Source organism: Lolium perenne, chromosome 6 (genome assembly GCF_019359855.2).
Source record: "Lolium perenne isolate Kyuss_39 chromosome 6, Kyuss_2.0, whole genome shotgun sequence".
Taxonomy (NCBI): Eukaryota; Viridiplantae; Streptophyta; class Magnoliopsida; order Poales; family Poaceae; genus Lolium; species Lolium perenne.
In genome coordinates, this window is record NC_067249.2 from 189,838,370 (window position 1) to 189,910,458 (window position 72,089).

At 43.6% G+C, this 72,089-nt stretch overlaps 3 protein-coding genes and 1 pseudogene across 3 annotated transcripts; 1 reads left to right on the top strand and 3 right to left on the bottom strand.

The window, feature by feature from the left end:
• Window positions 1-6,031: 6,031 nt before the first annotated feature.
• LOC127310141 (uncharacterized protein At4g15970-like) lies at window positions 6,032-10,737 on the bottom strand (annotated as a pseudogene).
• Window positions 10,270-44,330, bottom strand: LOC127306632 (uncharacterized). The gene is made up of 2 exons (XM_051337295.1): window positions 43,970-44,330; window positions 10,270-10,901 (listed from the first exon to the last, which is right to left on the bottom strand). The coding sequence occupies exons 1-2, from the start codon at window positions 44,249-44,251 to the stop codon at window positions 10,776-10,778; spliced, it is 408 nt and encodes a 135-aa protein (XP_051193255.1). The 5' UTR covers window positions 44,252-44,330; the 3' UTR covers window positions 10,270-10,775.
• Window positions 44,331-46,159: 1,829 nt separating this feature from the next.
• On the top strand, window positions 46,160-47,200 carry LOC127306631 (uncharacterized). The gene is made up of 3 exons (XM_051337294.1): window positions 46,160-46,403; window positions 46,522-46,687; window positions 46,796-47,200. Exons 1-3 carry the CDS (start codon window positions 46,175-46,177, stop codon window positions 47,013-47,015), a joined length of 615 nt encoding a protein of 204 aa, XP_051193254.1. The 5' UTR covers window positions 46,160-46,174; the 3' UTR covers window positions 47,016-47,200.
• Window positions 47,201-47,263: 63 nt separating this feature from the next.
• Window positions 47,264-54,764, bottom strand: LOC127306630 (MYG1 protein C694.04c). Its single transcript, XM_051337293.2, has 7 exons — window positions 54,423-54,764; window positions 53,751-53,897; window positions 53,356-53,454; window positions 50,395-50,586; window positions 50,109-50,228; window positions 49,662-49,733; window positions 47,264-47,683 (listed from the first exon to the last, which is right to left on the bottom strand). Exons 1-7 carry the CDS (start codon window positions 54,720-54,722, stop codon window positions 47,459-47,461), a joined length of 1,155 nt encoding a protein of 384 aa, XP_051193253.1. The 5' UTR covers window positions 54,723-54,764; the 3' UTR covers window positions 47,264-47,458.
• Between the last annotated feature and the right edge of the window lie 17,325 nt (window positions 54,765-72,089).

A 72,089-nucleotide genomic window follows, 5' to 3' on the forward strand; every position in this document is an offset into this window, starting at 1 on the left:
ATGATAGCACGAGAGAAATTCAGTGTCTAAACTTGCATGGTGAAAATTCAAGGTCTTGCTTTAATTGGTTGTGTCTGGCAATGAATTTATTGAAGGCATTGTTTTGTGAGTGCGGATTTTCTCCGGGGTGGAAACATAAGGTCATTAATCAGGGCAATGGCGACGCTTGTGCAGTATTTCCTTCTTGAATGCGTTGTTTTTGGAGATAATGAATTTATGGTGTTGTATTGGTGGTGTTTGGTCCGTTGTTTCAAGGAATATGTCAATCTAGCGGGGCTTTTCTTTTCTATAACTTTTTTAGTTGTGTGCATTTAGGACACTGTGTTGTTGCAGAGCCTGGGTGTAATTGATATATTTCCGATATTAATACAATCCCTTTATGGAAGAAAGTTTACTCACTAAATTCTGTTATGATATAGTATGAAGTGGGAATGAACTGCAAAGCTAAAATTACAGAACTCCAGTACGTATGTGTATCAAAGTCGTACCACCTTGCAGAAAACAAGATCAAAACCTTGATTGACTTGACTTATCGGATACATCAGCTTCCAACTAACTAATCCTCAGACGAGAGCCGGCGAAAACACACCTTGTTGATCGATCAACGCGGTAGAGGAGGGACAGGTGGCCTGGTTTGGAGCCGCACGAACAGCACTTTGGGAACGGTACAGCGACTTTCGGTTGGTGTCTGCTACCTGTCACTCAGCTACGGCCTCCATGTTCCGTCGCGTACGATTGACCTTTTGCGTTAGGGCACTCAGTGGTCGCGTTCCTGGCACACCCCTTCGCCTCCGTTCTTTTCAGGCTCGTATCTATGTGCGCACGGTGGCCGCTGGTCCAAGCTCCGAGATCCCATCTCGCATGAAGCCATTGTTGCTCCCAGCCTCCCACCTGCTTCAGCCGCAGAAACTCCATCAAGATTTCTTGATTTTCTAGTTCAGCAGAGAAACATCGTAGTTCATGTCAAAGCTCTCAGAATCCGGCGAGCAAACCACACGAACGCCGACGTGTGTCAGCTCGCCGTAGGACGACAGGAAGCCGCGCGGAGACGACACACGGCGATTCTGCAGGTTGCCGCTGCGGGGGAGAAGGAGCTTGCCTGAAACGGCCGGAGACGCCGCGGAATCGTCGTTGCGGGAGGCGCTCGCGGACCTGCCTCTTTTAGCCGGCGGTAGTGGCGAACCGACGCACCCACCGGCGTCGCACATGGCTGCCGCCCGCTTTCCGCAGCACTTATCACATGGTCGAGTCGAGCAGGTAACCAACGGATCGCAGACATGCACTACTCGCCGCAACGTGTAGAGTACACGGGCTAGACACGACGAAAGGTGGTACTGTTGTGGAGGTAATGGTGACTCGAACGATATGATGTGAGGAGGAACGGATGCTGCATTTCGAGACTGATGAAGACATGTTCTGTAGCCTGTAGACCTCGGTGGTGCGGTTTGCGGTTGGTTTCGTTCTGAAGTGAGAGCAAAAGCGTTTGCCGCTTTGCCTTTGCTGCAGCACCAAAATATCCTGTGCACATGGAACGGAGGTATTGAACTGTTTGTATATACCCCTCCAAAACTGTTTGTATATACCCCTCCGCTGTCAAAAAGATATGACAAGAACAAAGGACACTACTGTAAACGTACTTAAGGAAATAGTTATACACTGGTTACGAGTGTCCTTTACATCAGTTTGAACCTGCAACTCCATCTCTTCAACGCATGGAGAATGAAGACTTCTTTACGAAAGTGTCTACATAGTTGGAGGACACAGCGAGTGATTTTATTATCCACATGTGTGGCAGCATAATCTCCACCATCATATGAGTCGATACAATATCATGTTGATTTCGTGTATCGAGTCTTTTGTTTTTTTATATTCGTACTTCGGATGTTGAGCGGCTATGTGCATGTTAGTTATGTAGAGGCTGGGTGTAACGTTTAAAACCTTTTAAGTATTAGAGCACCATTTATTAAAAAAAAAGGTCCAATGTACGTCGTGAGGTGCAAAAGGACAAAACGAACTGTCTTGTTTGCCACCAGCGCAAAAACAAAACTAGACGTATCATTTCTTAACTACGTATGTAGCATTTCCACATTTTCAGAAATATGACATTGTTTTACAAAATTTGTGACATGTAGCAAAAATCTTCTGCAACATTCGAGCATATCCATGTAGCAAAAAAAAGAAACATTATATGTAACAAATCCCAATTTCTTTTGAACAACATGTTACACGTAAGAATCATGTCACAATCTCCAGAAAAAAATACAAATACATCCAACATTGTTGCCTCGCTCATCCAACATTTCAGGAACACATGCGTAACATTGGAGCAAAAATAATGCACATATGTAGCAAATCGAAACATTGTATGTAACATCGAAAACCATGGTGGCACGCACATGGATGATTTGAGCTCGGAAGCCACGAATCCACCACACCAGCATAATGGAGTAAATCCCCCACAAATCTGCTCATTAATTCTTCTTCTCCATATCCAACGTCCGCATTGTGTGCGCGAGGTCGGCATCCATAGACAGGTGTACCACCGTGTCCATGGTGAGCTCGCCGGAGGTGTCGGATGGCCTGGCTAGAACAAGACAACAACACCACTAAAACACGAAGAGAGAACAACGTTGTGGCCTTCTCTTCGAGCAATGGGGGCTTCGTCGGGGTCGACATCAGCGGATATTTCGCCGGTGCCGACTGCCGCAAGCAACTCGACATCGCACGAAGAAAGAGTACCAACGATGGTCCACTGTATGGAGGAGTTGGGGTGGTGGTGGTGGCCACCGCGAGTGGTTCAGCAGGTACACCGGCGAGCGGAGGAGCAACGCAGGTCAGCGCAACGACCGGCGTAGGTAGAATAGCTCATGTTATGGTGGCGCACACGCTGATGCAATGGGTAGCGGTACGCGGGAAAGCCACGAGAGGAGGGGGATAGTGAGTTGTGTCGTTGCAACCGTATGTAGTTGACAAATAGAGTTTTCCTAGTAAAATTAGTTTGAGCATTTTTTTTATAACTTGCATGCTTTTCAAATGGTATTTCTAATTGTCAAAATGATATGCATTATGACAAGATAAGAACTTCTGGATCAAGATCACTAAGTTGGATAGACCAACTTTGAGACTTAGATGTTTGTTACTCCCTCTGTTCCATAATGTACGATGTTTTGCAAACTATTTTAGTTTTCCAAAACATCTTATATTATGAAACAAAGTGATATTTTTTAGTCCCAAGTGGGTGGAATCCAGTGAGATCACATTTCATGACTATGATTTCTTTAACTAATTCCGAGTTTACAATGGTGGATAATTTTATGTTGTCGTTTTACTTTCGAGGTATGTTATCATTCGATTGCATGACTATGGTTTCTCTAATTAATCCTACCATAGCAATGGATGTTATATTATAAGGATATGGATAGCTCATCGTAAGTTTATGTATATTACGCATATAAGCACTACATGAATGGATTAGTAACACGAATTTCGTAGATGGTTTTGTGTAGCATATTTTTTAGCCAATCTCTTGACTGGAGAAGGTATGATGCATTCTTGTTTAACTTTTATATCTTATTATACAAATAACCTCCGCAAAATACATACACATACACCACCAACGCAACTTATATGTATATACTCGGCCAAACTAGCTAGTGAGGAGACACGACAAATTGAAACACACTATAGATCAATGCTCGGGTGGCATGCCTGCTCAGAGCCCGACGACGGTGCCCTCATCTAGCGTCTTCTCACTCATCTCCTCTAGTAAAAGGGAGAGCATTGAAATAAGAATAATTTTCACTGAACTTCTATATTTCATTGGAATTTATTTTAGCATATTGAGTCCTAACAAAAAATCTATTATTTATTTGAATAGCTAACCACATAACAAAGTTAATAAGTAGTAATTGTTGTGCTGTTTGTTATATACTTTAATGAATACCGCTGAAAAAACACTTGCATTATGCTAAATATAAATGAAGTTTGTCACATTTTTTATGAATTAATTTTTGACAACTACATAAACAATTTATGCATACAGATTGTGGTGGGGATATCGAAAGCATCTTAATAGCGGTTGCGGAAATTCAATTTGGCTCCCGGGTGCGTATGCTCCCTCTACCAAAAAAGCATATTTTGAAACGTCAAAAAAATGGATAATAAATTCTACATGTACATCTCCATAATGTATGTGCATTCACCAAGTTTCACGAAAAACCAATGTATTTTGTGGTCTATGTAAAAAGGAGAAACTTTATCTTGTAAAAAGCATTATTTTTAGCACTGAATTTTATCTTTTTTACATACGTCACATGATAAGTCGATTTTTTATGAAACAACTTTGTGAGCGCGTAGCACGTCAAGATGTACGTACGAATTTTTTGTTCCAATTTTTTTGAAATTTGAAATGTAAGTAAGATGCATTTCAAAATATAGGGAGCATATGCACCCGTTCTAGTGTATGATCATATAAGTATTGTTGAAATATATAAGTAGATTGTTTAGTCCTTTCCATTATTTCAAACATTTGGTTATGTTGCTTAATGCATGAAGCTTGACATGTCATTAAAGCCCAGGGGCACAGTTTTATCCTAAAATTGTTGTTCCACACTGTGTTCTTCTATTGTTGACTTCTTGACAAGTAGATCGATGGAAACTTCCAAAGTATTGATTAAACTTTATATGCTTTAGTGTGTTTTTCATGGTCAAAACCCCAAACAGGGTCTAATTCATTAGAGAACCACCTTCCAACTCCAAGACAATTAGAGAATGACTAAAGGCACGGGCTAGACACCACGAAAGGCGGTTCTGGTGCGGAGGTATGGTGACTGGAACGATATGATGTGAGGAGGAACAGATAGTGCCTTTTGAGACTGCAGAAGACACATGTTCTACATAGGCCTTGTGGAGTTGTGGTGCGGTTTGCGGTCGGTCACGTTGTGAAGTGAGAGCCAACACTTCTGCTCTGGTGCTTTCCCCTTGGCAAAACTTTGGCCGCGATAAAAACAAGGACGGTGGAGATCTTCTCATATTTCTTCGTAAGTGGTGATATGATCGTAAAATTAAAAAATCTAACATATACATACAATCCTATAGTGGTTCGTATGGGCTATGGCCCGTGTTGTATTGTACGAGTAATTTCTGTACGTATAGCATACTAATACAGTCACATGCGTTTGTGACATCATGTGTACCGAAAATGCATGACATATAAAAGGATCGTGGCACCCTTAATTAGCAGGATCCCTGCCGGCGTAGCGATTCCGTCGTCTGGTGCCATTCTCGTCGGATCTCAGCAGATCCGTATGCATCCAGCATGTTTCAAAACGCGCATGCACGACGTGGGGCGGTAGTTAGGCAACTAAAATACTTGGTCATGTGATCTTTTTTTTTCTAACACAGCGTATAACCGGTATGTATACAGATGGTTATACATGTTCTTGATATAGGTTTTGGTGGGCTTAAGGTTGAAAAACTAACCGAATATAACTTCTCAACTTCGGTTAGGGAGGAGCACTAAGCAGGGCTCGAGAGCAAAAGCGTTGGCACTTGGCACCTTTGCCTCTGGTGCAGTACCAAAATATCTTGTGGCCAAGGAACGGATGTATTGAACTGTTTGTATATACGCCTCTGCTGTCAAAAAATGTGACATGAAGAAAGGACACTGTAAATACATAAGAAAATAGGTATACTACCAGTGGAGAGTGTGCTTTATATCCGTTCGAATTTGCAACTTCAAATTCAACCTACTTTATTGAGCAATGCTACGCTTACGGACACTGCTTCGAATGAAATATTGCGAACTGGAAGCGACAGACCAAAACACAAGGACGCTAAATCAGTGCAATGCTATACCACCTGAAAAAAAAACATTGCCGACGATCACTTCATCCTTTAAGAGGAGCGCCTATCTCCCCAAACGGGCCCCGATTCATTAGAGAAGGACCGCCCGCCAAAAGACAACTAGAGAGTGACTAAAGCCGCGACCTAGTTGCCATGCCATCTGAGAGTGCACGCATCGCTAGTGCTTTTCTTCTTGGATAATGGGATCATGATTCATGTGATTAAAGCTATATATGCGCAGACCGTACAAACGTGTAGATTATTGGCTTTCAGTAAAGCCGAGCTAAAAAGCCTCAGTTCTAAAGAAAACATACGATGTTGCATGCATGGTATCATATCCACCAAGATTTATTCCAAGCGACCGATCAGCTTGGCCTTTGGATAGTACATTGTTTCTGGCCGTGATTCCGCTTGACAGGCACACCGCAGGATCTCATACATGATTGCCGCAAAAAGAACTTTGCACAGGCATAAAAGCGCAGACCTGCAGACGTGGTTTCTCTTCAAACACAAACAATGCCCGCCACATAGCGCGGCCTGGCATTTTGGCTTGCAAGATTTCCAATATACTGAAAACATGAGCACTGACAGGGTTCAGCACATAATGGATTAATTGTATCTATATATCATGCTACTGAGGACCGGAGGTTGCCACTGCGGCGAGCATGTAACCAGTCATCATTTCTTGAAAGGTTGAAGGATGCAGGAAGGCCGATCAAGTGAAATAACACTCAGCAGTCTCAACGCTGGGACGGTGTCGTCCTTCAGCCATGGATAGAATCGAAGCATGTGCAAAAGGAACTGTCAGAAAAGGTCCTAATGAGTGCAACTTTGGACAGAAGGTTATTCCGACTGAAAAAAGGCATGAGCTCCAAACATGACAGTGTGTCGTGGATAAGACCCCTGGTTTCGTGATAAGATAAGATCTGTCTAACTGAATGATATGATATGGTGATTTTGCTCACTATCTTAAATTGCAAACCATCATGTGAACAAGTGAATGTCCCTGGTGAAAGAAAGGTGTGTGTGCTTGAGGAGTATGTTGCGTCAACAGTGCACTCTGAATGGTTCATCAGAGTAGGGTATCGTCCTTGTACAGAAACATCTGAATAGGGTATTGGCCATTAGCAATTAGGCCTCGTTGTCATAGCATGATAGCAGTATAGGGGGAGGCGGTGCTGACTCAGTCCCAATTTTCTGACTTGATTTGAACATGACCCAAACTCCATATCCAGTAGTCTATAGTGTCTGCTAGACGGAAAAAATGAAGATTGCAGTTAACCGCTTGAGCATTATGTATACCGAATTATATTACAAATCTAGAACTTTACTGCAATGAATTTATATTGTTATTTACAACAAAAATGTGTTTCCATGGAAAATAGATTAATTAAATTTGAGAATAGAATGGGAAAAGATCAGGATATTTCACAATTTTTTTAAACCCACCAATGTTTTCAGAAAAAACTGCAGAAGTTACGATTTTTAAAAACCTCAATCGTTATTTAGACCTGTTTTTTTCAGTTTTTTATAAAATTATAACATTTACTTATTTTGGTTGTAGATAATCTTACGTTCATCAGCAACGGTTTCAAGATTTTTTTTATCCTGTACAACATTTTATACAATCAAATTCATCTTCAAAGGCTCTTCCAATATGATTCATATTTATAAAGTTAATGAAATTTCTTAGCTGTTTGATTCTTGGCAAGGGGAAGAACAAATGACTCTAATAAGTACAGTCAAATAAAAGTAAAGCTTAGTAAAAAGTAAAACCAGAATGTTACTATGACATTTAAGGTTATCATCTCGCTCTTCATGCATTAAAATGCTACAAAGAGAGCAAAGTGCTTGGTACAATTTCTGAGTTCTTTACTTGAAACAAAGATCAAGATAACTTCTCGATTATGTTTGTCTGCTCCATCCAACACACTAGTTAACAATTAACAGTATGAGGAGAAAAGGGGCATCCACTAAAGGTTGAATATGAAAGGCCAAAAGACTATGCAGCAGGCTTCTGGAAATCACCAACAACTGAGATTTAAGTAGTTAGGTACCTTATCTACAAATGTCAAATCATTTCTAGTAGCTTCCATCACTTTGGTTGTGCGACAGTCTATCTTCAAATTCTTATCACCCAGGACACAGGTGGGACTTATACCAATCGATGCAATTAAAAATTCTAGCATAAGTCTGCAGCTACACTGCTACAGATGAACCAACAATAAAAACATGAAAAATACAAACAATTATTAAATAAATAAGGAGAACAGAAACGGCTCGCACCTTCGTGTTGGTTAATTTTCCAAAGTTCAAATGCATAACATTTCTAAAGGAATCGATTGGCAGGGTCCTTAAGAGATAATCCTGCCATATCTCTCTCCAACAGAAGGCAGAGTTCCTCATCCACCAATTTTCCTGAAAAACGACAAAACTGAATTTGAGTTTCACAGCCAACACTCTACTGGACAGCGTCTAACAAGTAATTTAAACTAGTTATTTTTTCAATACTGTTAAATATACTATATCTCCACTTCGTATAAGATCGGTCTTTTAGGATAGTTGGTTGGTAGGAATATCTAACATGGTATCTAAAGCGTCCAGTCTTGGGTTCACATCCCCGCATAATTAATCCCCAATTTATTCACGCCCATGCCAGGCGTAAGGGGAGGTGTTATCCATATCGGATGTGAAGGGGGGTTTTAAGTATATTGTATCTCCACTTCCTATGAGATTGGTCTTTTGGGAAAGTTGGTTAGTAGGAATATCTAACAAATACTATCCTCAAATGAGCCCCCAAGTCCTACCTGTAACATGTACTAATAATTTTTACCACTAGAGGCTAGCTAAGGTAAGTGGCAAACTCATAAGTAAACTAAAAATCCTTATATTCTGATGTTGATAAACGCAGAAGGTACGACAATGTAAACTAACCTTTCAATTTTTTTTTCCCAATTCCCAACAACAATTTATCAGGAGTTGACATGTTTGGCGGTATCACAATGTCTGCATCCGCACAACATATCTCACTGGTTTAAAATGAAAGACTGCATAAGGAAACCAGGTATTATTAAACATATTATCCATACATCATTGATCGTATAACATATTTTATTAACAAAAACCTCCAACTTAAATTCCAAGGTTGCATGACACCTGCAATTATGTGGAACCCTCCATGAGAATGTCCCAAACTTCTTTAAGCTTCGTGGCATAGACATATAATCCCTCCAATCTTCCATGATGATTCTTAAACCATTAAGTTTGCTTTGCAATCCAATGCAACAGTTTGCATGCATAGTGCAAACCTCATTCAAATCTCCACTTGGCTCGCAGATAGCACCAAAGTATGTAGTACTTAAACACTTAATTGTCAATCCAATATCCGTAATGTAAGGATCATGCTTTATAAAATTAAGTACGCCCTGGTCATGATAACCAGGATATCTCAGTCAGGAATAGTACCAAAACTTGTAGAACTCTATGCTTTGATTGTTTGACTTCACATAGTTGAATCCTCCATTAGCTATGTTTCTTAAGTCAATTGCATTGCCTACGGACATAGTGATCACATGCAATCTGAAAATCTCCATCAGGCTAAAAATGTGGGAATGGATTGCGAAACCACATGATATCTGCATCCTGAAGTACATATAAAAGAGATAAATCAAGTTTACGCTAAGTGACTTGACTTGTTCATGTTTGGTATTATTCAGGAAAAGGGTACATATTATTGTATTGGTGTCAAGCTTGATGCAGCAGAATAGGAAGTAACATATCATGGATATTTACCAAGAAAATGAAGCTGTAACCTTTTTCAAGAACCAGGCGCAAGAAATCCAGCCTTTTCCACATCATCTCCAGATATCCAGCTGTCAGAAACATATTTTCTTGGGAGAAGTCCACATCATCGGTTACAAGAGCAAAACAGTATGGATGGATCTCAGTACATCGATTATATGCTTTCCCATCAAAGGATATTATCACAAGGTGTATCAGTAGTGAACTTGTCCCAATACCACGATGAAACTATCAGTGAAAAGATCTACAACCGAGCCAGGAGTAGCCCATGCAGCATTAATTGTTTTCAGTATAATAGTTTTTTTTTCGAAATGGGGGGATCCCCTGCCTCCAGTATAATAGTTTTACTGTCCATAGAAGCCTCTTGTAGAACTTGACCCAGTTGGGGATAATCACAGTCCTACAAGGATGATTATAGTCATTAAAAACATTAATTAAAACGAATCTGGAACTATACAAGTGAGATGGAGAAAGTTTTTGACTTCTCACCAAGAAAAGTAGAACAAAACCACTATATAAAGCACAAAGATAAGAATTTGACATATCGCCATGTGGATTGTAGAATATATATCTAGCTGAGCTTACAATATTCACAACGCCATAAAAAACGCATTAGCAAGAGCATTAATCGTATTCACCCACTTCTTAAGGTCTGAAGATTTTAACAACCAAATCATGCATTCGTGAATCATGACCATTTGCTGCCCATCAAATTAAACTAAATGGCCTCAAAGAAAAATCCCTATAAGAACATCCTATTGTTGGATTTTATGGGCAAAGGCACATTTGATCTATCAAATCCTGAAGAATCTCAAATGCCCATTTGCGAATTGCATGGCATGTACAAGGAGTTCAATGCCACATTGCTAGTAGGGAGGGAGTTAAACCTCTTTACAAGGGCTGCTCTTCTACCATCCATAAGGTGATTGAGAAGATAAGTGGTTCAAGCACTTTGTGTATCGAGATATAGTTAGACTGTGGTTTGGTGGAAGATTAAATTTTTTGCTTGGTGCACCAGCTCTGAGCCTACGTGTCAATAAGCATATGCATGCTTGACAGTTCTTTGTTTCCCAAAGACTTCTTCCACACCATGGCAGTCCAGTTATAGAAAAACCTCTCCGGAACTTGCTCTATGTCTCTCTCGTTAATGCCAAGTCCCTTTTGTTGTGTTGCTTCCAGGCTTTCACATCCTCGCGACTGCGTGCACAGCCGTCCGGGAGAGCAGGCCTCCAGAACCTCATCCTTAGATCCTGCTCCTGCACCAAAAGGGGTGATGAGATTTTCGACTACTCGCATCTGTTTGACTACATCTGTGACGACATATTGACTACTTCAATGTCCAAAAAATATCATATTTGTGAAGCAGAAACATAATGTACTCCCATTAATGTGGAATAGGCGGACCTTAAATTAGTCAATTCGATTCAGCATTGTCAATTTATCCACAACTTCTCTCTTTTCCTCGGTGAAACAAGAATCCATTTTGTTCAAACAAAAGTGTTTAGTTTAGCCTTTGTTTGCTTTGTGCTGCATCTTCTTTAAAGATGCATTGCATCCAATGGAATCCCAACTCCCTTCTTTTTTGATTTCCATTCTATTTAGATATGATATGGTGTAGATCTAATTCTTTTATAAGACTCCTGATCCGGTGAACGACTACGTCTCCTTCGCCACCATGATCAACAACGACAAGCGGTGGTGGCCTTCCCGGCTAACATGTATCTGTTTGGACTGGTATTTAGTACATATGCAGATACGCTAAATATGTCTAGTGTGGAGCAAATAAAGTAGCTAACCTGATGATGAGGACATCCCTACCTCACTACTACCTCCGTCATTACAAGTTGAAGATGATCCTGCTGTGAAGCTCCAGTCCAATGAAGTTAGGATTGGACCAATGACACGAGCTCGTGCGAAGCTACTTAAACAACAGGTGAACTTGTTCCTAAATTATACTTTGATCGATGAGAACTTTATACTGCCTAAGTCGTATTACTTATGTATGATCAGGTATGAAGAGGAACCAAGCATCGCACGAGGAGGAGAGGAGCAGCTGGACCAGAAGATGGACATGAAGCTGGACATGGAGCTGGACGTGAAGACATCCCATGGACGCGCGAGGGAGGAGCGGGAGGCATGCGCGAGAGGAGGAGATGTTCCAGCCGGCGCCAGGACCGGTCAACCGGCCGTACCGCCGGGCCGCCCGGTCCCAGGGCCGGTCCGACCGGCCCCCACGCCGGATCCATCCGGTTTCAACCGGATTTCTGGCTTGTGCCAACCGGGGCGATGTCCAGTAAGCCCCGCACCGTCGCCCGGTCACCACCCGGCGCCAGGCCCGGTCCCAGACCCGGTCGACCGGCCAACTCCGAGTCTGTCTCGACCAGATCTATTCTGGGTCGGTTATTTTCGTACTTTTTCGACCTGAGGTCGTCCTGAACCCCTATATAAGTGTCCAGGACGCCCCCAAAGTTGCTTTAGACCACATTTAAGATAAACCCTAGTTCTTAGTTGTTTGCTCTGCAAAACTATTGAATCCCTACACCATATTGCTTGATTTGGTGTAGATCTGAAAGTCTTGTGTGATCTGTTGTTCCATTGGGAATTAGTAGATTGCAACTTACCGCTTCGTGGTCGGTGGCTACGTGCGCAAGTGTGTGGAGTTGCGAATATCTTGCAGGGTTGAGAGCTGTTGCATTGGCGACAGTAATCAATCGAGAGACTTCGTCGGCGTCATACAAGTTATCCTCCTCATATCATCGATTCCATCCGCTGCTATTCATCTTGTGTTCATCACCACCCGTCGCTTACTGAGAAGATCGGGCCACCCCTTGTCATCTTGGTATCAGATTCTCGGGTTTCCTCGGTAAGCCATCCACAATCCACCCCATAGTTGAGTTGTGAGTGTTGTCCTATCCAGAAAAAGCCAAAAATATTAGGGTTAGGGTTTGTCATAGCTTTAGATTGCACTAATTTCGAGTTTTAGTTGCTTTTCGTAGTTGTTTTTGCGTATCTTTTTCTTCCATCTAGTATTGTTAGGGTTTGACTCTCCGCTATCATCTAGTTTCAGTTTTTGTTACTCCGAGTCCACATAGCGTACAGTGTGCTTGTTCCCAACCATAGACACAGCCTATCGACATAAGTGACTAGGAACTTCCCCAGAAGAGACTAGTTTTACAGCTCGACAGGCTGCTCGTTAGGGTTTTGGTGCTTTGCATATTTTGTTGGCCGTGTTATCAAGGAGTTGTGTCATAAAATCAAAAAAAAACACAGAAAATAGAAAAGAAGCAAAAAGAGCTACACAGTTGCGTTACAAAAAGAAAATCCAAAAAGAAAAAGTGTCAAGTGCTAGTAAGAATCAAGTGAAGGCCTAGTTTACTTTTCTGCACCTGTAGTTGAGCAATCTTGTGCCTGTTTCGTTGAGCTTTGCTAGTGTCTCTCGAGTGCATTGCAACCTTTTCTCCATATAGTTGCATTGCCACATTTATCGCCTTTTGTGAGTATCTTTGGTTGTCTACGGTCAGCGCTAGAGCTTGTTATTGGTGCAAATAGGTAGCCTACCTACAGCCCCACATATATCCTGCTTTGTCGTGTGATTGTTCTTATACCCTTGATATTCGCTTCGCTACATCCGTGCACTAGTTGTTACTACAAGTGGTGAGCAACACTAATTTACTTTGGAACGGTAAGATCTCCTTTTCTTATCAGTTTTTGAGTGAGTTGTGAGCGTACCACCATATATTTTTGATTTAATGCACTAACCTACTAATCATGTCTGCTAGTGATCATAAACTTGTTAACCAGGAAAACAAGGATTCCGCAGATATCATCACATGGAGGGAGTATGAGGCTCTTCGTAATGAGATGCGACGTGAATTCCGCACTCAGGATGATGAGCTTAGGGGAACGGTCCAAGAGATCTCCCAGAAGCTGGATGCTACTAATGAGACCGTGAAAGTGCATGGAGCCCCCATGTGTGGTTTTGGTAATTAATGACAATCCCTATGGACTAATGTTTGCATTGAGTTATATTTGTAGGAGTTGTCCATAGGCAATTCTTGAACCATTTGTTGGCTTCAAGGTTGCAATAAGAAGAAATTGATGAAGGATATCAAGTGTCAAGTATGTCTTGAAGATGAAGATGAAGTGAGCCCTCAAGTTACTTCAAGACATCAATATGATGAAGAATGAAGAATGAAGTGCAAGTTCAAGATGAGCCAACTCGAAGAGTTCATAAGCTTGAAGCTTGCCATGGAGAAATGAAGTGCAAGTTCAAGATGAGCCATCTCGAAGAGATCCCTTGCTTGAGTCTTGCCATCCATATGGTGATCATGGATATGTGAAGATGCGCCGAAGAAGAAGCTCTCCCATGGTGGATTATGGGGGAGCAATCCACATGGTGGTCATGGTTATGTGAAGATGCGCCGAAGAAGAAGCTCTCCCATGGTGGATTATGGGGGAGCAATCCACAAGACTTCGTCAAGCAAGCACAAGCAAGAAAGGCGTTCCATCTTGTTGAGGTCAAGATCGTCGTCATCGAGCTCAAGTGGAATGCGCAAGTATAAGGTTTGCTCTTGATAGGGTTTCTTTCTCACCGGTCTCATAGTGTAGTTGGAGACCGGTTTATAGTTTAGTTGCCGTACTATCAAGAGGGCTCTCGAGTGAGTAACTCGATCGTATCGTTCAGAGAGAGCTCAAACCTTTGCATCCTTACATCATCTTTCTTGGTTGTTATTTGGACCTTATCCATGTGATGTTTTAGAGCTTGTGCTTATTCTCATGACAAGCTCTAGTTCATCGAAAACGGATTTCGCATAGATCACTTGTTGCGTTTTCGAGTTTGGTTCATCATCTTACTTGGTTTTATTTGGATCTTATCCATGTGATGTTTTAGAGCTTGTGCTTATTCTCATGACAAGCTCTAGTTCATTGAGAATGGTTTTTCCATGGGCAACTTGTTGCATTTTCAAGATTGGAGGTTTTACCGGTATGTCTTTTTGAGATAGGTCAAACCTTTCATCATTTGTTTCTATCCTCCTTTGCTGGACTATGATGTTTCTATGCATATTGTTGTAGATCTCGTTGTTGTGATTTCAACGAGCCCAAGATCATCGAAATCGGAGTCCGGATGCAAAAGTTATGCCCGTTTTAGTTTTGGTGTTTCTGCAGTTTGCTTAGGCCGGATATTTCGGAAATATCCGGGCCGGATTATCCGGGCCGGATATTTCGGAAATATCCGGCCCCCTCGAAATCGGCTAAGGACCTCAGGAATTGCTGCTCAGTATAGGGGCCGGACATTTGCCCGGATTTTGACCAGGTTTTGTCCCAGAGGCCGGATTATCCGGGGGGGCGGATTATCCGGCCCTTACTTAGGCCGGATTATCCAGCCCTGGTTTTGCCCAACGGCTCAATTTTCTTGGGGGGTATAAATACCCCCCTTCTTCCTCCTTGGGCTGTTGCTTCTTCTACTCTCTCTCTCCTCCATTGTTGTTCTTGAGAAGCTTGCCCTTTCTCTCTATCCCTCCATGATTCTTGCCCCATTTTGAGGGAAAAGAGAGAGGAGATCTAGATCCACACTTTGACCAAACCAAATCATCTCTTTGTGAGTGAATCTTTGGGATCTAGATCTTGGAGAATTTTGTGTTCTCCTCTTTGTTCTTCCTCTCCTATTCCCCCAATAGCTTTTGTAGCTTTGTTGGAATTTGAGAGAGAAGGACTTGAGCATCTTTGTGGTGTTCTTGCCATTGCATTTGGTGCATCGGTTTGAGTTCTCCACGGTGATTCGTGGTGGTGAAAGCAAGAAGGTTGTTACTCTTGGGTTCTTGGAACCCTAGACGGATTCTACGCCTTTGTGGCGATTTGTTGGGAGCCTCCAATTAAGTTGTGGATGTGTGCCCCAATCTTTGTGTAAGGCCCGGTTTCCGCCTCGAAGGAAATCCCTTAGTGGAACCGTGACCTAGGCCTTTGTGGCGAGGGTCACCGGAGATTTAGGTGAGGCGCCTTCGTGGCGTTCGGTGTGTGGTGTGAGTACCGCATCTTGGGGTGAGGCCTTTGTGGCGTTGGTGTGCATCGAGCAACCACACCTCAAGGTGAGCCTCTTGTGGCGTTCGGGAGCACTAAGCAACCGCACCTCTCCACCGGAGATTAGCACTCGCAAGAGTGTGAACTCCGGGATAAATCATCGTCTCCCGCGTGCCTCGGTTATCTCTATACCCGAGTGTAACGGCCCAGGAAAATCCCCATATTAGATTTTGTTTGTTCCTTTTCTTTTATGCATAATCATGACATCATGCATCATATCATTCATATATCTTTTAACAAAATAAAATTATTATATAAAACTCTAGTTATTTTGTTTTCCTTCTCGTATGGTTTATTTACTAAAAACTCCTCTTGTCTATTCTTTCAACAAACCCTAAAATCAAATTTGCAAATGAAATAAAGTTATTTTCAAATGATTCATTTTAAATAAAGTTTTAAAACTTGTTTGTTTATCAAATGGTTTCTCAAACCAGTTTTGAAAATCAAAAGGGAAACCTTAACCTCTCCCTGGGCCCTCTCTTTTTCCTCTCCTTGGCCTTTTTCCTTCTTCCACCTGGAGTAGCCCAGCTTCCCTCTCCCTCCCGGAGGTCCACTTCCTTCTTCACTTCTGGCCCGTACCCCTTCCCTTCTTTTCTCTTTGGTCGTTATCCTCTTCTCCACAGAGAGCACGTAGATGGCGTGCTGTGGTCCTCCCCTCCACCGAGCACCTTCTCCAACCACTCCCTCCCCTCTCTTTAAAATTCCCCTGTGAGCACCAAACCCTAGCCCCCTTCCTCCTCTTCTCCCTCGCGCCGTCATCCTCTCTACCCTCCATGTCCTTTTTCTTCACGTACAGAGAAAAACCCCCACTGCCTCCACCGTCCTCACCATGGCTCCGCCTCCACAGACCATCCCCCTCCGTTCTGAGGGCATCAACGGATGCGCCTCGTCGTCCTCTTCGCCCTGGTGCGAGGAATCGCTCTGGGAGCCCTCCAATCGACCGCAAAATCGCCGTTTCCCTCTCCAACTCCGGCGACAAAAGCTTCAATTCCGACCGCTCCAGTCCGTCTCTGGCCTCCCCGACCTCTCCATGATCTTCCTGGTGAGTTTCCGCGCGTGATGGACCTCCTCCCCTTCTGATTCCCGCTCTCTACTGTTCCGCCGGCGTTGACGTCGTTCTTCTGCCGCAGGACCTCGTTGCCGGAGATGCTCCGGCGTCTCCCCGGTTATCCCTCCAACCGTCGCTGGTCTGCCGCGTCAAGGCGCGCCCGGCGCACCCCCTCGCGTGTCTCGGTTCGCCCCGTCCCGCCCGGTCCGTGGTTGACCAGATTCTCCGCCATGGATGAAGCTTGCAAACTCGTCCCAGTAAATGTTGGGTCAAGTATCCACGTGCCTTTTCTTTGACACGAATCGATCTAGTAATGCAGTGGTTAGCTCCTTGCTTCCTAACCATGAGATCCTGTGTTCAAATCCCATATCTGGCTAATTAAGCCACTTTTTTTGTTTCTTGATTCTGTGGATCAGATCCGGCGTACCAATGGGCCACGACCCAGATCTCCATCTCAGATCAACGCCCGGTGCGGCCCAGCCCAATCCGAAGCCGAAAAACTGATCAGTTCCGGCCCAGGATCGCGCAGGTCCGGCCCAGTTCGTTCCCTGCCATCCTTTTCTCTTTTGTTTTTCAGAAAATGTTATAATCTTGCAAAAATCATATCTCCTAATTCGTAACTCGGATTAAAATGTATTTTATATGAAAATTGATCAGAAAAATATAAGGAACATGAATATGCCATCCATATGCCTGTTTGCATCTTGCATCATGTCGAGACGTGATAGTTCGTGCATACCACCTAACATATATGCGGAGTATTTCGGATTTCCGCCTAAGGATTTCCCTGCTCCGTTTAATATTGAAGTAGCGCACCCCTGCCATGTCTTGCCATGCTAATTAACACTTAAATTGCCGGTAGAAAATGCAACTCCAACCTAATTTGTTTGTCCGGGGTTCCGACTCCGCTTAAATTGGATAAGATGCATTGCACCATCTATGCCATGTCATGCATATCATCATGAACATGCTGGATCTTCTTTATCCGTAGTAGTAAGATTTGCATCCGTTGATTGTTCCAGCATCTGCTTCTTCCCGGATAGGATTGCGAAGTGGTGCTGTGAGATACGACGAGTTCTCCGGATGTTCCTCGGCAAGCTTTAACAGGCAAGCATTTCCCCTATACTCCTGCCCCTGCAGAAGTCACTCACCTATTTTATTTTGCCTTCTCCCTCATGCTATCCTTAAGTTGCGTTCTTGTCACGTGTCCTTTCCACTTGTTACCTCAAGCAGCCCATATTGCCACCACCACCTCCTACGGCTATTGTTTGGTTATCGAGTCTGCCCTTGCGAGTCGTAGTGCATGCTAGTGCTGTTTTATCTCGTTACCGTTATTGTTATCTTATCGGGTTATATGTTGGGAATAATCATGGTTACTTTAGTTGTTGATAATTGTTTAGTGGAGGCATCGGTGGGTCAGCTGATCGTTTTGTGACGGCTCACTTGTGTTTCCTAAATATCTTAGGACCCCGAGTTCTTGTTATCTGTTCTGAGACTGAGCGCTCTAACCACACGTGGGTATGCTTACCGGGTCTCCCCTCGATCACTGCCGGAATCTACAGCCTTGTCCAGTGGCCACAACTAGTTTGGATGTTTGTTTTGTTTCTCCCGGGCGTGCAAGCTTGTTTCTTTGTGGTCAGATGATATGATGTTACTCTTGGGGAAGCCATGTTGCCTTGTAACCCCGTTGTCTCTTGCACGCTCGTAGGATGCGGTACGTATTGCTGAAGATGGATTCACCCTGCGGGCACTGTTTCCATCCGAAAGCCGTAGACGCAAACAGCTAAGTCCGCGTCGGAGTTTCGATCGGGCTCCGAAACGGGTTAACTTAGTTAGGTGGCTTCCTGGACATTGTTGTAGTGAAGGAGAGTGCGTGTCGTGATATCCACCTGTCGTAAGTGGGTTGAGCGTGCGTGTGGGCACATTTGGGCACCCCTGCAGGGTTACAATCTTATCGATAAGCCGCGTCCGCGGTTATGGACGACTTGGAGCTGTATGACTCGACCATAGAGAACTTACACCTGTTGTTTCAATCATAATAACTTGCGTAGTAAGTTAGCATAACTTCAATAACAAATGGGTAAAACTTGACAACCGTGTGAGTGCCTTCGCCAGTACTTCTTTGCGAAGGGGGAAAACATCGGCTGAGTTATGTTTGCAGAGTATAGAACTGTTAGTTTATGCGCTCTCTCATCTTCTCTGATTAGACGAAGGTTGTAGAGTGTCTCTATAGGTTTTTTTTTAGTGCTTGCGCGTTGCCGCTTAACCCCACCATATTGCCTATGACGTTCCTCTTGCGTCCTCTAAGTCCCCTGCGTGCCTCAAGTACAAAGGACGACTGGTTGACGAATGCTTATACGTCTTGAAGTCTTGTTAAGTACGAACCCGTACTTATTGCTGCTTCTACGGGATATAACCGGGCAGGTATGAAGATATGTTCGATGAAGACGACGTTAGCAAGGTTACCCTTCTGGCTTGGCCTGGGCAGGGTTATGGACGCCGCTGGTTATCTTCAGGACTCTTAGTCCAATTTGTATCTTGTCCGTACTCGGATGTATTCGCTCTTCTGTATGATTTGGATCTTTGTATGTATCTATTTGTATCTTGACTCGTCGGAGTCGTTGTTGTAATATATGTTTCTTGTGGGCTCTATTGTAATCCTGTTGTAATGTTACCGCTCGTGTTAATTCCTCTGGCATCACGTGTGTGATTCGTCGCGCACGTCGTGTTGGAGGGCGTCTCTGAATCGATATCGTGCGGATTTCGGCGGGATCGCTGGAATCCTCATGGTACCGGTCCCGGGGCGTCACAAGTTGGTATCAGAGCTCAGGTTGACGGTACGTCACAAGTTGGTATCAGAGCCTCAGGTTGACGGTACCCCACTAGTCCAGCCTTTAGGATAACCTTGCCAACGGTCGTTGAGTTTAGAGAGTCCAAACTATTTTCTAAAACTTCGTTGGATAGTTCTGATTAGATCTGATTTTTCTCCTTATCTATATTCTTTCTCCTCTTACCTTTACGAGTTTTGAGTCTTCTCTCTTATCTGAGTTTCCGAGTCTTAGGTTCTGACGTGGGTTGGACGATCCTTTCCCCTCACCTATTAGGTCCGATCTTCGGAGGATCCCGACGGAAGCGCATCATCGACAGCGGAACAACGACTTCTTGTTAGTGGTGTCGCCGATCTACATGGAGCAAGAATTCTTGTTAGTGGTGTCGAGGAGATCATCATGTCGCCTGAAGACCCGATAGTTCACCTCTCTCCCCCGTACCTTGAAGTGGAACCTCGGGGCGAGGTTCCTTGTTAGTGGTGTCGATTGTAACGGCCCAGGAAAATCCCCATATTAGATTTTGTTTGTTCCTTTTCTTTTATGCATAATCATGACATCACGCATCATATCATCCATATATTTTTTAACAAAATAAAATTATTATATAAAACTCTAGTTATTTTGTTTTCCTTCTCGTATGGTTTATTTACTAAAAACTCCTCTTGTCTATTCTTTCAACAAACCCTAAAATCAAATTTGCAAATGAAATAAAGTTATTTTCAAATGATTCATTTTAAATAAAGTTTTAAAACTTGTTTGTTTATCAAATGGTTTCTCAAACCAGTTTTGAAAATCAAAAGGGAAACCTTAACCTCTCCCTGGGCCCTCTCTTTTTCCTCTCCTTGGCATTTTTCCTTCTTCCACAGGTAGCCCAGCTTCCCTCTCCCTCCCGGAGGTCCACTTCCTTCTTCACTTCTGGCCCGTACCCCTTCCCTTCTTTTCTCTTTGGTCGTTATCCTCTTCTCCACAGAGAGCACGTAGATGGCGTGCTGTGGTCCTCCCCTCCACCGAGCACCTTCTCCAACCACTCCCTCCCCTCTCTTTAAAATTCCCCTGTGAGCACCAAACCCTATCCCCCTTCCTCCTCTTCTCCCTCGCGCCGTCATCCTCTCTACCCTCCATGTCCTTTTTCTTCACGTACAGAGAAAAACCCCCACTGCCTCCACCGTCCTCACCATGGCTCCGCCTCCACAGACCATCCCCCTCCGTTCTGAGGGCATCAACGGATGCGCCTCGTCGTCCTCTTCGCCCTGGTGCGAGGAATCGCTCTGGGAGCCCTCCAATCGACCGCAAAATCGCCGTTTCCCTCTCCAACTCCGGCGACAAAAGCTTCAATTCCGACCGCTCCAGTCCGTCTCCGGCCTCCCCGACCTCTCCATGATCTTCCTGGTGAGTTTCCGCGCGTGATGGACCTCCTCCCCTTCTGATTCCCGCTCTCTACTGTTCCGCCGGCGTTGATGTCGTTCTTCTGCCGCAGGACCTCGTTGCCGGAGATGCTCCGGCGTCTCCCCGGTTATCCCTCCAACCGTCGCTGGTCTGCCGCGTCAAGGCGCGCCCGGCGCACCCCCTCGCGTGTCTCGGTTCGCCCCGTCCCGCCCGGTCCGTGGTTGACCAGATTCTCCGCCATGGATGAAGCTTGCAAACTCGTCCCAGTAAATGTTGGGTCAAGTATCCACGTGCCTTTTCTTTGACACGAATCGATCTAGTAATGCAGTGGTTAGCTCCTTGCTTCCTAACCATGAGATCTTGTGTTCAAATCCCATATCTGGCTAATTAAGCCACTTTTTTTGTTTCTTGATTCTGTGGATCAGATCCGGCGTACCAATGGGCCACGACCCAGATCTCCATCTCAGATCAACGCCCGGTGCGGCCCAGCCCAATCCGAAGCCGAAAAACTGATCAGTTCCGGCCCAGGATCGCGCAGGTCCGGCCCAGTTCGTTCCCTGCCATCCTTTTCTCTTTTGTTTTTCAGAAAATGTTATAATCTTGCAAAAATCATATCTCCTAATTCGTAACTCGGATTAAAATGTATTTTATATGAAAATTGATCAGAAAAATATAAGGAACATGAATATGCCATCCATATGCCTATTTGCATCTTGCATCATGTCGAGACGTGATAGTTCGTGCATACCACCTAACATATATGCGGAGTATTTCGGATTTCCGCCTAAGGATTTCCCTGCTCCGTTTAATATTGAAGTAGCGCACCCCTGCCATGTCTTGCCATGCTAATTAACACTTAAATTGCCGGTAGAAAATGCAACTCCAACCTAATTTGTTTGTCCGGGGTTCCGACTCCGCTTAAATTGGATAAGATGCATTGCACCATCTATGCCATGTCATGCATATCATCATGAACATGCTGGATCTTCTTTATCCGTAGTAGTAAGATTTGCATCCGTTGATTGTTCCAGCATCTGCTTCTTCCCGGATAGGATTGCGAAGTGGTGCTGTGAGATACGACGAGTTCTCCGGATGTTCCTCGGCAAGCTTTAACAGGCAAGCATTTCCCCTATACTCCTGCCCCTGCAGAAGTCACTCACCTATTTTATTTTGCCTTCTCCCTCATGCTATCCTTAAGTTGCGTTCTTGTCACGTGTCCTTTCCACTTGTTACCTCAAGCAGCCCATATTGCCACCACCACCTCCTACGGCTATTGTTTGGTTATCGAGTCTGCCCTTGCGAGTCGTAGTGCATGCTAGTGCTATTTTATCTTGTTACCGTTATTGTTATCTTATCGGGTTATATGTTGGGAATAATCATGGTTACTTTAGTTGTTGATAATTGTTTAGTGGAGGCATCGGTGGGTCAGCTGATCGTTTTGTGACGGCTCACTTGTGTTTCCTAAATATCTTAGGACCCCGAGTTCTTGTTATCTGTTCTGAGACTGAGCGCTCTAACCACACGTGGGTATGCTTACCGGGTCTCCCCTCGATCACTGTCGGAATCTACAGCCTTGTCCAGTGGCCACAACTAGTTTGGATGTTTGTTTTGTTTCTCCCGGGCGTGCAAGCTTGTTTCTTTGTGGTCAGATGATATGATGTTACTCTTGGGGAAGCCATGTTGCCTTGTAACCTCGTTGTCTCTTGCACGCTCGTAGGATGCGGTACGTATTGCTGAAGATGGATTCACCCTGCGGGCACTGTTTCCATCCGAAAGCCGTAGACGCAAACAGCTAAGTCCGCGTCGGAGTTTCGATCGGGCTCCGAAACGGGTTAACTTAGTTAGGTGGCTTCCTGGACATTGTTGTAGTGAAGGAGAGTGCGTGTCGTGATATCCACCTGTCGTAAGTGGGTTGAGCGTGCGTGTGGGCACATTTGGGCACCCCTGCAGGGTTACAATCTTATCGATAAGCCGCGTCATGATTATGGACGACTTGGAGCTGTATGACTCGACCATAGAGAACTTACACCTGTTGTTTCAATCATAATAACTTGCGTAGTAAGTTAGCATAACTTCAATAATAAATGGGTAAAACTTGACAACCGTGTGAGTGCCTTCGCCAGTACTTCTTTGCGAAGGGGGAAAACATCGGCTGAGTTATGTTTGCAGAGTATAGAACTGTTAGTTTATGCGCTCTCTCATCTTCTCTGATTAGACGAAGGTTGTAGAGTGTCTCTATAGGTTTTTTTTAGTGCTTGCGCGTTGCCGCTTAACCCCACCATATTGCCTATGACGTTCCTCTTGCGTCCTCTAAGTCCCCTGCGTGCCTCAAGTACAAAGGACGACTGGTTGATGAATGCTTATACGTCTTGAAGTCTTGTTAAGTACGAACCCGTACTTATTGCTGCTTCTACGGGATATAACCGGGCAGGTATGAAGATATGTTCGATGAAGACGACGTTAGCAAGGTTACCCTTCTGGCTTGGCCTGGGCAGGGTTATGGACGCCGCTGGTTATCTTCAGGACTCTTAGTCCAATTTGTATCTTGTCCGTACTCGGATGTATTCGCTCTTCTGTATGATTTGGATCTTTGTATGTATCTATTTGTATCTTGACTCGTCGGAGTCGTTGTTGTAATATATGTTTCTTGTGGGCTCTATTGTAATCCTGTTGTAATGTTACCGCTCGTGTTAATTCCTCTGGCATCACGTGTGTGATTCGTCGCGCACGTCGTGTCGGAGGGCGTCTCTGAATCGATATCGTGCGGATTTCGGCGGGATCGCTGGAATCCTCATGGTACCGGTCCCGGGGCGTCACACCGAGCTCTTTACTTATGCACTTTACCTTGTGATAGCCATCGTGCTTGAAGTTATATATATCTTGCTATCACATACTTGCTTGTATTGCTTAGCATAAGTTGTTGGTGCACATAGGTGAACCATTGCTTAGAATAAGTTGTTGGTGCACATAGGTGAACAATAGTATATAGGCTTTGGGCTTGACAAAGTAAACGCTAGTTTTATTCCGCATTTGTTAAGCCCATCTCGTAAAAGTTTTAAATCGCCTATTCACCCCCCCCCCCCTCTAGGCGACATCTGTGTCCTTTCAATTGGTATCAGAGCAAGGTCTCTCATTCTTAGGCTTCACCGCCTTGAGAGTAAAGATGTCGGTTAGGGGATTAGCGCACAATAACTTGTTTATATTTGATGGCACAAATTATGATCTATGGAAAATTTATGTGCTTAATATTTTGCGGCGTATGTCCCCGGACATGGAGCGATTTCTTGACATAGGTTTTTCTTCTCCTAAGGATCCTCAAAATTTATCTCTTGAGGAGGAGAAAAACTCTTGTCTCGATGCTCTTGCTTCTCATGTGTTTTCCATTGTTGTGAGCAATGTAGTTACTTCTTCAATCATGCCTTTTGGGAGCGCTCATGAATTATGGACAAAGCTTCAAGATAAATATGATGTGTCCACTTTCATTGAGGATGATTGTTTTGCTTCCACTTCCGGCCGTGATGAGTTCTCATCTTCATCCACTTCACCAAAGTGTGGTAAGACACAAAGTAATGATATGGTGAGTGGTGATGAAAATTGCAATATTGATATTGAGCTTACTATTGATGATTCTTCATCTCTATCTCATTGCAATGCTTCATCTTTGGACTTAAACACATCTAGCACTAGAAATGATTTACATGCTTGTGTTGATAGTCCTTGCATATCATGTGTAAGTTGCTTGAAAAAATCTAATGATGATATGCTTGCATTGTCTTGTGGCCATGATAAAAATGATTCTATTTCCTCTAGTTGTTGTGTGTCTAACAATATAAAGGAAACCAAAGATTCTATTGGTCAAGAGAAGATCTTGAAAGGAGCCTCAAGTAACTCCTCATCTTTATCTCACGGTCCTCATATATGCCTTATGGCCAAGGGTTCCACGGTACCTCCTACCATGGAACCTAATATGCCTCGTGGTGATAAGAATGAGGATGAATATGAAGAAGAGGATTGGGTTGTCTCTCTACGCGATAAAGGTGAGAGTGTATTCAAGGTTCTTTACAAAGATAAAATTGCTAGCTCTCACTTCTTTGAAATCTTGACTACCGCTATTGAGAGCCAAAAACTTATTTGGATGCATGAGAACACCATTGATAAAAAGGGTGCTCTTGAACGAGAGTATGCCGATGATGTAGCATCATTAAAGAATGATCTTGAAGAAGAACAAGAGACCGTAGCCTCTCTTGAGGAGCAACTTCAAACCCTTGAGGTGTCTCAAAATGAAATATTTGCTAAACTCACTAAAGAAAGAGACCATGCTAAAGCTAAATTAAAATTGCTTAAAAATGAAAAGTTCAAAGTTGGTGTTGGTCATGATAAACTTGTTAAGGATCTAGATGATCTAGACAAGGCCCACAAGGCCTTGGAGAGCGAACACTCTATCCTCACCAAGTCATATGAGCAACTACAAGCTTCATATTTAAAAGAGCATGCTATGTTACCCTCTCTTCTTGATATGTCTTGTGATGATGCTTGTGCTACTAACTCTACTTCTTGTGAAGCATCTATCTTGAAGGAGAATGTTGAGCTAAGGGCTCAACTTGATTTGCTAACTTGCAATTATGGGAAATTGGAAGAAAATCATGGAAAGCTTTCTAGCTCCCATGAGGATCTTCTAGCCTCTCATGATAGGCTAAAGTTAGCTCATGAGGCTATCATATCTAAGGCAACACCTTGTGAGCCTCATGTGGATACTAGCACTACTACTCAAAATGCTATATTGCCATGTGCTAGTCCTTGTAATTCATCCACTCATAGTATTGCTAAATTTTGTGATGAATTATCTTCCTTGCCTTGTTGCTCTAACAATGAAGGTTCTACTTCCTCTAGTACTTGTGTTGTTACTAACCATGTAGAGGAAATCAAAGAGCTCAAGGCCCAAGTCACTTCTTTGAAGAACGACTTGGTAAAGAGTCATGAAGGGAAATGCAAAATTGACAAGATGTTGAGTGTGCAACAATCCCCCAATGACAAGAGTGGACTTGGATTCAACTCCAACAACAAGAACAAGTCCAAGAGCAACAAGATTAAGAAGGGCCAATTACAAGTCAAAGACCCGGCGAAGATTGTTTGCTTCAAGTGCAAAATCGAAGGGCATCATGTTAGATCTTGTCCTTTGAAGAAGAAGCAAAAAGGGAAGCGGCCTCAAGCTCAAACTCATATTCAACCTCAAGTTGAAGAAATGCCACTTCTCAAGAAGATACAAGCCAATGCTCCCATTGTGGAGAAATCTAGTGAGAAGGAGAAGAAAAGAACTTGCTACATATGCCGTGAGAAGGGCCACATCTCCTCCTTGTGCACTATTGGTACCTCATCCAACTCTATCACCATTGATGATGTTTATTCTCTTCGTAAGGATGAGGGTGGCAATGTGTTTGCCAAATATGTTGGTGCTCAAAGTGGTGTCAAGAAAAGAACCATTTGGGTTGCCAAGCCTATTGTGACTAACCTCTTAGGACCCAACTTAGTTGGGGACCAACAATCCAAAATTTGATCAATAGGTGCTTGTTGGAGGGCATTGGAGACTTGGCTACATCATGAAGAATTAAGGGATCTTCATCATTTATATTATCTCAAGCCAAGTCTTTTGGTTATCTTACTTCTATCATATACCCAATGTTCCTTCTTGCGGTAACATGTGCTCAACTCATTTATATTGAAAGTTACTCGCCCCTTTGCATGTGTTAGTTTTGTTCCTAACATGTGTTTGTATATGTTGTGCATCCTACTTGTTTTTCTTGAGAAATCAAGTCTATGTATGTTAGGTTGCACACCATGTATTTGTGCTTGTGTTGGAGCCTCTTTGCATCTTGTTGTATCTTATATGGCTCTTATGAGAGATTAATGGACTATAACATTTTGGGAGAGTGATATGCCTTTAGGAATTTCACAATCCTAACAATGTGTGTACATGAGGAATATCACTTAGAATTGATATTGCAAGATTATCTAGTCTCTATGTGGTATATCATCTTCATGAGAAATTCAAATTCTAATGTTCATTAATATCTCTAGTTGGATCTTATTTGCCTCTTGTGAAAATAAATTCCTTATCACATTATGGGGGAGTAATAAGCTTTGTGCATATTACAAGCCTAGGAAATGTGAACATTTGAGGTTGTGTCACATAGAATTGATATTGTAAATTATCTCTCATATGTGACATGTTTTCTCAAACAAGTTCCAATTTTCTTAAATGGCTTCATTGCTAATATCTTTGTGGATCTTATTTGTGAAAGTGGTCCTTAGCATGGTTTTTCACAATGTGTCCCTCAATACATTTTTGGAAAACCATATGCTTCAAGTCATACTATTAATTGCTTTGCATGTTGGTATGAATACTATTAATTGCTTTGCATGTTGGTATGAATACTATTAATTGCTTTGCATGTTGGTATGAATACTATTAATTGCTTTGCATGATGGTATGACTAATTGAAGCTATCAAGAAACTCTCTTTGCATGATGGTTAACTCTTATCTTTTACCATATGCTTTATTTGGTGTAGATATGATCTTACATATACTTACAAACTACCACCGGGAAATATTTTCTAATACCTTGTGTCCTAGGACAATTGGCAATCTATTATGAGGTAGAAATTTATTGATCATATTTACATTGGCTCTTGTGTTTAAATTGTATTATTTATTGCCATGAATGTGTTGTGCTTTTACTCCCATGTGTCTTCCTTGCATCTTATAGATCTAATTTGTCTATTCAAACTTTCTTAGCATTTTACTAGATATAGGTAGCGTGATGATCCTAGTTTTGTGCATTTTGTATTCATATGAAAAATCCTAGATAATGCACCAATATTGGGGGAGCTCTTCTATATTTATTAGAATGCTTAACATCTCTTGATCATTATCAAAAATTTGGTTTTGGGAGACATAAAATTTTCTTTTTGGTACGTTGTGCCATCATAAAAAGTGTCGAGGGTTTGGTTTATTTGTTGGAACCTTGCTCTCTTGGGAGTTGGTTATCTCATTCCTTTGTGTTTAGGTTTAATTAGCTTCTTATAATGAGATAAGTCCTTGAAGTCAATCTTGTGTTGATTTGATTCTTTGATATAATTTGGACAACCATTGTCTCTTGGTTTATTTGGTGTTTTTGTCCAAATTGTATCTTCCTTTGGTTCTTGAAAGTATTGTGCATGCATATTTAATATATGTATATCTTATGGCATGTGTCACTTTCTTTGATCCAATATATAGGGTAAACTCCATCAAATCCTAATTTGGCTAAGATGTGCATGAAATTCAATTTCATATCTATATGCACATAGAATTGTGGAGTTTGTCCTATATGTTGTAGTGTGTCTAATTACTTTGAACCCAATTAGTTTGGGGACCTTTTTGTACTTACCTTTGTGTTAGGTACAATGGATATGCATTGGATGCTTGTCTCACTCTTGGGGAGAAGTGGTGACTCAATGGTAACTTGAGGCAAGCTAGGATGGTCAACGAACACATATCTACTACATCCTCACCAATGCTATCTCGGTAACAAGTATCTTCTCATGCATATTTTTCTAGCATCCAACCATGTGGTTGCATCTTGGCATGAATCTCTTGATTTGCAAATGTTGTGCTTCTTGCTAAAATCTTAACGAAATCTCTTTATTGCGAATGTGAGTAGTTTGAGATGAGCACATATGTTGGGAAGTATATAAAATCATGATCATGATTCACCCATCCCATCTATGCCTATCTAGCAATTTTATTGCATATCAATTCCTCAAGCCTCTCACATGTGCAATATTGATGAAAGTGCAAATTGAGTTATTTCTTTTAGTATCCCCGTTTGTGATACTTGTTGCCTTTCTCAAATGCATCCCAACTATCTTCTATCCCTTGTTGATATTTGTGATGTATTTTAGTTGTTTGTGGTTGAAGTTCATGAATGTACAATAAGATAAAATTGAGCCTTTGGCCATGCTATTAAGCAAAAATTCTTATTGGTATATTGCATGACTTTGTCTTGGATATCATGCTATATTTCTTGTGTATCTATTTTGTGTGTGCATGTTTCTTTGTGGATAAATATCTTTGCGATATTGCTCACTTAGAGAAACTTATACACATAAGAGATGATACATCTCCATTCGATATCTTATTTATTTGTTGCGTGTTGATTGGTCATGATAAGCAATATAATTCATTGAAGACTATGATGATGCTTTTTGCTCATCCTTGTAATAGTCTTATAATATGCTTTATCATGCCTTTCACATATCCTCTTGGTTGAGCCTTTTATTATGGTGCCTCTTACTTGTTGCTCAACCATTTGTTTGTTGCAAGTGGTAAGCTTAATTTTCTATCTATGATCTATTGCAAATGTTTGTGATTTAAATGGTAATTAGGGAGTGAGGATTCCATGTTATGCATATTGTATTCAAATGCAACATTTTATTTTATGCATGTACCTTGGGGAGCTTCCTCATTTGATTTAGAACACTATCTTGTGGTGATCATTAGAGTTTGATTCACTTGGTATCTTTTGTTTTTGAATGATATCATGGGGAGTGATGATTCCATGTTTGTGCACTTTATACTCCAATGCAAATTGTCTAGTTTTGTGCACAAACCTTGGGGAGCTTCCTCATATTATTTAGAGCAATCTTCTTGATCTTATCATAATATCTATCTTTCTTTCGGTATCTTCCTTGTGGTTCATTTGGTTGCTTGCTTCATTTGTTGAAGCTTCTTGACTTTGTTATCTTTTTGCAATCTTTGATCCTATCTATAGTGTGATTCCTTCCGAATATTCGTCATTGGATATGCGCATTTGATTCCACTCAAATTATGAGAAATGCACACGCTATGGAGGAACTCTCACTATATTGGCCTTCTAAATTTTTCACCCATTTCGGCAATTGGTGCCAATGGGGGAGAAGTTTGAAGGGTTTAAGTGAATTTGGTTATGTCTTTGCTTTGTGCTTAAGCATGTGCCTTTATTGCATTGCATCTTGTTGCTTTGCATAGTTGAATATTTAGAGGAAACTCCACTAGGCTTTGAATGCCAATATATGCAATGAAATTCAAGATCATTCACACATGCATATATTATGGGGGAGTTTGCTCTATATATTCAACTTATTTGTTACTTAAATTCCTTATATAAACCCTCTCAAAGAGATTGTCATCAATTACCAAAATGGGGGAGATTGAAAGTGCATGGAGCCCCCATGTGTGGTTTTGGTAATTAATGACAATCCCTATGGACTAATGTTTGCATTGAGTTATATTTGTAGGAGTTGTCCATAGGCAATTCTTGAACCATTTGTTGGCTTCAAGGTTGCAATAAGAAGAAATTGATGAAGGATATCAAGTGTCAAGTATGTCTTGAAGATGAAGATGAAGTGAGCCCTCAAGTTACTTCAAGACATCAATATGATGAAGAATGAAGAATGAAGTGCAAGTTCAAGATGAGCCAACTCGAAGAGTTCATAAGCTTGAAGCTTGCCATGGAGAAATGAAGTGCAAGTTCAAGATGAGCCATCTCGAAGAGATCCTTTGCTTGAGTCTTGTCATCCATATGGTGATCATGGATATGTGAAGATGCGCCGAAGAAGAAGCTATCCCATGGTGGATTATGGGGGAGCAATCCACATGGTGGTCATGGTTATGTGAAGATGCGCCGAAGAAGAAGCTCTCCCATGGTGGATTATGGGGGAGCAATCCACAAGACTTCGTCAAGCAAGCACAAGCAAGAAAGGCGTTCCATCTTGTTGAGGTCAAGATCGTCGTCATCGAGCTCAAGTGGAATGCGCAAGTATAAGGTTTGCTCTTGATAGGGTTTCTTTCTCACCGGTCTCATAGTGTAGTTGGAGACCGGTTTATAGTTTAGTTGCCGTACTATCAAGAGGGCTCTCGAGTGAGTAACTCGATCGTATCGTTCGGAGAGAGCTCAAACCTTTGCATCCTTACATCATCTTTCTTGGTTGTTATTTGGACCTTATCCATGTGATGTTTTAGAGGTTGTGCTTATTCGCATGACAAGCTCTAGTTCATCGAAAACGGATTTCGCATAGATCACTTGTTGCGTTTTCGAGTTTGGTTCATCATCTTACTTGGTTTTATTTGGATCTTATCCATGTGATGTTTTAGAGCTTGTGCTTATTCTCATGACAAGCTCTAGTTCATTGAGAATGGTTTTTCCATGGGCAACTTGTTGCATTTTCAAGATTGGAGGTTTTACCGGTATGTCTTTTTGAGATAGGTCAAACCTTTCATCATTTGTTTCTATCCTCCTTTGCTGGACTATGATGTTTCTATGCATATTGTTGTAGATCTCGTTGTTGTGATTTCAACGAGCCCAAGATCATCGAAATCGGAGTCCGGATGCAAAAGTTATGCCCGTTTTAGTTTTGGTGTTTCTGCAGTTTGCTTAGGCCGGATATTTCGGAAATATCCGGGCCGGATTATCCGGGCCGGATATTTCGGAAATATCCGGCCCCCTCGAAATCGGCTAAGGACCTCAGGAATTGCTGCTCAGTATAGGGGCCGGACATTTGCCCGAATTTTGACCAGGTTTTGTCCCAGAGGCCGGATTATCCGGGGGGGCGGATTATCCGGCCCTTACTTAGGCCGGATTATCCGGCCCTGGTTTTGCCCAACGGCTCAATTTTCTTGGGGGGTATAAATACCCCCCTTCTTCCTCCTTGGGCTGTTGCTTCTTCTACTCTCTCTCTCCTCCATTGTTGTTCTTGAGAAGCTTGCCCTTTCTCTCTATCCCTCCATGATTCTTGCCCCATTTTGAGGGAAAAGAGAGAGGAGATCTAGATCCACACTTTGACCAAACCAAATCATCTCTTTGTGAGTGAATCTTTGGGATCTAGATCTTGGAGAATTTTGTGTTCTCCTCTTTGTTCTTCCTCTCCTATTCCCCCAATAGCTTTTGTAGCTTTGTTGGAATTTGAGAGAGAAGGACTTGAGCATCTTTGTGGTGTTCTTGCCATTGCATTTGGTGCATCGGTTTGAGTTCTCCACGGTGATTCGTGGTGGTGAAAGCAAGAAGGTTGTTACTCTTGGGTTCTTGGAACCCTAGACGGATTCTACGCCTTTGTGGCGATTTGTTGGGAGCCTCCAACTAAGTTGTGGATGTGTGCCCCAATCTTTGTGTAAGGCCCGGTTTCCGCCTCGAAGGAAATCCCTTAGTGGAACCGTGACCTAGGCCTTTGTGGCGAGGGTCACCGGAGATTTAGGTGAGGCGCCTTCGTGGCGTTCGGTGTGTGGTGTGAGTACCGCATCTTGGGGTGAGGCCTTTGTGGCGTTGGTGTGCATCGAGCAACCACACCTCAAGGTGAGCCTCTTGTGGCGTTCGGGAGCACTAAGCAACCGCACCTCTCCACCGGAGATTAGCACTCGCAAGAGTGTGAACTCCGGGATAAATCATCGTCTCCCGCGTGCCTCGGTTATCTCTATACCCGAGCTCTTTACTTATGCACTTTACCTTGTGATAGCCATCGTGCTTGAAGTTATATATATCTTGCTATCACATACTTGCTTGTATTGCTTAGCATAAGTTGTTGGTGCACATAGGTGAACCATTGCTTAGAATAAGTTGTTGGTGCACATAGGTGAACAATAGTATATAGGCTTTGGGCTTGACAAAGTAAACGTTAGTTTTATTCCGCATTTGTTAAGCCCATCTCGTAAAAGTTTTAAATCGCCTATTCACCCCCCCCCCCTCTAGGCGACATCTGTGTCCTTTCAGACCGTCACTACAATGAAAGATCAAATGACGGATATCTAACGCGCCCTTCAAACTTTGCAAATGTCTGTTGAGAATCTTACAAACCAACAGCAACAAGAAGATGAAGAACCTGATCTTCAGGATGAAGCACCTGGTGTTCGTCGTGGTGTTGGACGTGGTAACCGTCCTCGTGGTTGGGTTGAACTTGGACGCAATGGTCGTGGACTTGATGAGGAAGATGGATTGGGTAAGCCTAAGTTCTCCATACCCAAGTTTGAAGGAGAGGCTGATGTTGAAGAATATCTCACTTGGGAGCTCAAGATGGAGAAGTTATGGAGCTTACATCCGAATTACACTGAAGATAGGAAGATCAAGCTTGCTTCTTCCGAATTTGATGGCTATGCACTGCGTTGGTGGGATGCACTTGTTCGTAATTGACAGGAGGATGGTGAGCCACCTATTATCACATGGCGTGCTATGAAGGAGGCGATGAATTCTCGTTTTGTGCCCACTAATTATTTGCGTACAATATTTGATAAGTTGACCCTATTGAGGCAAGGTGTGAAGACTGTGGATAAATACTACATGGAGATGGAGATGCTTATGCAGCGTGGCCGTGTCCGTGAGTCTCTAGAGATGACAATGCAGCGTTTTCTCAACGGATTGAAGTATGATATCAAAGGCATTGTTCGTCACTACAGTTACACCAATATGAATCAATTGTTACATCATGCAAGAGAAGCTGAATCACAAATGGCTGAGGAAGCAAAGGTTAAAGGTCGTGCTACGGGAGCTAGGCGCTTCACACCTCGTGCGCCCCCACCTACGGCGCCGGTGCCATCGACGCGCTCCGCACCCTACTCTACTCCGTCTAGCAAGTCGGTCTCCAATGTTTCTAATGCAAAGAAGTCTGAATCTGCTGCAAGTTCGAGTGGTTCTAGCATGTCTACTGCGCGCAATCGTGATATGGCTTGTCATACATGTGGTGGCAAGGGTCACTTCAAGAGAGATTGTCCTAACCGCAAAGTCATGATTATCAATGAGGACAATGAGTATGAGACTGGAGATGATGTTGATCCTAATGCTCCAGAAGATGATGACTATGACACTGATGGTGAAGATGCATATCCGTCTGATGCTCGCACCATTGTTGTGTCGCAGCGTGCACTTAATGTGTTGCCTAGTGCATCTACTCAACGCTGCAATTTGTTCCAAACAAAGGCTTTAGTTGGTCCTGACAAGGCTTGCAAGGTTATTATTGATGGTGGGAGTTGTCGCAATTTAGCAAGCAAGGAGTTGTGTACCAAGCTGAAGTTGAAGTATCTACCGCACCCGCATTCATACTATATTCAGTGGTTGAGCGACAATGGTGAGATGAAGGTAAACCACATGGTGCGTGTTGAGTTTGAGATTGGACCGTATAAAGATTGCATTGATTTTGATGTGGTTCCTATGACGGTATGTCACCTACTATTGGGTCGGCCTTGGCTCTATGACCGTTCTATGCAACACAATGGTCGTGCCAATACATATCACTTGGAGTACAAGGGCAAGAAAATCAACTTACAGCCTATGTCACCACAACAGATTGTCAATGAATCTCGTCAGAAAGTTGAAGTAAACTTGGAGGATGCACCTTTAGATAGGCGAGAGAATTGTAATATTGTGAGTGATATAACGAAAAGTGAGCGAGTGAATTCCTTAGTTTCATTAGCCACCAAAGAAGACATGAGAGAATTTAGTGAGGATCCTACGGCCATGCCTCTTGTGCTTTTGTACAGGGGTACGGTTTTGGTTTCTAACGACATGACCCCTGTTCCTCTTGGTGTTTCTAATGTTTTGCAGGAATTCGGCGACGTGTTTCCGGAGGAGGTACCCGCTGGACTACCACCATTGCGAGATATTGAGCATCAAATTGACTTGATTCCCGGAGCTTCGCTGCCCAATAGGGCGCCATATAGAACGAACCCCGAAGAGACGAAGGAAATACAGAAGCAAGTACAAGCGCTACTCGACAAAGGTTATATCCGCATAAGCCTTAGTCCTTGTGCTATTCCTGTTATTCTAGTTCCTAAGAAGGATGGTACATGGCGTATGTGCGTAGATTGTAGAGCTATAAACAACATTACTATTCGATATCGTCACCCTATTCCCCGTTTAGAGGATATGCTAGATGAATTGAGTGGTGCTGCTGTGTTCTCTAAAATTGATTTGCATAGTGGTTATCATCAAATTAGGATGAAAGAAGGGGATGAATGGAAAACAGCCTTTAAAACAAAATTTGGTTTGTATGAGTGGTTAGTAATGTCCTTTGGTTTAACTAATGCACCTAGCACTTTCATGAGACTGATGAACCATGTTTTGCGAAATTTTATTGGCAAGTTTGTGGTTGTGTACTTTGATGACATATTAATTTACAGCCGCAATGAATCTGATCATACTATACATATTCGACATGTTTTGCAAGTGTTGCGTGATAATAAACTCTATGGTAATCTTGAGAAGTGCATATTTTGCAAAGATAAGGTCATATTTTTGGGTTACCTTGTCTCTAAGCATGGAGTAGAAGTAGATGTGTCTAAAATTGAACCTATTCAAAATTGGCCTACTCCCATGAATGTGAGTCAAGTAAGAAGTTTTCATGGTCTAGCTGGGTTTTATAGAAGATTTGTGCCCAACTTTAGTACTATTGCTGCACCTTTGAATGATTTGACTAAAAAGGGTGTTGTCTTTGAGTGGGGCGCAGCCCAAGATCATGCATTTGATGAACTAAAACGATTGTTAACTTCTGCACCGTTGCTTACACTTCCTGATTTCAATAAGCAATTTGAGATTGAATGTGATGCTAGTGGTATTGGAATTGGTGGTGTGTTGATGCAAGAGGGTCGCCCAATTGCATATTTTTCTGAGAAACTTTCTGGTGCTAAGTTGAACTATCCAATATATGATAAAGAATTGTATGCTTTAATTAGAGTTCTTGAGGTTTGGCAACATTACTTGTGGCCAAAAGAATTTATCATGCATTCTGATCATGAAGCCTTAAAATATCTGAAAGCCCAATCTACTTTGCATAAGCGTCTAGCTAAGTGGGTTGAGTTCATTGAGTCTTTTCCATACATTATTAAGCATAAGAAGGGAAAAGATAATATTGTTGCTGATGCTCTATCTAGGAAGAATATGCTATTAACTCAACTTGATGTTAAAATTCCTGGTTTAGAGATACTATGTGCTTTGTATGCCACTGATCATGATTTTGCTGAACCATATCGCTTATGTGCTCTTGGTACAGCATGGGAAAAATATCACATACATAATGGATTCTTGTTTAGAGCTAACAAACTATGTGTTCCAGAATCGTCTGTGCGTTTGCTCTTATTGCATGAATCACATGTTGGAGGTTTGATGGGTCACTTTGGGCGTGAGAAGACGCTACTCATGCTAGCTGACCACTTTTATTGGCCAAAAATGAGGCGGGACGTGGACAGGTATGTGAGGAGGTGCATTACTTGCAACAAATCCAAGTCCAAGCTGAAGCCTCACGGTTTGTATACTCCTTTACCGGCACCTACTACACCTTGGGAGGATATTAGTATGGATTTTGTGTTGGGTTTGCCGCGTACTAAAAGAGGCCATGATTCTATATTTGTGGTAGTGGATAGATTCTCTAAGATGTCACATTTTATTGCCTGCCACAAGAGCGACGATGCGTCGCATATTGCTAACCTATTTTTCAGGGAGATTGTACGTCTACATGGGTCCCGAAGACTATTGTTTCTGATCGTGACGTGAAGTTTATGAGCTACTTCTGGAAGACGTTTTGGAGAAAGCTGGGGACGAAGCTGCTTTTCAGCACTACTTGTCATCCCCAAACTGATGGTCAAACTGAAGTGGTGAATAGAACATTGTCACAATTGTTGAGATCCATGATCAAGAAGAACCTGAAGGAGTGGGAAGAGTGTTTGCCGCATGTGGAGTTTGCTTACAACAGGGCGGTACATTCTACCACAGAGATGTGTCCTTTTGAGGTGGTGTATGGTTTCAAACCCATTACTCCACTTGATTTATTGCCTTTGCCCATACATGAGCGAGTCAATATGGAGGCATCCAAGAGGGCAGATTTTGTACGGAAGATACATGTGAAGACTAAAGAGTTGATAGAGAAGAAAGGCAAGAGCAATGCTGCAAGAATTAATAAGAAGCGTAAGGAGATATTGTTCAAGCCTGGTGATATGGTCTAGGTACATTTTCGCAAAGATAGGTTTCCGAAGCTGCGGAAGTCCAAGTTGCTTCCTCGTGGTGCTGGTCCTTACAAAGTGCTTGCCAAGATCAATGATGATGCATACTCGATAGATCTTCCAGTTGATGAGTTTGGTGTCAGTAATTCTTTCAATGTTGCTGATTTGACACCATATGACGGAGAAGACCTTGGAGCGTCGAGGTCGACGTCTTTTGAAGGGGGGGGGAGATGATGAGGACATCCCTACCTCACTACTACCTCCGTCATTACAAGTTGAAGATAATCCTGCTGTGAAGCTCAAGTCCAATGAAGTTAGGATTGGACCAATGACACAAGCTCGTGCGAAGCTACTTAAACAACAGGGGAACTTGTTCCTAAATGATACTTTGATCGATGAGAACTTTATACTGCCTAAGTCGTATTACTTATGTATGATCAGGTATGAAGAGGAACCAAGCATCGCACGAGGAGGAGAGGAGCAGCTGGACCAGAAGATGGACATGAAGCTGGACATGGAGCTAGACGTGAAGACATCCCATGGACGCGCGAGGGAGGAGCGGGAGGCATGCGCGAGAGGAGGAGATGTTCCAGCCGGCGCCAGGACCGGCCAATCAAGCCGTACGCCGGCCGGCCGGTCCCAGGGCCGGTCCGACCGGCCCCCACGCCGGATCCATCCGGTTTCAACCGGATTTCTGGCTTGTGCCAACCGGGCGATGTCCAGTAAGCCCCGCACCGTCGCCCGGTCACCACCCGGCGCCAGGCCCGGTTTGAACCGGCTGGCCCGGTCCCAGACCCGGTCGACCGGCCTCCAGACCGGCCGACTCCGAGTCTGTCTCGACCAGATCTATTCTGGGTCGGTTATTTTCGTACTTTTTCGACCTGAGGTCGTCCTGAAACCCTATATAAGTGTCCAGGACGCCCCCAAAGTTGCTTTAGACCATGTTTAAGATAAACCCTAGTTCTTAGTTGTTTGCTCTGCAAAACTATTGAATCCCTACACCATATTGCTTGATTTGGTGTAGATCTGAAAGTCTTGTGTGATCTGTTGTTCCATTGGGAATTAGTAGATTGCAACTTACCGCTTCGTGGTCGGCGACTACGTGCGCAAGTGTGTGGAGTTGCGAATATCTTGCAGGGTTGAGAGCTGTTGCATTGGCGACAGGAATCAATCGAGAGACTTTGTCGGCGTCATACAAGTTATCCTCCTCATATCATCGATTCCATCCGCTGCTATTCATCTTGTGTTCATCACCACCCGTCGCTTACTGAGAAGATCGGGCCACCCCTTATCACCTGATCTATTCTATGTTGTGGCAGCTAGGGTAGGAACCCTGAACAAAGCCCCTTATATAGCTCCTTAAAGTAACTCTCTAAATGGGCCACATGGGCTAGGAAGGTAAGGTACCGAACAGCCCAATAACGCTTCAACACTCCCCCTCAAGAGGGGTGATAGATATCTATCATTCTCATCTTGTCACATGCCGGGTTGCATTTTCTGGTTCCCAAACCTTTAGTTAAACAATCTGCAATTTGTTGCCCTGAACTCTCATGCTCTATCTTGATGATCCTAGCATCGAGTTTTTCTTTGATGTATAATCTATCTATCTCAATATGCTTTGTTCTGTCGTGTTGCAATAGGTTATTTGCTAGGTTAATAGCAGACTTGTTTTCAAACCATACAACTGTTCTTCAATTCGCTTAACAGATTCCTTGCCCGCAATATTTCACTCAGCCCTTGAGACATGGCCATGTACTCTGCTTCAGCTTCAACCGTTGATTTGAAACCACTTGTTGTTTCTTGCTCCTCCATGACACTAAGTTTTCTCCGACGAAAACACAATACCCCGAAGTTGATCTTCGGTCATCTAGGCAACTTGCCCAATCGGCATCACGGTAGCCATCAACATCAAGATGTCCGTTACTCTTGAACCACAGGCCCTTTCTTGGAGTTCCTTTCAAGTATCTCAAGATTCTGCAGACTGCTTCAAGATGTTCACTTCTAGGCTCATGCATATACCTGCTCACTACACTCACTGCAAAGGCAATGTTTCGTCGTGTATGACATAAATACAACAGTCTCCCAACTAGTCTGATATTTTTCTTTATCCACATGATCACCTGATTGTATTGTCACTTTATGGTTTTGATCGATTGAGGTTGAAGCTGCTCGGCAGCCTAGCGTATCAACATCACTAAGAAGGTCCAAAGTATACTTTCTTTGGGACAGAGCTATTCTTTTTGTTGACCTGGCCACTTCTAAACCAAGAAAGTACTTTAGTCGACCAAGGTCTTTTACTTCAAAGGCCTTACTCAAACACTTCTTTAGTCTTGCTATCTCTCCTTCGTTATCCCCAGTAATAATGATATCATCCACATACACCGCAAGAATGGTAATCTTTCCCTTAGAGTATCTATAAAACACTGTATGGTCACCGCTGCATTGTCCGTATCCCATGTCACAAACTGCACGTCTAAATTTGTTAAACCAAGCTCTCGGAGACTGTTTTAGTCCATAAAGAGACTTGTGGTTTCAGGTGAAGAGAAGCCAAGTGGAATTTCCATGTAAACTTCTTCATGTAGATCTCCATGTAGGAAAACGTTCTTAACATCAAGTTGGTGTAACGGCCACCCACAATATCAAAATCCTTACTGTGTTCATCTTCGCCATTGGTGCAAAGGTCTCATCATAATCGATGCCATAGGTCTGGGTTTACCCTCTTCCCACAAGTTTTGCCTTGTATCTTTCAATCTTTCCTTGTGCATTTTGCTTAACTGACAGCCTTTTTTCCTGTTGGAAGAGATACTAACTCCCAAGTTTCGTTTTTTCTCAATGCTTGTAGCTCTTCCAACATGGCCGCTCGCCATGGCCTGTTGGAATAGATATAGGGAAGCAACAAATGCTTTGTAGGAAGGAGAGAAGGCTTCGTATGACACAAAGTTTCCTATATCACATTCATCATGCCTTTTCTGTAGTCTCTCAACACAAGCCCGAGTTCCTTTCCTCAAAGCAATTGGTAGGTCCATTTGTCCCCCTCCCATTGTTGTCGAGTCTCCATCAACTTGGCTTTCAGTGGAGGAGATGGTCTCAAAATTGTCCTGATGTTCAACTTCTAACTCTTGTTGCTCCCCCTGAACATGTTGCGCACACACTTGCCTTCTACCATAAACTTGAAGATTTTGTTCCTCATTCAGCCTTCTCCATCTCTGCGGTAAATTCTGGTCATCTCCATCCTGTCTAACTGGAATGAGACCCTATTGGTTGAAATTGTGGTTCTGAGATTGTCTCCCCTGTATCTGTTCACTCTCCCCCTATTGACAAGTTCCATGAGCCGAAAAATAGTCAAGATCTTCGAATAATATGCTCAGATCAGCCTTATCTCCATAAAATAGTTCGGATTCCCGAAAAGTGACATCCATGCTCACAAATGTCCTTCGTTCAGAAGGACTCCAGCACTTGTAACCTCTTTGTCCAGACGAATACCCAAGAAAAATACATTTCGGAGCTCGAGGATCCAGTTTGCTCACTAATGGCTTGTGATCTCTAACAAAGCATGTGCATCGAAATAATTTGGAGGAACAACAAAAGTATTATCCTTTAGAACTAATTCACATGGTGACTTCATACCTGTCACCCTCAATGGCGTACGGTTGATCAAATAGGTTGCAGTCAGGACAACTTTGCTCCATAGGAATTTAGGCACATCCATGGTGAACATTAAGGCCTGAGCAACCTCCAATATGTGACGGTTTTTCCTTTCAGCCGACATGATGTTTGATGCAAGATTCCTTGCTCAGACATGAAAGCACCAAATATTTTGTTAACATATTTTGTACCATTGCCAGTGCGAATAGCTTGTATTTATACATTGAACTGATTCTTCACAAGAGCATGGATTTTTTTGAAACACTGGAACACTTCATCCTTGTGTCGCTTGAGATACATCCAAGTCATCCGTGAGTAACAATCAATAAAGGTTACAATATACTTTGCACCACTTATAGTCCATACATCAGAATGAACCAACACAAAAGGAGATATACTTCTGATCCCTTACTCACATAGGAGGTTCTAGTGTGTTTGGCATACTCACAAGCATCACACTTGAGCTTGCTTCTGTCAATACCACTCATTACATCAGAAAATATTTGATATATTTTATCAAAAGATATATGTCCCATTCTACAGTGATGAATTAGAGCTCTAGTTTCCTTGTCTTTAGTGACAACCGCTAGTCCTTGATTCGCATCCTGGCCAAGCACGCTGCGCTCCATGTACCACAATCCTCTATGTTGGTCCCAGTCCTAAGCTTCCTGCTCGTCCCCTCTCCTGTATCGAGCACATATATTTGTTAATGGTAACTTCACAGTCAATTTGATCAACCAGCGCACTGAGAGACACTAATTCACAGAAAAGGTAGGCACATACAACATTGATGGTAGTTCAATAACAGGTGTCCCAACTCCTCTAATAGGTTGTGATGTGCCATCTCTTGTATGTATAGTCTCCTGATATGTGGGGGATATCGAATATAGGATTCAAATTCTTTCAGTTTGGATGCCCCTGAGTCTAAAACCCATCCTCTATTAATTGAATGTGCTGCTACTGATGCATTATGTGTTACCTTTATTTGTGTCGACAAAGTTGGCGAAATTGCCAAAGCTTGAAGTAGTAGCTTCTGGTCCCTCTCTAGGCTTGAAGGTGCAGCCATATTTGCCCTGTGAGCACCTTCTCCATGCCGAGGACCAATAACCCAGCCACGGTCATCTTTGTTGGTGTTGCCACTCCAACCACGACCACCTCGCTGGTTGTAACCACCATTGTATCCTCTTCCTCTTCCCCTGATTGATGCATTACAAAATCTGCTTATGTGCCCTGGTTCACCATAGGTAAAGCAGTCTCTTGTTTCTTTCTTTGTGGTCATTGCAAAGGCGGACTGCATTGGCTGTTCGCTGCCTCCAGCAGATTTCAGATGAAACTCCTCTTGTGACATGGCGACAATGGCTTCGTCAAGAGAAGGAAGCTTGGGTTGGTGCAGTAAGGCAGCATGTCAGTAACCACACAATCTGAATGAGGGGATCTCAAGAGGATCACAATGATCCAAATCAGCCCAGGGACGCTGCAAGTCAGCCACATATGCCATCGGGCGCTTCTCACCTTGACGCAAATCATGCACTGCGTCCTCAATCTGCGCCTTTAGCATCAGATTTCCCTTACCAGAGTACATTTTTGACAAAGTACTCCATACCTCCGAGGCATTTGGAAGACCCTCAGCTGAAGCAGCAATAGAAGGGTCAAAGAGTTGAGCAGCCAGGCAAAGATCAACGAGTCTTTCACACTTCATTTCTTCCAATCTGCACTCTCCTTATCCTCTGGTTTAGTAGCGCTTCCCTGAACGTGCCCAATATGCCCTTTGTCCTAAGAATGAGCAATGCTCGCCTCGACCAACTCAGGTAGTTGCTCATCCCTTCTAGCTTCACTTCATTGGGCATGAGCTCCATCACCACCTCTGCCTGTGGAACACGAGCAACACCCCCATCAGTGGAAGTGCTATCTGCATTCTTGGCCACAAGAAGCTGTGCAAGCTTCTCAAGAGCTGTTGTGAGCTCGTCCCCCATCTTGCACAGCAACTGTAGTCACTCCTCCACGAAACTTCCTCTCCTTCCCACTTGCAGCACCACCGGCGCTGCCTCCCCCAGTTCAGGCCACTCCTTAGGCCGCTGCTACAGTCACCATCACCTCTGCCGCTGGCACCACCATAGCCACCTCCATCGTCCCTTGCTCTGATACCATGTGGAGCAAAGAAAGTAGCTAACCTGATCTATTCTATGCTGTGGCGGCTAGGGTAGGAACCCTGAACAAAGCCCCTTATATAGCCCCTTAAGGTAACTCTCTAATTGGGCCACATGGGCCAGGAAGGTAAGGTACAGAACAGCCCAATAACTCTTCTAACATCTAGTTTGTCATATATGATAAGATTTACTAGTGCATCTGTGTTGTTTCTTTTGTTAATTAAACTCATCCGAAAATTGCTTAAAATTCCAACAGCTATCGTGTATAGAACAATGCACTTGCTTGATCTTAAAGGATGAATGAACAAAATTAGCACAAGTTTCAGGAATAATAACAAGGGAAAACAAATGAAGCCCTAGCTAACATGGGGAGAAGCCTCCAAACGGGATAGTTTAGGGGGTTAAACAGACTCATCTTTGCATTTAAGGATGGCTATGCGGCTAAGAAATATCACTCCTGTTCCGAAATGTAAGCCTTCGCGGAATGGAGGTAGTATGATATATCAGCAACCAAACAAGCTTGGAGGGAATCGGCATGACCATATACCAGTGGTGCTGCAGCAGGAGAGGCCTGGGTACCTTTCTACCAGCATTGCTTTGCTACTTGCAAAATTGATTCAGCGTGCGAGGTACTACATGGAATAATCGTGCAATGTGAACTTCCTTTGTCGGCTTTCATTAGTTAACATGGAATACTTTGGCAATTTAACAAGATATATTACATTTAGTGTTTTTCGCATGTAATTTAACAAGAAACGATTTCTGCATGACGGCCTCATACTTTTGGATATCCATGATGCAAACAAAGAAGATTGTAAAGCAGGCGACAAGGTTTTCTTTTACTTTTGTGAGGAGTATTGTGTAATGGTACATGTAAGAGGATTAAATTAAAGTTTGGGTGAAACCCAATATAATTCCAATGGTATACAATGATACAGGCAGAATCCGGGTACACGCCAAACCATAGATGCCCGATTAAATTTTAGATCGGGTTGCAACGACATGGGCCCTTCGCTAGTACTAGAAACTTAGGCAGAAGTTTGGGGAGTAAATAACGAATGAAGTTTAACAGCATGCTAATATTCTAACTGTCCAAGACAAGTGATTTCAGTACCCAGGTCGCCAGAATTCATAAGTAAGACACTGTGAGACGAGAAATTGGCAAGAGTAGAAGGGGGGCCAGGAGTGGAAGCTCACCGGATCGTTGGCGGAGATGGGGTCGAGGTCGCCGTACTCCCCGGGGACCATAACTGGAGCGCGCGGCGGATCCAAATCCCGCCAGAGCCGTCGATACCGGTCGTTCTGCACCGGCGGAGGCGCATTCCAGTGCGACAGGACGGCTCGGTACAGCACGGCGCAGGGCAGCGCGACGGCCGCGGCTCTCCGGAGCACCGAAGCGGGCGGAGGAGGCGACCTCGAGATGACATCGAGGCGGCGGAGGGAGGTGAGGCCCAGGGTTTGGCGCGACGGCCTCGCCATTGCGAGAGGGGCGGCGTCGGCGGCGGCGGCGCTGCGTACGAGTGAGTCGGTCACCAGCGTAACGGTTCCCGAAGGCGGAAACTCATAGTTCTCCGTAAACATAGCTTGTAGGCGTAAACAGCTTCCTTAAAGGCGGAAACCTCTGCAGATGGCACGGGATGAAAGTTGAAACTACTACTCTCTTTTTTCTTGCGAAAGTACTCTCACCGTTTTATAAAATAACAAGTGTCATTCGTTCATCCTAAGTCAAACCATATCAAGTTTGAAGATATTCTTTAACAGACCAAAAAATACTAGTACCTACGTTTCTATAAATAAAATGTTATGGTGGACTCTCAGATTCCAGAGCAGAGGTAGTATCACATCAATTTAGTTATATTGAATTTGTCATAGTAATGCTTTTGTATCATATAGGGTTAGCATTATAGAGAAACATTTTCCAAAAGGTGTAGTTGGCTCTCGAGTTTCAGTGATTTTATTCATTTTAAAATTAATAAAAAAACATCATTGTAAATTTTCAAAAATGGGAAAAATTGGGTATAGTCAATCATTTAAGGTACAAGCATAAAAAAATTGCACTGCAAAATTATTTATATTGTGGGCTACATAAAAAGAACAAAATCTGGTAACATTTGGGAATGCGACACATATTGTACTTAGATCCATAGATTTGTTACTTTTATGTAGCTCAAAATACAATGTATTTTTTTTTGACGAATAGGAGCATGACATTAAAAACATCGAATGGCACAAAGCATCTCAACGAGAACGAAAATTACAAAGAAATCGCTGGGATGCCCCTCGTCCTCCCTAAATCGACCTGGTCTTATTAGTTGTTGATGGAAAGTCGTCAAACGGATTAGAATACAATGTACTTGAAACTCATAGTTTACACCTTCGTGAGATAAATCATTGGGTAATTCTTTAAATCTCGTAAATGTGGCTTTCAAATTTTACGAAACAACAAGAACAATGGTGCCAGGAGCCAAAAATCTGCACTCGAAGAAGAAAATTAAAGCTTAGTTTGGCATCTAAATTTTTCTAAAACCAAAGTATTGTAAAAATGTATTGTATAGGTAACAAATACTTCAGTTTTGGAGAAAGAGGTCAAGACCTCTTTTTTTCTATACTGTAAAATTAGTGCAGCTTTGTGAATAAACAAAGTATAGAAAATTGTAGTTTTTGCTGAAACCAAACACCTCAAAGTATTCAATACCATGGTATTTTCAGAAACCAAAGTATTTTTAGAATACTTTGGAAAAACGTTATTGCCGAACGCAGTCTAAACTTTTTTTTCAAGAAATGTTGAAACTGAGATGGGAGTATCGAAGAGAGCTGGTACAGAGATTTGGTGCACACGAGCATGAGTGATCTTTTTATTAAAAAAAGAAAATCCTAGAAAACAAATCGTGACGTAACGTAGCTAGTGTATCCGACAAAAGTGCAAAAATGATAAGTGTAAATCTAGTATAGTGATTTCAAATCTCTAAAAAAAATCAGATTTTGTCATTTTGTGTAGCTCATAATACAAAACCTGTAAATATAAATTTTCAATTTTTTTTAATATACCAAGAGCACTTGTGGTAAAGAGCCAAAATGCCTTTCCGACAGAGACGGAGCAAGGTAGTGCAGTGCCACGGCCGTCGGCCGAGCGGTGGCGCACGTCAGCACGTGACCCCTCGCGACGCATCGCCAAGATCGAGCCAGCGCATGCGAGGTGTCGCTCGGCTCTCGTGCGTGCCATCGCCGCTCTGTCTCTACACGGCGCACGTCGCGCGCAGCGCAGATGATGACAACTCAGGTATACGCACGCCGCCTCCATGTACGTCCATGACCGTCCGGCCACCACGCATCGTCGGCCGCCGCGGGACCCGTTCGTCAGCGGCACGAACATGAACATGCCCGTATGCCGTCTATGGCTCTATGCTTCCTTTTCTAGGCAGGGACCGCAAGCGGTTGCATCTAACTACCGCGGGGCGCGGGCCAACCAACTTTGCTTCACCTCCCCGCATCTTCCCCTCACTCATCGCCCTCTCTTCCTCCTGTCCGCTCGTCGTCGTCTCTCCTGGATCAATGGACGTGCTGCCTGCGGAGCTGTGCTTCAAGATCTTCCACCTCCTCGATCACCAGGCCCTCGCCGCCGCTCCCCAAGGTTCGTCCTCCCGATCAAAAAGTCTTCCGTTACTTCTTATGCTGGCGTGTTATCCTCTTCTTGCATAGAGGAATGTATAATTCGCGACTTCCCTTGGCCTGAATTGCCCGAACTGTAGTCTGCAGGAAGTGGAACGCGCTGACCTGCGACGACGAGCTGTGGCGCAGGCTCTTCGAGGGCCGATGGGGAGCCGACGCCGCGGCCTTCTACGCGCCGGCGCCGGAGGGCTCCAAGCCCTGGAAGGACGTCTTCGTCGTGCAGGACCGATGCGACCGATACGGACTGTATGTAATCACCATCACCACGTAGCTCAAGCTTCAGACACGGAAAGGCATACCACTGTTAATTTAATTTTGCACTCAAAAGTCGTCTCTCCGTTTCTCTCCATCCAGGGGCGTCAGGATCATCAGGGAAGGCAACGACTACTACCTCATCTACCAGGGCGAGATCCAGAGCTACCTGGGCACCAGCTCCGACTCCGGTGCCAAGGACGCAGCGCAGCAGCCGCAGGGCGGCGAGGCCGAGAAGAAGAGGCAGATATCTGACCGGATCCTCTTCTTCCTTGGGGACCTGGAGACCGCCTACGCGGATGCCAAACGTGTCAAGGCGTGACCTGCGGCGAATGTGCCTGTATAATTCCTGTTCTTGTTTCGCATATCTCGTGCATAATAGGGCTGTATCTATCCACATAATAGGGCTGTATCTATCCACGTACAATCCTCGTCTCCTGTATTCTTCATTTGCAAATAACAATTCAGATATTTGCCTGTAATAGATCTTCTCGCACTTTCACTGTAGATGCATATGACTATATGAGCGACAGTAATGTGCTTGCACCAGTAATAGAAACACTGGGGAAGTGGGCCACAACTTAATCAGTTCCATCAATCTTTTATCAAATGTTACTCTTCTTGTTCAGCCTCATACAGATAACTCATCTCTTCTATCAGGTTGATTTTACGCAACAGAACGTACATACTCAAATGCCAATCAAGTCAATGGTAAAAATTGGTGAGAGTAGGTGAGACTGCTTTACTGCCTGGTGCTCTTGTAAATTAGCATTTGATCGCAGCTCTTGCCATTTCCAACGCCCCCTCGTAGGTCTTGTTCCCACCAATGAAGCCACTCATATGGATGAACACACAGCCAGGGATGCCAGTTTCCTTGGAAAGTTCATCGTCTCTCATGCCCCTCCACTTCTCTGGGAGAGCCTTCCGGCTCTCGAATCTGTCGGGGGCCACAGAGACAGCTTGCACTCGCCAGCTTTTGCTCCTCTCATCCTGCAGTTGTGAGGATATAAACATCATACGACTGGTGAAAAATACTAGGAGAAAGAGTTGAAACCAAAAAACAAAAGCATGTGAAGAAGGTTGATCGCAATGCTGCCGGCCAAAATATCAGTTCAGTGCTAAAACTCTACTACAACTTGAAAGCATTACACCAATTCACTTCCAGATTTGCATTTTGGTGCTAAGGGCATCTCCAGCGGCGCGAAGCATTTTAGCGTCCGCGCGCGTCCGTTTGCGTCGACCCTTTTGGTCGAAATCGACCGCGCGTCCGTTTGCGTCGGGGGTGGCTCCAGCGGCACGACGCATTTTTTAGGACGCATTTTTTAGGACGAATCCTTTTTTTTAAAACATGAAACATAGTTTACATACTTAAAAAATAAACCTAAAACGCCTACTGCTCCTCGCCGCTGTGCTGCTCCTCGTCGCTGTCAATCACGATGTACTCCGGTACGACCCAAGGCCAGTTGGCATCCGGGGGAGCGTACGCCGGGCGCGCTGCCGGTGCTCAAGGTTGAGGAGGCTGCGGCTGTGGCGGCGGTGGAGGGGCCCGCATCGCGGGCCGTGGCGGCGGCGGGAGGCGCCCAATCGCGGGCCGTGGCGGCGGTGGAGGCGCCCAGGCCTGCGGCTGTGGCGGCGGTGGCGGAGGCGCCGCCTACTCCAGGAGCGCCTGTCGAAGTGCTTCATCCCGATAGGCCCGGCGACATGACGGCGGTGGCGTAGCGGGGCAGCGGCGGCTGCACAGGCGCGTCGTGCTCGGAGACGAGGACGACGACCTCCGCCATCTCGTCGTCCGTCATGTTCTCCGGGAACTCGAAGTTTCGGCCCTCCTCAAAGGCCTGCTGCCATTCGTGGAAGACGACAGCGACGAAATCGTCGCTGTCGTCCTTCGCCTCCTCGCTATGGTACGCGAGCGCCTCGACGTAGTCGTCGTCGTCGTACACAGCGTAGGCTTCGTCGTCGGCGGCGGCATCGTTGTGCTGCGTGTGCTGACGTCGCGTCCGCGCCTGCTCACGACGCGTCGGCGTCTGCTGACGACGAGCCGGCGGTGCAGGGCCGAAGGGGTAATCCCTGTCGCCCATGAAGCCTGCCCTTCGTCTCCTGTCCACCTCCGTGGACAGGTACGTACGCCAAAGCTCGGAGTCGATGGCGTACGCCGGATCGTCGCGGAGGTCTGCCGGCAGATACCGCCTCCTGCGCCGGATCTCCGCGGTCCGATCAGGCTCGCGCGCAGGTACTGGAGGGATAGGCACCCGGCGGCAGCTGAGCCGCCAGCCATCAGGCACCTGCACGCCGAACCAGGCGTCGTCGCACGGCATCCATTTGCCGTGCATGAGCCTCCCCACCGAGACGGGGAGCGGGATCTTCTTGCTGCCGCTGCCGGAGGCCTCGAAGTCATTCTTCTTCCCCATGGCGCTGCGGCGGTGGTGGTGGTTGTGGAGGTGTGGGCGAAGGAGCGACGCGGCCGGTAGACTTTTATGGGCGGGTGCGCGCGGGATACGATGCCATTGAAGGCGCCGCAGAAGCCCAGCCGCCGCCCGCCAGTGCGCGCGCAGAACAGGCAGCCGCGATGGCGCGGCTGCGGCGCAAACGCGGAAGCGCTGACCGCCTGAATCTATGGCGAAGGCTGCGGCGCAGACGCAGAAGCGCTGACCGCCTGAATCGATGCCCTCGATGCAGACTCGCTGCCAGGCGGGCCCGGTGGGGAAGCGAGCGGACACTCGGAGCGACCGCCAAGCGTCCGCCGAGACGCAAACCTGGCGCATACGCGGACAGCCCGGTCACTTTGCGTCGCCCCGCTGGAACAGGCCCCAGATGCATTTCCGGTCACGGCGGACGAAAACGGTCACTCAGCGTCCGTTTGCGTCGCGCCGCTGGAGATGCCCTAACTACGCAGACTCACTGTCCAAAAATACTAGAGGTACTAAATAAAATTCATATTAGATGACTGGGAAGGGGCAGCACTTCTTACCTGATACAGCACATACTTGGTCAGAGGATCAGTCTTCAGCTCCTGCTCCAGCTCAAATAAATGAAGTTTCCACTGCCATAACGGATAAGCATTCAGTCTACAAACATGGTTACTATCACACTTCACTACATCAGGCAGTTGCCAATTATTAAATTAGAAAAAAAAACGAACACTAGTAAATATTGAATAGCTAATACAATCCCAGTGCCGGTACTTAGAAGCATCGCCTAAAGTTCTAGTAATCAAATGTTTTCAACACTTGTACGGCAGATCAAAAGGACATGGTTCCAAATGGAAAACGCATAAACATTGAGCACATTAAAGATTAACAGAACCAGATTAGGTACAGCCCTTATGCTTCCACGTGCATCAGATACAAACAGTCCAAAATATCAGTTGTGGATAGGACAAAAATTGATAATAGTCTACCAGGTACCAAGATCTTACCGGGCAGAATCTATCTAAGACCATGATTTCTCCACTTGGATCAACATTTCCTCTTGACAGCAAACACTCCATGACAATAGATCTTGCAGGTAGCCACGACTTGACATGAAAGCGAACACTCTGGCAATGGAAGAAGAAAAATATAGTCATACAAACCTGAGATGTTCAGCTAAGGGAGTAATGAAATCTGGCCTAATCCCATTTGGAAAAATGGCAGAGATATATAGCACGCATAATTCAACAAGTACTTAAACACAAGAACAGACTAACAAGGAATAAGTCATACCTCCATAAATTCACTTCCTGCAAGCACCATTGCTTGTTGAAATGCAGCATTTTCCTTCTCAGGTGATTGATCCGGATCAGTCCAGTCTGGATTAAGGCGCCCAACACGTGAAGACAAGTGTGTATTGTTCACATACTTGGGGGTTTGCTCTGTGTCATATTGATTGATTCCATTATCAATTGCGTCAAGCGCCTGTTACATGAAAGATAGATTGCTTCTTTGGCACATCATGTGGAAAAATGTAGTATTGGGCAATTAAGACAGATATATATAGTAGATAAACAAATAAATAAATGAATAAGAACAAATGGATGTCTCAGAAATTGATGTGGCAGTTTAAGTATTGAAGTTCTTTACACCCTAGCAACTTGTAAACACTGAGATTTGGTATCAAACTTATCAACTGACTGATAACAGGCCTGTATTACCCTTTTTTTTGCTTGTGAGAAATATCTCGGAACCTCGCAGCCAGCTACAAGCGCCTGACTGCCAACATACAGTGCATCTTTTCCATACCAATTTTAATAAAGCAAAACCCCATCCACATGTTGAAACTAACTACAAACTCTAACAAGAGAAACAGTTCTGACAAAAGTGTAGATTCGTGAACTCCCTCCGTCAATATCCTAAGTTTAGGCAACCATAAACTCATAAATTTCACTGCTGGTATGGTTAATTCCTGAACTCCAACTCCCTCCAATCCATAATAAGTGTCGGGTATTTAGTACTAAGGTGTATCTAGAAAAAGTTGAGCAGCATTTTTTTTTGGAACGGAGGGAATACTAACCTAGTACTAAATACCGGACACTTATTATGGATCGGAGGGAGTAGTAAACATAGTCATTCTCTTATCCTTTGATCCACAATACAGGAAGTACTACTACCTCTGGTCCAAAATAATTGCCCAAAAACAAATGTATCTAGACGTGTTTCAGTATGTAGATTCACTCATTTTGGGACAAGTACTTTGGATCGGAGGGAGTAACATAATTTTAACGGCTGGTTACAAATAAATAAATGAACAAGGACAGCTGGATGTCTCAGAAATTGCAGTCAGATGGCAGTTTAAATGTTGAAGTTCTTTACACCTTAAGAACTTGTAAACCTTGAGATTTAGTATAGAACTTGGCAACTGACTGATAACAGGCCTGTTTTACCCCTTTTTTGCTTGCAATAAATATCTCTGAACATCACAACCAGCTACAAGCACCCGACTGCCAACATAGTGCATCTTTTCATAATAAAGCAAAACCCCATCTACATGTTTAAACTTACTAATCTACATGTTTAAACTTACTACAAACTCTAACAAGAGAAACAGTTCTGACAAAAGTGTAGATTCATAAACTCCCTCCGTCAATATCCTAAGTTTAGGCAACCATAACCTCATAAATTTCAGGGCTGGTATCGTTAATTCCTAAACTCATAGTAAACATAGTTATTCTGCTATCCTTTGATCCACAATAAAGAAAGTACTACCATGATTTAAACGGCTGGTTACAAATAAATAAATGAATAAGGACAGCTGGACGTCTCAGAACTTGCTGTCAGATGGCAGTTTGAGTATTGAAGTTCTTTACACCTTAGCAACTTGTAAACCTTGAGATTTAGTATGGAACTTGTCAACTGACTGGTAACAGGCCTGTATTACCCCTTTTTTTGCTTACAAGAAATATCTCTGAACATCACAAGCAGCTACAAGCACCCGACTGCCAACATAGTGCATCTTTTCATAGCAATCTTAATAAAGAAAAACCCCATCTACATGTTGAAACTAACTACAAACTCAAACAAGAGAAACAGTTCTGACAAAAGTGTAGATTCATAAACTCCCTCCGTCAATATCCTAAGTTTAGGCAACCCTAACCTCATAAATTTCAGGGCTGGTATTGTTAATTCCTAAACTCGTAGTAAACATAGTCATTCTCCTATCCTTTGATCCACAATACAGAAAGTACTAACATAATTTTAACGGTTCGTTACAAATAAATAAATGAATAGGGACAGCTGGATGTCTCAGAAATTGCTGTCGGATGGCAGTTTAAGGATTGAAGTTATTTACACCTTAGCAACTTGTAAACCTAGAGATTTAGTATGGAACTTGTCAACTCACTGATAACAGGCCTGTATTACCCCTTTTTTGCTTGCAAGAAATATCTCTGAACCTCACAGCCAGCTACAAGCACCCAACTGCCAACATAGTGCATCTTTTCAACACAATCATAATAAAGCAAAACCCCATCTACATGTTTAAACTAACTACAAACTCTAACAAGAGAAACAGTTCTGACAAAAGTATTGATTCATAAACTCCCTCCGTCAATATCCAAAGTTTAGGCAACCCTCATCTCATAAATTTCAGGGCTGGAATTGTTAATTCCTAAACTCGTAGTAAACATAGTTATTCTCCTATCCTTTGATCCACAATACAGAAAGTACTACCATGATTTTAACGGCTGGTTACAAATAAATAAATGAATAAGGACAGCTGGATGTCTCAGAACTTGCTGTCAGATGGCAGTTTGAGTATTGAAGTTCTTTACACCGTAGCAACTTGTAAACCTTGAGATTTAGTATGGATCTTGTCAACTGACTGATAACAGGCCTGTATTACCCCTTTTTTTGCTTGCAAGAAATATCTCTGAACCTCACAGCCAGCTACTAGCACCCGACTGCCAACATAGTGCATCTTTCCATAGCAACCCCAATAAAGCAAAACCCCATCTACATGTTGAAACTAACTACAAACTATAACAAGAGAAACAGTTCTGACAAATGTGTAGATTCATAAACTCCCTCCGTCAATATCCTAAGTTTAGGCAACCGTAAACTCATAAATTCAGTGCTGGTAGTGTTAATTCCTGAACTTGTAGTGAACATAGTCATTCTCCTATCCTTTGATCCACAATACAGAAAGTACTAACGTAATTTTAACGGCTGGTTACAAGTTTGGATTCGCACCTCAACAAAGCTTTTGTATATAGCAAGATACACCCGGTGAACATCTTCATGGTCCTCATTAAGCTGAAGCTCCTTTGCAATTATCTCTTTGCCAAAATGCTGCAATATCACAACAATTTCAAATGATAAGCAAGCCATCATTTTAAGAAATGGAAAGACAAAAGTACCATTGAGGATCAATTTGCAACTTTTAAAACTTTGACAGATTAATGTATTGTCAAAAGGCTGTGCGTACATAAGACAAAGTGTGCTACGCGATTTCACAGCATCCAGAAAGAAACCCCCTAAGAATCCAGTCACCTTGTTATGTGGTGCAGTTGGGGGACCATTTCAGCACATGTTACTAAATTGTATAACATTGACTATTGTATGAAAACCTGCATCTCCGTACTTACCATGTAAACAAGCCCAGCACTGCTAAGCTTCGTGTTAAAGCCATGCCCAAAGACCTCGCTGAAGCCCTTCTGGTGATGGTCGTAGCGATGCCGGCTGGGATCATAGACACCACCAACATCAAGCACAGCCTCCAGCGAATCGAGGAGCTGGAGTGGAGTTCCACAAGAAAAAGAGGCAAACAAGTAAGTGGAGGATAGGATTCAGCAAATGACAGAGCACATGTTCAATATTTTTGCTGCATCATATACACCAGAGATTCATAAGAAAATCAGTCAACTGTAATGACCGCATAACTACGAACTAAAGGGATGTGATTAGATTCCTAGTCATGTATAAGAAACCAGTCTTATACTAAATGCGATACTTAGCATAAGATATAGACAGATGGAGCTCGTGAATCTCTATACCAGATGATATGATGTCCTAGCACACAAGGAAAAAATTCCAAGTGCGGAAGTGCCTAATGGTTTCAGTTGACAGTTTCATTAGTCTAAGAACGAGTTAAATTAGTACCCATCCGGACCTAATTCCAACCTAAACGTCTGTAGCGTTTACGAATCTTGGCAAGTATCCCGTAACATAGCCGAAATAACCGCCACAAAAAAAGCTCAAACATTTTTTGGGGGGGAAATGGCATGCCAATCGAGCCAGTGGCGAAGAGAGAGACAGACCTGGGAGTCGCGGGTGCGGACGACGTCGGCGCCTGCGAACTGGGAGGTGAGGCGGATGAGGAAGCAGCCGAGCGCCTCGTCGCAGTGGAAGCTGCCGTTGTGGGTCCCCACGCGCTTGCCGTTCCCGGCGCCGTTGAAGGAGCCGTCGGCGGCGGCTGAGGAGTAGACCCTCAGACGCTTGGGCGAGGAGGCGCCGGCGGCGGCGGCCATGGAGGAAGGGTTTAGGATTTGGGAACGCACGCGAGGGGGAAGGAAGGTGACGGCTCGCTGCGACAGCCTCCAGGCGCAGGCGGCGAGCATTATAGTGGAGCGGACGATGGGCTGGCTGAGGTGGTTGTGTCGAGATGTAGGGTTTTGAGGGGTTTGGGCTTTCGGCAAGACGCCTAGGCGATACATCTTATAATTTGAGATTTTTTTTTTCTCTTGTTGTTCAAAAAGATGGTAGTTGTTAGATTTTTTTTGTAGTTGTTAGATTTTTCAAAGGAATTTGGGGCGCGTCGGACAAAAAAAAGTTCCCAGCCGCGTCCCTCAAACCCGTTTTTTATCCGGCGCGGCCCGATACGGTGTCCGGCGCCCCGAGCCCGTCCCCCCCATAGGGCACGCCGGACACAACGAAAGTGAGGCGAGGCGTGGCGGGACCGACGCGTCAGCGGCTCGGAAGCCTAAAACCTCGTCGCCTACCTTTGATCAAGCGATGTTAATGACGTCTCGTCGTGTATGGCCGCGTGGCCGTCTGCGTTGGCGATATTGCGTCCAACGACCCGCTGCCGCTTCGCCTGCCACCGCTGTACATTAAGAGGCCCTGCGGTTCATCCCAATCTATCGCCGCTCCCAAATCTTCTCCTCGCCGTTCCAACCAATGTTATCGTCCTCCCGCAAGATCGTTGCGGCGAACGGCTTCGGCCGCGGCAGCCTCACCGTGAACGAGGCGTGGGCGTTGTACCGCGTGGGATATCCCGTTCCGCCGGAGATGCGCCTGCCAAGCAGCGGCGGCTGGAAGATGGCCGTGAACCGCATAGGCGTCCCGCCGCCGCCGTCGTCGGGCACGAAGCGCTGGAGGGACGCCATCAGGGCCCGGCGGGCTGCACTGGACGCCGAGGAGCGGGCCGATCCGACCTGGGCGGCCACCGGCAACGACTCCTGATGGAACGCCTACTTCCAGGCGCAGTACGACATGGAGATGCACAACACCACCGGCCTCGTCGGCGGGCCGAACAGCTAGAACAGAGACGGGCGCCTCCTGTTCTGGGGCGTTCCGGGGTGCACCCTGCAGAACGTCATCGACGGTATCCACAACGGCGCTCTAAGGTTGGAGGCACCATCCTAACTGCCACCATCTCCCGCAGCGCGCTAGCAGCCGAGGAGGACGTACTCGTCCTCCTCCAACTCTTCCTCGTCAGGACCGACTCAATCGACGCCGTCCTCGTCGCACCGCTTCGCGCCCTACACCATCCCCAAGCGCGTGGTGAAGGAGGAGCCGGCGACGCCCGTCAATCCGAGGCGCGGCGGCAGTGGCAGTGGCAGCCAGCAGCAGCAAAGGCGCGGCGGCGCCCTCCTCATCCCGAAGCCGAAGGTGAAGGAGGAGCAGGACGACGAGGAAGCGGCAAAGGCGGCGCTGCTAGCGGAGTATGAGCGGCAGCAGTAGCTCATCACCAGCAGCGATGACCCCGAGGACTGCCCAGGGCTATGAGCGGCGTTCTTGACGTCGCTGAACGACAAGGACGCCTAGAGGGGCGACCTCGACACGGCGATCGCCATGTCCATCCGCGACACCGGCAAGCCGCTCGTGGACCTCACCAACAACGGCGAGACAGGACCAAGCGGCCTGGTGAAGGACGAGCCCGTCGACGAGCCCGACGAGCGTGTCAAGCAGGAGGTCGTCCGACGACATGTACAACTTCCATCAGTACTATGACACCTTCGGCCACCGCAATTACTTCTAGATTAGGTTTAGTTTAAATTTAATCGAATCTCATTCGACTATGTAATATATAGCAAGTTTGGACGAATTTAATCAAATTTCGCTCAAGTTTTAAATTTCCGAAATTTTGTTTGGGGACGCGACTGGGGAGCGACGTCCCCCAAACACGACACGAACAAAATACGTTTCCCAAACGCTCGATCCGGCGCCGTTTTGGGGACGGTTTAGGGGACGCGGCTGGAGATGCTCTTATACAAGTAATTTTCTAGGTATGTGGGTTCAACAGTTTCTTCGAAAATTAGGTGAAGTATTTCTAGTATTTTTTGACACGATTTTACATACAAAACTAACATGTTGAACTTCCTACAATCTTCCATATAACAACAATATGAACTAGATTGCCGAAGTTCTTCATTATTGTGTAGAACCAATATCCCGTTGGAAGAATTACTAGTCGGTTCGTGTAGTTATAGTGTAGTGTTTAGATGAGTCAGATTTTATGTCGAATAGGAAAATTGTCCCAAGAACCTAGAAATTTTGAGCCAGAGAGAAATAATTGGATCCAACCATAGTTATTCAACAATCAACAAGTTTCTTTAACATAGCAACATTCAACACCTTTATGTCATCTATTTCACAAGTGTTTCCCAGCCCCAAAAGGCCAAAATTTATAACGTGGGCCGACACTCTAAAGGCCCTAAAAGCATCTCCAACAATAGCTCTATAATCTGGTGATGTATAGTCGTGATGCAGCGCGCTGCATGCTGCAAATTACAGCGCGCGGCGCCAGCGCAAAGAACATTCTCACTTTTGTATCCACTCAACAAGATCAAACAAATCAAATTAAATCAACAATAATTGTTGAGTTTATTGTTTTACAACACAAGCAAATAGTACACGGGCAATAAAACAAATTAAACAAATGTTTCACCAACAAATACAACAAGTTGTTCATCAACAAATACAACAAATAAAATAGCTCACCTATTATTGTCCATTCCATTTTCACCACTTCTCCATGAGATCTTCTTGGAGCTCATCGTGTGCAGCATTGGACGAATCATTTGATACGAAGCAAGGAAACAAGCCACCCTTTGTGAAGTTCTTCTCACACTTGCATGGGCACCCCATCAATTCATACTAGGTGTAGTCTACATCTTTGTCACGATCGGTCTCTATGATCATGTTATGCATGATCACATATGCGTCCATCATATACCACGGGCACTCTTGGTCCCAAAACCTCGCCGGTCCTCTCACAATAGCATGGAGATGTTCTCTTCTTCCTCGAAATCAAATTCGTCATCGGACAAATCGTACAACGAGCTCTATAAATTCGTCGTCGGACAAATAAAGAAGCTAAATGAGCTATTTTTAATGTACGGACTACAAATAAAATGAGCTAAACATGGACACATACCTTGCAGCCATTTCGGCGAACACCTACATTGCGCCAAGTTGCCTCTCGGCTAGAAGAGGACATCGTGGCCGCCGTGGTCGGCGCTGTGATGTGGAAGCACGACACGGCGCGACGGGTGAAGGCAAACCAGCCCGGCGAGGCGGCGCAAAAGCACAGTGCGATGATGCGGAACCAAGGCGCAGCGGATCTACAACGCGAGCAGGTTAAATCATCCCGGCGCGACGGCGGCCAAATCAGGGCGGCGGGGGCGAAGTGGAATGGGGGAGGCAGGAGAGGGCGCAGGTGAAATTCCAGAGCTAGAGGTTGGTCCTTCCTGCGCTAGAGAGAGAGAGAGAGATACCCCGCGCGTCAGTCCGCGCTGAAAATATCCCGTGGTGGATAGCGTGAAACGCAACGCGCAGATTTTTTTTGTTATGCGGCCAACTATGCAGCGCCTACTAGAGCGCGCAATTTTTGCTTGGTGTGCTAAATTGGCAGTTATTATAGCGCGGGCCATGTTTACATCGGCTGCTGGAGATGCTCTAAGATCTCACGAGCTTAGGCTGTACCTAGAATACTTCCGCCCAAAAATATTGCAAATTTTTTTGGAAATTGGCTTCGTAGTGTAACACCCCACCTTTTGCAACCTTGTTTAAGTGTCCAGAGTGCAAAAATCAGGGGAACAAAAACTTTTTCCTAAATGGTTTAGTAAGATGAGTTGCCTTGATCTGCTTGTTGATATGAATTGCTTGATTTGCTTGTAGATGAATTTGCCTTCATCTATTGGTTGAGTAGATTGTCTTGAGTTACCTCACAGCATAACCCTTCTAGGGGTAAAACCAACTAACAACTCAACAACTAAAACCCTTCCGCTTGTGGAACAATGTATGAACCTACCCTAAGACCCTCCCTGTGATGTGCTTCATCTCCCCCATCCTTTACTCAAGTTTTGAGACTCATCTACCCCTTAATATATTCTTCCCTTTTTCCCTAGTCAAAAACCCTAAGACCTCTTTGACTAAGTCCTAAAACTGTTATCGTGTTCCATTTTGGAACCTCTAGATTAAGCTACCCCTTGCCCTATAAGGCAATGCCCTTCGTCCTAGACCTACCTTGTCTTGAGCACTTCCCAACCCTAGTTATTCCCTGGACCAGATCATCCATCTACCCACTTATCCTTGATGGTTTTGAGCCCAAGTCAAAAATCTGTTTTTTTGGCAGGCTTAAAAGATTCAAACCTTGGCAGTTGATCTCTAAGCATCCATGATGACCCACAAGTATAGGGGGTGTATCGTAGTATTTTTGATAAGTAAGAATGTCGATCCCAACGAGGAGCAGAAGGTGTTGACAAGCAGTTTCGATGAAGGATTCCCTGTAAATGCTCTCAAACAAGTATTCAGGGGGTTTTGATGTAACAGTTGAATAAAGTACGAGTAAGTAAAGTGCGAGAGTAACAATTGCAGCGAGTGGCCCAATCCTTTTTAGCGCAAAGGACAAGCCGGTTTGTTTACTTATAATGACCAAACGTTCTCGAGGACACACGGGATTTTAGTCTAGTGCTTTCTGATGGCGTGTAACTCACACGTTCGTTGGGAACCCCAAGAGGAAGGTATGATGCGCACAGCAGCAAGTTTTCCCTCAGAAAGAAACCAAGGTTTATCGAACCAGGAGGAGCCAAGAAGCACGTTGAAGGTTGATGGCGGCGGGATGTAGTGCGGCGCAACACCGTAGATTCTCGGGCGCCAACGTGGAACCCGCACAACACAACCAAAGTACTTTGCCCCAACGAAACAAAGGAGGTTGTCAATCTCACCGGCTTCTTGTAACAAAGGATTAACCGTATTGTGTGGAAGATGATTGTTTGCAGAAACAGAGAACAAGATTGCAGAGATTGTATTTCAAGATAGAGAATTGGACCGGGGTCCACAGGTTCACTAGAGGTGTCTCTCCCATAAGATAAACAAGATGTTGGGTGAACAAATTACAGCTTGGGCAATTGATAAATAAAGAGGGCATGACCATGCACATACATATTATGATGAGTATAGTGAGATTTAATTGGGCATTACGACAAAGTACATAGACCGCTATCCAAAGCATGCATCTATGCCTAAAAAGTCCACCTTCAAAGTTATCATCCGAACCCCTCCAAACATTAAGTTGCTAACAACAGACAATTGCATTAAGTATTGCGCGTAATGTAATTAGTGACTACATCCTTGAACATAGCACCAATGTTTTATCCCTAGTGGCAACAGCACATCCATAACCTTAGAGGTTCTTGTCACCCCTCCAGATTCACGGAGACATGAACCCACTATCGAGCATAAATACTCCCTCTTGGAGTTACTAGCATCAACTTGGCCAGAGCATCTACTAATAACGGAGAGCATGCAAGATCATAAACAACACATAGACATAACTTTGATAATCAACATAACAAGTATTCTCTATTCATCAGATCCCAACAAACGCAACATATAGAATTACAGATAGATGATCTTGATCATGTTAGGCAGCTCACAAGATCCGACAATGAAGCACAATGGGGAGAAGACAACCATCTAGCTACTGCTATGGACCCATAGTCCAGGGTAGACTACTCACACATCACTCCGGAGGCGACCATGGCGGCGTAGAGTCCTCCGGGAGATGATTCCCCTCTCCGGCAGGGTGCCGGAGGCGATCTCCTGAATCCCCCGAGATGGGATTGGCGGCGGCGGCGTCTCTGGAAGGTTTTCCGTATCGTGGCTCTCGGTACTGGGGGTTTCGCGACGGATGCTTTAAGTAGGCGGAAGGGTAGGTCAGGAGGCGGCACGAGGGGCCCACACCACAGGGCCGCGCGGCCAAGGGGTGGGTCGCGCCGCCCTAGGGTGTGGCCACCTCGTGGCCCCACTTCGTCTCCTCTTCGGACTTCTGGAAGCTTCGTGGCAAAATAGGACCCTGGGCGTTGATTTCGTCCAATTCCGAGAATATTTCCTTACTAGGATTTCTGAAACCAAAAACAGCAGAAACAAAGAATCGGCACTTCGGCATCTTGTTAATAGGTTAGTTCCGGAAAATGCACGAATATGACATAAAGTGTGCATAAAACATGTAGATAACATCAATAATGTGGCATGGAACATAAGAAATTATCGATACGTCGGAGACGTATCAGCATCCCCAAGCTTAGTTCTGCTCGTCCCGAGCAGGTAAAACGATAACACAGATAATTTCTGGAGTGACATGCCATCATAACCTTGATCATACTATTTGTAAAGCATATGTAGTGAATGCAGCGATCAAAACAATGTATATGACATGAGTAAACAAGTGAATCATAAAGCAAAGACCTTTCATGAATAGCACTTCAAGACAAGCATCAATAAGTCTTGCATAAGAGTTAACTCATAAAGCAATAATTCATAGTAAAAGCATTGAAGCAACACAAAGGAAGATTAAGTTTCAGCGGTTGCTTTCAACTCATAACATGTATATCTCATGGATATTGTCAACATAGAGTAATATAATAAGTGCAATAAGCAAGTATGTAGGAATCAATACACAGTTCACACAAGTGTTTGCTTCTTGAGGTGGAGAGAAATAGGTGAACTGACTCAACAATGAAAGTAAAAGAATGGTCCTCCATAGAGGAAAAGCATCGATTGCTATATTTGTGCTAGAGCTTTGATTTTGAAAACATGAAACAATTTTGTCAACGGTAGTAATAAAGCAGATGTATCATGTAAATTATATCTTACAAGTTGCAAGCCTCATGCATAGTATACTAATAGTGCCCGCACCTTGGCCTAATTAGCTTGGACTACCGGATCATCACAATGCACATGTTTTAACCAAGTGTCACAAAGGGGTACCTCTATGCCGCCTGTACAAAGGTCTAAGGAGAAAGCTCGCATTGGATTTCTCGCTATTGATTATTCTCAACTTAGACATCCATACCGGGACAACATAGACAACAGATAATGGACTCCTCTTTTATGCATAAGCATGTAACAACAATTAATAATTTTCTCATATGAGATTGAGGATATTGTCCAAAACTGAAACTTCCACCATGGATCATGGCTTTAGTTAGCGGCCCAATGTTCTTCTCTAACAATATGCATGCTTAACCATAAGGTGGTAGATCGCTCTTACTTCAGACAAGACGAACATGCATAGCAACTCACATGAAATTCAACAAAGAGTAGTTGATGGCGTCCCCAGTGAACATGGTTATCGCACAACAAGCAACTTAATAAGAGATAAAGTGCATAAGTACATGTTCAATACCACAATAGTTTTTAAGCTATTTGTCCCATGAGCTATATATTGCAAAGGTGAATGATGGAATTTTAAAGGTAGCACTCAAGCAATTTACTTTGGAATGGCGGAAAATACCATGTAGTAGGTAGGTATGGTGGACACAAATGGCATAGTGGTTGGCTCAAGTATTTTGGATGCATGAGAGGTATTCCCTCTCGATACAAGGTTTAGGCTAGCAAGGCTTATTTGAAACAAACACAAGGATGAACCGGTGCAGCAAAACTCACATAAAAGACATATTGTAAACATTATAAGACTCTACACCGTCTTCCTTGTTGTTCAAACTCAATACTAGAAATTATCTAGACCTTAGAGAGACCAAATATGCAAACCAAATTTTAGCATGCTCTATGTATTTCTTCATTAATGGGTGCAAAGTATATGATGCAAGAGCTTAAACATGAGCACAACAATTGCCAAGTATCACATTACCCAAGACATTTATAGCAATTACTACATATATCATTTTCCAATTCCAACCATATAACAATTTAACGAAGAAGAAACTTCGCCATGAATACTATGAGTAGAAACTAAGGACATACTTGTCCATATGCTACAGCGGAGCGTGTCTCTCTCCCATAAAGTGAATGCTAGGATCCATTTTATTCAAACAAAACAAAAACAAAAACAAACCGACGCTCCAAGCAAAGCACATAAGATGTGATGGAATAAAAATATAGTTTCAGGGGAGGAACCTGATAATGTTGTCGATGAAGAAGGGGATGCCTTGGGCATCCCCAAGCTTAGACGCTTGAGTCTTCTTGATATATGCAGGGGTGAACCACCGGGGCATCCCCAAGCTTAGAGCTTTCACTCTCCTTGATCATGTTGCATCATACTCCTCTCTTGATCCTTGAAAACTTCCTCCACACCAAACTTAGAACAACTCATTAGAGGGTTAGTGGACAATAAAAATTAACATGTTCAGAGGTGACACAATCATTCTTAACACTTCTGGACATTGCATAAAGCTACTGGACATTAATGGATCAAAGAAATTCATCCAACATAGCAAAAGAGGCAATGCGAAATAAAAGACAGAATCTGTCAAAACAGAACAGTTCGTATTGACGAATTTTATCGAGGCACCAGACTTGCTCAAATGAAAATGCTCAAATTTAATGAAAGTTGCGTACATATCTGAGGATCACTCACGTAAATTGGCATAATTTTCTGAGTTTCTTACAGAGAAAACAGCCTAGATTCGTGACAGCAAAGAAATCTGTTTCTGCGCAGTAATCCAAATCTAGTATGAACTTTTCTATCAACGACTTTACTTGGCACAACAAAACACTAAACTAAGATAAGGAGAGGTTGCTACAGTAGTAAACAACTTCCAAGACACAAAATAAAAACAAAGTACTGTAGTAAAATAACACATGGGTTATCTCCCAAGAAGTTCTTTCTTTATAGCCATTAAGATGGGCTCAGCAGTTTTAATGATGCACTCGCAAGAAATAGTATTTGAAGCAAAAGAGAGCATCAAGAAGCAAATTCAAAACACATTTAAGCCTAACATGCTTCCTATGCATAGGAATCTTGTAAATAAACAAGTTCATGAAGAGCAAAGTAACAAGCATAGGAACATAGAACAAGTGTAGCTTCAAAAATTTCAGCACATAGAGAGGTATTTTAGTAACATGAAAATTTCTACAACCGTATTTTCCTCTCTCATAATAGCTTTCAGTAGCAACATGAGCAAACTCAACAATATAACTATCACATAAAGCATTCTTATCATGAGTCTCATGCATAAAATTATTACTCTCCACATAAGCATAATCAATTTTATTAGTTGTAGTGGGAGCAAATTCAACAAAGTGGCTATCATCATATATAGGAGGCATATTGTAATCATAAAAGAAAATTTTCTCCTCAACGCTTGGGGGACTAAAAACATCATGCTCATCAAAGCCAGCTTCCCCAAGCTTAGAATTTTCCATAGCATTAGCAACAATGGTGTTCAAAGCATTCATAGTAATAGCATTCCCATTAGCATGCATATAAAGTTCCATGGGTTTTTTAATTCTCTCTTCAAACACATCATGTCCTAATTCAAGATAAAGTTCATAAAGATCTCTCATATTTTTGTTGTTTTCCATTATGCTTAACTAGTGAAATAAAAACATGCATGATATTAAGTAAAGTAAGACAAGTAACTAATTTTTTTGTGTTTTTGATATAGCAAACAAGATAGCAAATAAAGTAAAACTAGCAACTAATTTTTGTGTGTTTTGATTTAGTGCAGCAAACAAAGTAGTAAATAAAACTAAGCAAGACAAAAACAAAGTAAAGAGATTGGGATGTGGAGACTCCCTTGCAGCGTGTCTTGATCTCCCCGGCAACGGCGCCAGAAAAAGAGCTTGATGGCGTGTAACTCACACGTTCGTTGGGAACCCCAAGAGGAAGGTATGATGCGCACAGCAGCAAGTTTTCCCTCAGAAAGAAACCAAGGTTTATCGAACCAGGAGGAGCCAAGAAGCACGTTGAAGGTTGATGGCGGCGGGATGTAGTGCGGCGCAACACCAGAGATTCCGGCGCCAACGTGGAACCTGCACAACACAACCAAAGTACTTTGCCCCAACGAAACAGTGAGGTTGTCAATCTCACCGGCTTGCTGTAACAAAGGATTAACCGTATTGTGTGGAAGATGATTGTTTGCAGAAAACAAGAGAACAAGATTGCAAGAGATTGTATTTCAAGATAGAGAATTGGACCGGGGTCCACAGTTCACTAGAGGTGTCTCTCCCATAAGATAAACAGCATGTTGGGTGAACAAATTACAGTTGGGCAATTGACAAATAAAGAGGGCATGACCATGCACATACATATTATGATGAGTATAGTGAGATTTAATTGGGCATTACGACAAAGTACATAGACCGCTATCCAGCATGCATCTATGCCTAAAAAGTCCACCTTCGTGTTATCATCCGAACCCCTCCAAAGATTAAGTTGCTAACAACAGACAATTGCATTAAGTATTGCGCGTAATGTAATTAGTGACTACATCCTTGAACATAGCACCAATGTTTTATCCCTAGTGGCAACAGCACATCCATAACCTTAGAGGTTCTTGTCACCCCTCCAGATTCACGGAGACATGAACCCGCTATCGAGCATAAATACTCCCTCTTGGAGTTACTAGCATCAACTTGGCCAGAGCATCTACTAATAACGGAGAGCATGCAAGATCATAAACAACACATAGACATAACTTTGATAATCAACATAACAAGTATTCTCTATTCATCAGATCCCAACAAACGCAACATATAGAATTACAGATAGATGATCTTGATCATGTTAGGCAGCTCACAAGATCCGACAATGAAGCACAATGGGGAGAAGACAACCATCTAGCTACTGCTATGGACCCATAGTCCAGGGGTAGACTACTCACACATCACTCCGGAGGCGACCGTGGCGGCGTAGAGTCCTCCGGGAGATGATTCCCCTCTCCGGCAGGGTGCCGGAGGCGATCTCCTGAATCCCCCGAGATGGGATTGGCGGCGGCGGCGTCTCTGGAAGGTTTTCCGTATCGTGGCTCTCGGTACTGTGGGTTTCGCGACGGAGGCTTTAAGTAGGCGGAAGGGTAGGTCAGGAGGCGGCACGAGGGGCCCACACCACAGGCCGCGCGGCCAAGGGGTGGGCCGCGCCGCCTAGGGTGTGGCCACCTCGTGGCCCCACTTCGTCTCCTCTTCGGACTTCGGAAGCTTCGTGGCAAAATAGGACCCCGGGCGTTGATTTCGTCCAATTCCGAGAATATTTCCTTACTAGGATTTCTGAAACCAAAAACAGCAGTAAAACAAAGAATCGGCACTTCGGCATCTTGTTAATAGGTTAGTTCCAGAAAATGCACGAATATGACATAAAGTGTGCATAAAACATGTAGATAACATCAATAATGTGGCATGGAACATAAGAAATTATCGATACGTCGGAGACGTATCACTTTCGCTACATACGGCTAAATAATCTTCATTGTTATGATAAGTGTTGTGTGGGTGAACCTATGCTAATGTACCGCCCTTCCTAGGACTAATACATACTTGTGATTATACCCCTTGCAAGCATCCGCAACTACAAGAAAGTAATTAGGAATAAATCTAACCACAGCCTTAAACTCTGAGATCCTGCTATCCCTCCTGCATCGATATACCAACGGGGGTTTAGGTTTCTGTCACTCCGGCAACCCCGCAACTGGCAAACGAGTACAAGATGCATTCCCCTAGGCCCATAAAGGTGAAGTGTCATGTAGTCGACGTTCACATGACACCACTAGAAGAATAACACCACAACTTAAATATCATAGCATTGAATATTACTCAACCATAGTTCACTACTAACATTTAGACTTCACCCATGTCCTCAAGAACTAAACGAACTACTCACGAGACATCATATGGAACATGATCAGAGGTGATATAATGATGAATAACAATCTGAACATAAACTTGGTTCAATGGTTTCACTCAATAGCATCAACAACAAGTAGAGATCGATACCGGGAGAGTTTCCCCTATCAAACAATCAAGATCAAACCCAAATTGCTACGGCGGTGACGGTGTCCAGCGGTGGAGACGGCGGTGATGATGGTGGAGATGATGATGATGGTGATGGAGATGATGTCCAGCTCGATGACGGTGACGATGGCGTCGATTTCCCCCTTCGGGAGGGAATTTCCCCGGCGGATTCCTGCCCGCCGGAGAGCTCTTTTCTCTCTGGTGTTCTCCGCCCCGCAGAGGCGGCTGTAACTCTTCGCGAGGTACCCTCTGTGGCTTAGGTCTTCGGGACGAAGGGTTTCGCGAAGAAAAGGAGGCGAAAGGGGCTGTGGGGCCCCCACACCACAAGGTGGCGCGGCCAGGCCATGGGCCGCGCCGCCCGTGGTCCGGCCCCCACCTTGGGCCTTCTCAGCTCCTCCTTCTGGCTTCCTTCGTCATCTTGAAAAATAGGATTTTTGGTATAATTTCCTTCCACAGTTGATCTTTCGAAATATTGCGTTCTGACGGTGCTTTTTCCAGCAGAATCCTGGCTCCGGTGCTTGATCCTCCGATAATGATGAAACATGCAAAATAGATGAAATAACATAAGTATTGTGTCCAAATATGAAATATATCAATGAATAACAGCAAATTATGATATAAAATAGTGATGCAAATTGGACGTATCAACTCCCCCAAGCTTAGACTTCGCTTGTCCCCAAGCGAAACTGAGCTCAGTAAACAGGACCACATGTTGATGGAGTGAAGAGTCGATAAATAGAATACGGACAAGAAGCATCATATTCATTCACACAAGACATTCTAGTAAACAACTTCCTCATATAACTCAACTTGAAACAAGTATAAAGTAATCACAAATAAAGGTGCATAAGAAATCATAGTTGGTGATGGCAAACTTCGTTCTTGGTCAGAGAACAATTAACAGATTATACTTATCTCATTGAGCAGCGCTCTCATGTTAAAGTTTATATGGCACAACTTGCATACTCAATCATAATGGTCTCCTCATGATCATTGATAACTTGCAAAGCTATATTCATTCAAATAAAACTTGTACTAAACAAGGAAGAATAAAAGACATGATAAAGCAAATCACAATATAATGGTTTGATCACAACTACTCAAATGCTTGCTTGAGATGGAGGGAAATAGGTTTACTGACTCAACATAAAGTAAAAGACAGGCCCTTCACAGAGGGAAGCAGGGATTAAATCATGTGCTAGAGCTTTTTCAGTTTTGAAATCATATAAAGAGAATAAAAGTAGCATTTTGAGAGGTGTTTGTTGTTGTCAACGAATGGTAGCGGGTACTCTAACCCCCTTGCCAGACAACCTTCAAAGAGCGGCTCCCATTTTATTTTCATTTTGTGTGGCACTCCTTCCAACCTTTCTTTCACAAACCATGACTAACCAAATCCTCGGGTGCCTGCCAACAATCTCATACCATGAAGGAGTGCCTTTTTATTTTAGTTTTATTATGATGATGACACTCCCCCCAACCTTTGCTTACACAAGCCATGGCTAACCGAATCCTTCGGGTGCCGTCCATCAATCACATAACATGGAGGAGTGTCTAATTAGTTTAATTAGTTTGGGACTGGGAATCCCATTGCCAGCTCTTTTTGCAAAATTATTGGATAAGCGGATGAAGCCACTAGTCCATTGGTGAAAGTTGCCCAACAAGATTGAAAGGTAAAACACCACATACTTCCTCATGAGCTATAAAACATTGACACAAATAAGAGATACTAAGTTTTGAATTGTTTAAAGGTAGCACATGAAGTATTTACTTGGAATGGCAGAAAATACCATGTAGTAGGTAGGTATGGTGGACACAAATGACATAGGTTTGGGCTAAGGTTTGGACGCACGAGAAGTATTCCTTCTCAGTACAAGTCTTTGGCTAGCAAGGCTAATTAGCAAGCATAAGAGTTGAAGGAAACAAACAAATATACATGTGATAGAAACAATCATGCATCTTCCTTGTAAGCACAAACAATTTTAACTTCAGAATAATAAGCTATGAGCTAACAAGAAAGAAAGACAATGAAATAACTACATGTATTTCTCTTTTCTACTTAAACCTCAAAGTGTTGTTGCTATTGACCAATGCTAAGTTTGCCAAAACCAAATAGATTTATTCAATGCTCCCCAAAGTGATACCAATACTAACAACAAGGTAAATCATATAGTAGAGATTGCAAACTAAAATAAGATGTGCAATATGTAAATGATAAGACTTCTCATTAATATTCCATAACGATAACTCACACCAAGGGATACATAGATAACCAACTAAAGGAGAGATACTTCCAAACTGCAACCCATCTTATATGATAACTTCCCTACTCATGATATGACACTACTTGACAATAAAAAGTAAAAGGTAGTGATAATGTGATACCGCGGCACTCCCCCAAGCTTGGAACAAACCAAGGGGATGCCAATACCGATGATGAATTACTCCTTCGGCGATGGTGGTGATGAATTCCTGACAAGCTTCTCAATAAGCTCCTGAAGCTCATCAATCTTGTATGTGAGATTGCGAATCATCTCTGAATTGTGCTCGACGCAGTTAAGAAGTCTGTCCGACGGCGAGTCCCAACTCTTAGAGTTATTTCCCCACTCTTCACCCTCAGGCTTCCTCCTTCCTGCAGTGTTAGAGCGGTCTATATCCCAATTGCTAGGCAATGCTGCCTTGGGAGTCCCTTCAATTTGATTATTGAAAATTAGATTGTGGAAGGGATGGTGAATGCCTGATAAAGATGTTTTCGGAGCTAGGTAATGACGTGGAACTGCTCCTCCAGTGCGAATTATTGCGCTCTTGTTTGCACTAAAAGGGTTGTCCACCACCTTGATGCTTGCGAGGGTAGCACGCGGGTGTGCGTGCGAATCTTCCTCCACTTCTTCTTCATCCTCTTCCTTGACGTCCTTGTCCTCCTCTTTCCACCCAAGATCTCGATTATCTTCATCCGGAAAATCCTTGCCCTTGTTCTTGGAGACCATGGTGCTTCTAAACTGAAAACAGATCCTGGCAGAAACAGCTCGAAACAAAACACGTCGAGAAAACGATATACGGACCTCCAGGGGTCCGGGGGATTATATAGCAAAAATTTTCACGACAAAAGGAAAGTATCAGATCGAACCAGAGTCGGAAAGGGGCGACGAGGCGGCCAGACCATAGGTCGGCGCGGGCCCAGGCCAGGCCGCGCCGGCCTATGGTGGCACGCCCTCGTGCGTCTTTTCCACTCCGTTTCGATCTCGTAATTTTTCATATTTTCCAAAAACAGTAAAAATATTGTTCGGAAAGTAAATTGCGAACTTTTCATTACCAGTACTGTTACCTATTCAAAGTCGAGTTCTGGCGAACTGTCAATTTGTCCTTTGATGAAAGCCTCCTGTGTTTCCACTTGAATAATATCAACATCAACATTATAGGAATCACCCGAGATATAATGCTTGAGTCTTTGTCCATTCACCACTTGCGTAGCATTGCCTTGGAGAGAGCTAATTTTAATTGCTCCTGAACGATACACCTCCTCAACAACATATGGTCCTTCCCATTTCGAGAGTAATTTCCCTGCAAAGAATCTGAGACGAGACCGATACAATAGGACTTTATCCCCAATATTAAATTCTCTTTTGATAATCCTCCTATCATGCCATTTTTTAACTTTCTCTTTAAAGAGTTTAGCATTTTCATAAGCTTCACTTCTCCATTCATCTAGAGAACTTAATTGCAACAACCTCTTCTCACCGGCAAGTTTAGGATCTTTATTTAATTCTCTAACTGCCCAATAAGCTTTGTGCTCTAGTTCTAAAGGTAAATGACAAGCTTTCCCATAAACCATTTTATAAGGTGACATTCCCATGGGATTTTTATAAGCAGTTCTATAAGCCCATAGTGCATCCTTCAATTTACTAGCCCAATTCTTTCTAGTTTTATTAACAGTCTTTTGCAAGATAGATTTAATCTCTCTATTTGATAATTCCACTTGCCCACTAGTTTGAGGATGATAAGCGGAAGCAATTCTATGATTAATACCATACCTAGCAAGAGTTTTTCTAAAACCTCCATGAATAAAATGAGAACCTCCATCAGTCATAATATATCTAGGCACTCCAAATCTAGGAAAAATAATGTCTAAAAGCATTCTTAAAGAGGTCTCACCATCAGCACTTTTTGTAGGTATGGCTTCCACCCATTTAGTAACATAATCAACAGCAACAAGTATATGAGTGTTACCTTCTGAAGACGGAAAAGGTCCCATGAAGTCAAATCCCCAACAATCAAATGGTTCAATAACAAGAGTATAATTCATAGGCATTTCATTATGTCTGGAGATATTACCAACCCTTTGGCATTCATCACAAGATAAAATAAACTTTCTCGCATCTTTGAAGAGAGTTGGCCAATAAAAACCTGATTGTAGAACCTTTATGCGGTTCTTTCTCCCGTGATGTCCTCCATAAGCACTACCATGACATTTACTCAAGATCTCCGTTGTTCATATTCGGGAACACATCTTCGCATAATACCATCCACTCCTTCTTTATATAAGTGTGGGTCATCCCGAAATAATGCCTCAAGTCATAAAAGAATTTCCTCCTTTTTGAGCTGAAAAGGTTGGAGGCAAGTACTTGGAAACAATAAAATTAGCATAATCAAGATACCAAGGACTGCCTCGCGAACTCACCTTTATTACAGCCAATTGTTCATTTGGAAAACTATCATTAACAGAACAAGATCATAAGCAATATTTTCCAATCTAGACAAATTATCAAACAGGATTATCAAGACCTTTCCTATCTACAATATGTAAATCAAATTCTTGCAAAAGAAGTACCCATCTAATAAGCCTCGGCTTAGCATCTTTCTTTGTCATAAGGTATCTAATTGCAGCATGATCAAGATGAATCGTAACTTTTGAATCAACAATATAAGATCTAAATTTATCACAAGCAAAGACTACATAATAATTCTTTTTCAGTTGTAGCATAATTTCTTTGAGCAGCATCAAGAGTTTTACTAGCATAATGAATAACATTCAGTTTTTTATCTACTCATGTCCAAGAACAGCGCCTACAAAGCAAAATCACTAGCATCACACATAATTTCAAATGGTAAGTTCCAATCGGGAGGTTCAACTATAGGAGCAGTTGTTAAGGCTTTCTTAAGAGTTTCAAAAGCTTCCTTACAATCATCATCAAAAACAAAAGGTACGTCTTTTTGAAGAAGATTAGTAAGAGGCTTTGAAATCTTGGAGAAATCTTTAATAAATCTCCTATAAAACCCAGCATGACCAAGAACACTACGAATACCTTTAACATCCCTCGGATAGGGCATCTTCTCAATTGCTTCAACTTTAGCTCTATCAACTTCAATACCTCTCTCAGAAATTTTATGTCCCAATACAATTCCTTCATTAACCATAAAGTGGCATTTCTCCCAATTAAGAACAAGGTTAGTTTCTTCACATCTCTGCAAAACTTTATCAAGGTTTCGCAAGCAACTATCAAAAGAATTCCCAT

Bases quoted from the DNA above. Each gene is read 5' to 3' on its own strand.
- LOC127306632 (XM_051337295.1), bottom strand. From the start codon at position 44,251: ATGGCGAGGCCGTCGCGCCAAACCCTGGGCCTCACCTCCCTCCGCCGC. The intron at 10,902-43,969 runs GTGAGCTTCCAC...CTTTTGGTGCAG, and splicing joins CCATCTCCGCCAACGATCCG to GAGCAGGATCTAAGGATGAG.
- LOC127306631 (XM_051337294.1), top strand. From the start codon at position 46,175: ATGCTTCCTTTTCTAGGCAGGGACCGCAAGCGGTTGCATCTAACTACC. The intron at 46,404-46,521 runs GTTCGTCCTCCC...CCCGAACTGTAG, and splicing joins CCTCGCCGCCGCTCCCCAAG to TCTGCAGGAAGTGGAACGCG. The intron at 46,688-46,795 runs GTATGTAATCAC...CTCTCCATCCAG, and splicing joins CGATGCGACCGATACGGACT to GGGCGTCAGGATCATCAGGG.
- LOC127306630 (XM_051337293.2), bottom strand. From the start codon at position 54,722: ATGCTCGCCGCCTGCGCCTGGAGGCTGTCGCAGCGAGCCGTCACCTTC. The intron at 50,229-50,394 runs GTATGACTTATT...TTCCATTGCCAG, and splicing joins CAGGAAGTGAATTTATGGAG to AGTGTTCGCTTTCATGTCAA. The intron at 47,684-49,661 runs GTAAGAAGTGCT...TCACAACTGCAG, and splicing joins CCAAGTATGTGCTGTATCAG to GATGAGAGGAGCAAAAGCTG.